This window comes from Cornus florida, unplaced genomic scaffold (assembly GCF_030987335.1).
Source record: "Cornus florida cultivar Cherokee Brave unplaced genomic scaffold, ASM3098733v1 CherokeeBrave_3.0.0_Hap2_Chr05, whole genome shotgun sequence".
Lineage (NCBI taxonomy): Eukaryota > Viridiplantae > Streptophyta > Magnoliopsida > Cornales > Cornaceae > Cornus > Cornus florida.
Window position 1 is genome coordinate 68847008 of NW_026775575.1, and position 72089 is coordinate 68919096.

General features: G+C 34.0%; 1 protein-coding gene and 1 pseudogene across 10 annotated transcripts; both read right to left on the reverse strand.

Moving 5' to 3' along the window:
• Positions 1-16642: 16642 nt before the first annotated feature.
• Positions 16643-16741, reverse strand: LOC132310746 (small nucleolar RNA R71; annotated as a pseudogene).
• Positions 16742-39542: 22801 nt separating this feature from the next.
• Positions 39543-52061, reverse strand: LOC132306738 (disease resistance protein RUN1-like). 10 transcript variants are annotated; one of them, XM_059804278.1, is made up of 10 exons: positions 51041-52061; positions 49468-50560; positions 49015-49281; positions 48709-48855; positions 43420-44433; positions 42777-43273; positions 41480-41511; positions 40617-40637; positions 40376-40547; positions 39543-39902 (listed from the first exon to the last, which is right to left on the reverse strand). In XM_059804278.1, the coding sequence occupies exons 1-6, from the start codon at positions 51532-51534 to the stop codon at positions 42800-42802; spliced, it is 3489 nt and encodes a 1162-aa protein (XP_059660261.1). In that variant the 5' UTR covers positions 51535-52061; the 3' UTR covers positions 39543-39902; positions 40376-40547; positions 40617-40637; positions 41480-41511; positions 42777-42799. The 10 variants fall into 10 exon arrangements, with proteins under 10 accessions (XP_059660261.1, XP_059660259.1, XP_059660258.1 ...); XM_059804276.1 differs by having other exon boundaries at positions 42757-43273; XM_059804275.1 differs by lacking the exon at positions 40617-40637.
• Between the last annotated feature and the right edge of the window lie 20028 nt (positions 52062-72089).

Genomic DNA, 72089 nt, shown 5'->3' on the forward strand with positions numbered 1-72089 from the left:
TTATCTTTAAACAATCAAATTACTATAATAAATTGAAGTGGTGTCTAATTAGGAAAATGATAATATGGTACTATAATTATAATAGAAAAATTATTTTTTACAACTAAGCAATAACTAATTATTTTAGAAAATGATAGTAAAACAATTTATTAGAACAACTCTAATCATTACAATATATATATATATATATATATATATATATATATATATATATATATATATATATATTTATAGTAGTGAGTTTATTGTTTTTTAAAAAATAGTTTGCAATAAATCATCCATCCAAATAAAAAGTTTGAGTGTGATAGTAATAATTACTTGAATAAGTTAAATGATTGTTGCCAAATAAATATGTAGAATCTTATTAATTGGGCAGTGACTGACCACTTATGTTTTGTTACTAGTTCTCGTATTCTTGAGAATAATCCTTTTTTTTTTTTTTTTTTTAATTTAATGAAATACAATCCGCTGAAATGACAAAAGTGGATGCTAATGAATAAACACCATTAGATGGACGTATTAGATATATGGTACGACAGTTAATCTAATCACTCACGTGTTTTTAATTTCCTCCTATAACTCATTCAGTCTAATCATAAATTAGATAATAAATTAAGAAAACACATCTTAATATCTAAATAATTCTAATCATAAATTAGATAATAAATTAAGAAAACACATCGTAATATCTAAATAATTTAAAATAAAAAATTAATCAGTTACCCCATTTATTCATAAGCAAAGCTATTGGGGCTTTTATGATAATAAGTGACTAATGTTTATTCAAATGAAATTTTATACACAGAGGTAAAAAAAAGTTGTGACCACCAATATCATGCAAAAAAAATATTTATTTTGAACACAATTAATAATACTTCAATTTTATTAATAATTATCAATAAATCGAAATGATTTGATTGTGTGAGCAGTAATGGTTTCCGCTTGGTTTCATTATAGGTGCTTAATTGGCGTGCACTGATCTTTGGTGTATGCACCCGGTGAGGTAATGAATGTTTGTTGTAAGTATACCAATGCTAGATCAAATTATCCATTTTGGCTTGCCACACAATTAATTTGGAATATTTCCTTTGGCCTGTTGCATTTAGTAGACATAGTTTACTTATACCACTTATATGGTGAGTATATAGCCCTACTTCTAGGTTATGGAAGAGTTGTTTGTTAATGTGGTACTCCCTAAGAATCATTATAAAAAAAATTTCACCGTCCCATTTTTGTTTTTTTTCTCTCTTTTTCTCATTGTGATGATGAAGGTATGACTTCTTAGATCACTCCACGATCCACCACTAGACTACATGCGGAACACTTGAACAGTTGGTTGGGCAACTTCTAATTCTTTCTTGGGAAGTTATTAGATATTCTTGGGCATTCGAAAATGCGTAGTTTTTTACTCACGTGTCCAATGGTGATCGGTAAAACAATCCAAAAATTTATCTCTTTTAAAGGAAAAATCACTTATTAAAGTTCAACCCATGCCTTTGTGTTTGTGATATGAGGTTTGAGAGGAACAATAAACCGTTACAAATGATTATATGAATGTCTACTCATTAATTTCCAAATTTTCTACTCACGGTATGTAGAGCTTAATGTTCATCAGGGCTTCTTGCTCCTTTCTTTGTAAGGTCCTCTGTCAATAGGGGCGGAGCTAGGAATTTGGTTCAGGGGGGCATATTAACACTGACAAAATATTTTTTTTCCAAACAGACCAAAAATATGATAGTATAACAACAGTGCATTAGAATAAGTAAATAAAAAATGAATAAGATTGAAGAGAGAAAAAAAAAAGATGTTATTGCACATAAATTATGCATGAGTGCAAAAAAAAGAAATATTTAAGAAGAAAATGAAATAAAAATATATATATGTGAGAGAATTTTGAAGGAAAAAATAGGTTTTAATTGTAGAAAAAGAATGTAAAAGTTTTTGAAGATGACAAAAAGAAATTTGAAGAATAAGAAGGAAAAATGAATAAATAATTAAAAATGTTTTTAGAAATAGATAATTTTATGGAGGATAATTTATAAATTTTATGGGGGTATTTTATAAATATTTACAAATTATACGCATAAAATAAAATAAAATTTAGTGGATTCAGGGGCAGAAGGGTCATTTTATTAATTTTAGGGGGGTATTTTATCAATTTTTACAAAATTATGTATAGAAAAAAAAAATCTAGTGGGCCAGCATGGGGCAAGGGCAACTGCCCTCTGTGCACATGCTGGTTCCGCCCCTGTCTGTCAATCAGTGTCTTGGAGTACTTCTCCATGGTGCTGTGTTCTTCGTGTTCTGTGATGACTCTCATCTCTCCTCTCCGGTCCGAAGACCCTGTGGGTTGTCTCCCGGAGAGGCACTTGTGGATTGAATTTCAATTTGGGGTTTTTGAGAATTGGAAAGTTTGCTAATCAATTCCTATCGTTTTTTTTTCCTTTTGATCCGGGTATTACTACGTTGTCCTTGTTTTCTTTGCTAGTGCTAACCTTATTTCTGTACTTGTTTGCTTTTTAGTTTTCTTGGTTTGCCTTTCTCTTTATCCATGGTTCATCCATGAATTTCCATGGAGGGTCAAACGATTGGTAGTGATGTGCTGATCCTAGTTGCAATATCACTGAATTAAAGATAACAAGATTTTGGTGTTTGGATATGTTGGTCATCACTCTACTGGGCGATGTTTTTCTTAAAGTTGATCTCTTTGCTGAACCTCTTGAACAAGTTTCAAGGAATTAAAATTAGGCCTTAATCTGTCTAAAGTTAATTATCATCACCATGATTCTTGTCTTTATTTGAAACGGATAAGTTCATGAATTTTGCTTCTTCATTCTACTAAGAGCATCTCCAATGGCCTCTCAAATGGACTCTCAAACTCAAAATATAGCAGGTGAATGAAAATAAGGCATTCCAATGAACTCTCAAAAGACCTCTTATATTTTGAGATTCTCAAATATAGCAGCTATCAAATAGCCCCTCAAACTCAAAATATAGCAAATGGATGAAAATAGGCATGCCAATGGGCTCTCTCTCAAAAGACCTCTCATATTTTGATATTATCAAAAGTTGTTAAAATAAAAATAAGACACTCCAATGGGCTCTCAAAATATGGAATGGTTGTTGTGTCAAAAAATAACATTTTGGATGAAATACACCATTGGAGCAGAATTACAAAAATATAGCATTTTGACACTGTATCTCCTCTCAAAATATAGATTTGAACTGAAACTATAGCGTTTTGCATTGGAGATGCTCTAAATACTAAGTCAATTCTTATATGGAGTATTTAATTTTGAAAAGTTATTTATAATTAATTCATCTTAAGTTTTGGTATGCCTTGTTGTAACGACCCACTCTACCACATGGTATGATATTGTCCGCTTTAGGCCTGAACCCGCACTGTTTTGCTCTTGGACTTTACCCCAAAATGCCTCATACCAATTGGAGTGACACACCTACATATAAGCACTTCACCTTTCCCTTACCCAGACGATGTGGAATTGTGCACCCGTAACTTGCTAGTGTGGTAGCTTGCCAGTGTCTCGCACTTGCCCACAGGGTTATCAATAATCACCCCTTTTAGAGGCCCGACGTCCCCGTCGGCACACTTCCTGCTGAGTTAGGCTCTAATACCATTTGTAACAACCCACTCCACTACATGGTATAATATTGTCTGCTTTAGACCTGAGCCCGCATAGTTTTGCTCTTAGGCTTTACCCCAAAAGTCTTTATACCAATTGGAGTGACACACCTACATAAAAGCACTTCACATTTCCCTTACCCAAGCGATGTAAAATTATGCACCTGTAGCTCACCCAGGCGATGTGAGATTGTGCACCTATAGCTCGCCAATGTGGTAGCCTGCTAGTGTCTCACACCCGCCCACAGGGTCATCATAATTTTTGTAATGACCCACTCTACCACATGGTATGATATTGTCTACTTTGAGCCTGAACCCGAACGGTTTTACTCTTGGGCTTTACTCCAAAAGGCCTCATACCAATTGGAGTGACATATCTACATATAAGCACTTCACCTTTCACTTACTCAAGCCTACCAATGTTTCGCACACGCCCATAAGGTCATTTGTAACGACCCATTTCCCGCTTCACCACATGGTATAATATCATTCGCTTTGAGCCTGAACCTGCACGGTTTTACTCTTGGACTTTACCCCAAAAAACCTCATACCAATTGGAGTGACACACCTACATATAAACACTTCACTTTTTCCTTACTTAGGTGATGTGGGATTATACACTCGTAACTTGTCAGTGTGATAACCGGCCAGTGTCTCGCACCCGCCCACATGATCATCACACTTGTTGTCTCTTATATATATATATATATATATATATATATATATATATATATATTGATCATTTTTTTTTTTTTTTTAATTATGGGTGCATCTTTTGGTATTCATTGTTGTTTTTATCCAAAACACCTAAATCTATTTTCTCTTATTTTTCACTAATATGTGGTCCCTCACTTTAGTTTATAAAGTTCTCTCCACCAGTCACTCAAAGTTGATATTTTGAGGGTTGATAATATATACCTTCAACTAAATGGCTATCTTTTTAAGTTTTTATCCTCACAATAGAATTAAATCAAAACATAGTGAAATTTTTTTGTTTTTACAAATGGCCAAGAGCTAATTAATCAAGAAAATGATATTAAGGTGCTACAATTATAATGGTAAAATTCTATTTTTTTCAACCACAGAAGAAAAAAATTTATAAAAAAGATAACAATAAAAAAATTCATTTAAGTAAATCATTACAAAACATTATCATTTTTTGCAAATAAGTTTAAAAAATTTGTTAGTAACATAGACAAGGTGATTCCCAGTTTTATTCCAAAGCTTAAATCATTATCCAATCAATTTTTTTATTTAGAACCCATTGTAACTAAGATGACGAGTACTAATTATTCTGTTTATTATTATATAATATTGAGTTAAAAACTGAAAATAAAAGTTGATTTGTCTTCCCAACCTAGAGAATTTTTCATCGACTATATTAGTATAATAATTGTTGATAATGTCTCTTCCAACATATAGAAGGTAACATCCACCACAACATTATTGTAATAGTGGGTGGTATGGTGTTTAGTTTCCTCCCATACTCTATTATATTTAATAATAATTTATTTGATAAATTAAGGGTATATGCCTAAATTATTTAAAATAAAATCTTAAGAAATTTTAGTTCCACCTTCATTCTATGATAATAAGTTGATAGTATTCATTCAAGTATAATGTTATGGGCATTGTCACAAAAATTGTGACTACTAATGTCATGCAAAAAAAAAACTCATTTAAACACATTTGTTATGGAGGTAATATTTTAACTTCACTTTTCTTGACTTACACTCCACTTCTTCAAAAAAATACTCATCCAAACACATTTGTTATGGAGGTAATATTTTAACTTTACTTTTCTACACTTACACTCCACTTCTTCTTTTAAATAAAATGACAAGAATAATAGATTGAAGGTGTATCAATACGAATTGAAAATTTCTTTAATAATAGGCAAGAATTAATTAATTGGGAAAATAATAATATCGTGCTATAATTATATGGCCGACGCTGGGAAGATAAACGAAGACTTCAAAAATGCTCATTTGAACACAATTGATAATTGTCAATAAATCCAACTTATTTTGTTATTAAAAAAAAATAAAAATCTGAATCGCAAATGATATAATCAGTCTTCAATTGAATTTAACTTTTAAATTTTTTAGTTTTTTTTTAAACGTAATAATGTTAGGAATTAGTGGGCTAGAAGGTTAAGAATTAGTGGTTCAGGAGGGTGGCTCGAACACAACTCCCAAAAACTAGGGAACAATCCTACCATTTGGATAAGACCGCAATTGTCAAATTTCAAGTCCAAACACCATAATTAGGTTGAATTTGTATCTGCTTTGTAGGTTGGGCTTAAAAGCTAGCTTTTGTTTTGGGCTTTTAATTTGCAGTTTTGGTTCCCTCTGTTTTGGGCTCTACTGGGGTGCACTGTTCTACCAAGAGAAAGGGAGAAAAAATAAAAAATAAAAATTGCACTCCTCCTACAAAGATCCTTAGTTCTAAATTCAAATTAGGCATTAATATGTCTAAAATTATCATCATCACGATTCTTGTGTTTATTCGGATGAGCTCATGAATTTATTTATTTATTTATTGTTTTATTTTACAATACACTTTGTCAACTCTTATATTTAATTTTGAAAAGTCATTTATAATTAATTCATGGTATGACTTGTTGTCTCTTATCTTCTATGTAAATAGGCATTTCTTAATATTCATTGCTTTTGACAATGGAGGAGTGGCTGTGGGGGGGGATGGTGATGCTTGGACTTGAAACATGAAAGTTTTTTTTGAAAACTTGACTTTTTAAAAAAGTTACTTTTGCAAACAAGCATGAGTTTATTGTTTCAAAAAAATTATTCCTAATATCTCACTACTAATTTCAAATAGAAAATTAAGTGTGACAATAAAACTGGAGCGAGTTAATTGCGTGTTAAGTTTAGACTCTTTCAACGAAAACAAATTATCAAATAAATAAATAAAGCGACATGTAACGACCCTTCGTTGTTTAACTGACTGAAAAATAAAAATAAAGAACAACCCAATTAATCTTGTGGCTATCTATGTTTAGTTTGAAGTCCTGGTTTATCTTCCCAGCATCCGGCATATGACAACGATCATAGCAGTATTGTATCTGTCAGTAATGTGTTGTCACGAAAGTCATGCAATTTTTTATTTTTATTTTTCAGTAAAAATGTTCATTTGAATACAGTTGATAATACTTTAATTTTATTAATAATTGTAAATAAAGATAACTTATTGGCTCTATATATAATTGAATTTGATTCGCAAATGATAGTGCTAGCAATAAATTGTTTCTGCTCGGTGTCATTATCAATGTTTAATATTTAGCTAGGCACAGGCGTTTGGTATATGCGGAATGTACTTGGATCCCCTACGAGGATTAAGTTTGTCCCCCGTGATGTGGATCTTTTATTGTAGAGTTAACAAAAGCCTATGATTTATTAGAAGCAAAAGCGTTGTCTTGAATGTTAATTACAAAACTATACAGGTTATATGGTGATTGTATGGTCCTATTTATAGGATAGAGTGTCCATGAGTTGTTTGAGAATGTTGGTGTTAGGTGTTTTAAAAACATTCCAAAATCCACCACGCAATTTTTAAAATTCAGTTTACTCATATATTGATTTAATGGCAATGTATTATTTAAAAAAAAGTTGGTCCACTAACTAATAAAATTACTAATAACAAGATAATATGCTTTATTTATAATGACATGACCATTAAACCATTTAATGGCATGTCTCGTCTAGGGGGTGATAATTTAAGTCCAAACTCACTAAATCATTTAAGTCCACCTACTAAAACTAAATCATTTGGATATCCAAATTTTAAGTAAGTGGGCCAGTAGTGGGGTGATAAAAAAGTTATTGGCCCACTGTTAACTCATCCATTCATGATCTATTCAAAACCCGTCCAAACCCACCCGATTACCATTCCTAGTCTTACCTAATATCTACTCTTGGTTGGGGCTTCTTCTAATTCGTTCGAGGGAATATCACTCAATTTTTCTACTCCTAACAATTTTGGATCTGCTACACTAAGGGCCAGTTCGACCCTTAGGCGACTTAAGCAGTTGCCTAAGGCCCCAACTAATAAGAAGGCCCCTAAAAGTATTCTTTCCTTTTTGTATTTGACTTCTTAAAATTTTTATTTCCTTTATCTGTTAGGCCCTAAAATTATTATTTCAACTTCTAAACATTTTATTTCCTTTCATTATTAGATAACTGAGCCAATAAGAAGGCCCCTAAAATTATTATTTTTTTGCTTTATTAGACTTTTTAAAATTTTTATTTCCTTATATTATTAAGTCCCTAAAATTATTATTTTATCTTTCTAAGTTCCTAACATATTTATTTTCTTATATTATTAATTCCAACTAATTGTAACTATTTTCATACTATAAGACCCTAAAATTATTACTTCCTAACTGTATATTATTATTGTTATTATTATTACTACTATGATTTACAATATATATATATATATATATATATATATATATATATATATATATTGCCGGGTTAACAATATATTATAGATTTTTTATTTTATTATATTATTATACTCCTACCTAAAAAATTTGATTAATTCTAAAATTTTCATTTCACTTTCTATCAAAATTCACATATCTATCCTTTATCTAATTTTTTTTTCCTCCTCCCCTTCTTCCACGTTTCTATTGAATATATATTTAACTAATAGTTAAAGCTAAAAAAAAATTAACTAATAATTGTCGAAACTAATTTTTAAATAATTTAAAAATAATACAATAGTGAAAAAAAAAATATTATTCACTTAGATTTGTGTTGCCTTCCTCTCAAACAGTTTCATTTAAATAATATTATTAATATATTAAGAGGTCACTTTTATAATTTTTGCCTAAGGCCTCAAGTTATATTGAGCTACCCCTGGCTACACTGCATCTTAATTAGGTTGAGTTGTCCTCTTCTTTGTTGGTTGGGATATTTTAGTTTTGTACTTTTAGTTTGCAGTTTTTGTGGCTATTTCGGCCTCCTTTGGTTTAAGCTCTAAATTCTGTTTGGTTTTTCTCAATATTAGGCCTGTATATATGCGGCTGCTTTTGGTCTTACCCTATTTCCATCTATCTATCTTTTCTTTCTTTTTTTCTTTTCTTTCTTTTTTTCTTTTTTTTTCTTTTTTTTTTTTTATCTTAAAGTTATTTTTTAAATACTACAAATTTTAAAAGTAAAACTGTTAATTAGTAGAATAACTATCCAAGATTTCAAGATGTTTAACTCTCAAATAAGTTTGAATGTAATATTCTTTGAATCAATTTAACAATTCAATTGATAAAATAATTTAAATGAAAAAAGATATAGGATGAAAAAACAAAAATTGTCCACGTGTCCATGAATGAAAAACCAAGAAATATCACACAAATAAGAAATATTTCTGTTTTTTTAGTTTCCTCCAATAATTTAACAAAATAAATCGTATTTATAATAACTTTTATCTCTCATAAATTCATAAGCAAAACTATTGAGTCTTTCGTGATAATAAATTGCTAATGTCCATTCAAATGGAATGCACATGGGTAAAAAAGTTGTGACCACCAATGCCATATAAAACATGTTCATTTAAATGGAATGTGCATATGTAAAAAAGTTATGACCACTAATGTCATACAAAAAATGTTTATTTGAACACAATTGATAATACTTTAATTTTATTGATATTTGTCAATAAATTCAACTTATTCACTGCATTTTTTTTTTCAAATTTTATTTGCAAATAATTGTGACTAGTAAATAGTTTCTGTTTGACTTCAATAATGGTCAATTTAATCTATGACATTGTCTTGTTAATGTCGGATAATATGCATCGATCGTGTATCCACCCAGTGAGGCAGGGAATGTTTGTTGTTTCGCATTGATTATAACTAAGCTAGATTAACTTCTTGGTTTTGGCTTGTCACACCCAATTAATTTGGAAAATTTCCCTGGCCTCTTGCATTAAGTAGACATATTTTACATACATGTTTGCATGCCAGCCTAAGCACTAAGCAGGGATTAATATTGGTGTAAAGGACTACTGAATTAGAGATACCACTTTTGAATTATTCTTTTTAATCTTTATACGATTAGATTATTAATTCATAACTGAAAAGAATGGAAGATTTATAGTTAATTTGTTATTACACATGATGCGTTTTAGTTTTCGCTTGATTATTAATTTGTGCTATTCTTACATTAAATTCGTATCTGTTTATAAATTAAAATTATAATTAATTAATTAAAAATTCTTTAAAGTTTGGCTTAATCTTTTTTGTGTTTGTTAGGGAAGTTTGATAAATATATAAAATAAAATAAAAACCAGAACTTCTTTAAATAACTAATTGTTAGACTAATTTTCATGTTAATTGATTACTCTGGAAGCGTAGGCCTGGGTATACTATTATACTATGGTCAAAAGATGATGCACTTTCTGCGTCTAATCTTGATGCTTTGGTTATTGAGAACCAACATCCTCCAAAATCTCCGAGAGTCAAACATACAGAGGTTGATTCATACAGAGGTTGATTCTACTATGTTTGAACATGATTCAGGATTACGTAATCAAATATGGGAATATCATATTAACCAACAAGATGAAATTCGTTGAGCTTATATCATTGCGGGTCCATACCAATTTTTTCTTCCAAAGTATCTACGTTCTAGATCGGAAAAGCATCTCCGGCGATTTCAATCATCTTGGTTCAAATTATTTCAAATTTGGTTAAAGTATTCTCCTACAAAGAATGTTGCATTTTGCTTACCTTGCTTTCTTTTTGGAAAGAAACCAATGGGCATCCCAGAACCAATGCATTCACTTTTGAAGGATTTTGAAATTAGGAAAAAGTTAATGATGGAAAGAACTATTCTTTCTTAAATCATATTGGAGAAGCTCGTTGTTCACCTCACAATATTGCCGAGAGGCCGTGTAAGGATTTAATGAATCAACCTTGTCATATTGATAAAGTGATGAATAGACAAACTTCAGAACAAATTTCAAATAACCGATTGAGATTAAAGACTTCAGTTGATGCGGGTCGGAGGCTTACATTTCAAGCTTGTGTTTTTAGGGGGCATGACAATGCCCAAAATCAAGAAATATAGGCAATTTCACTGAAATGGTAAAGATTTTGGTAACATATAATGATGATGTTGCTAAACTTGTTAGAAAATGCTCAAAAAAATGCCAAGTATACCTCACCACAAATTCAAAAGGAGATTTTGCATATTATTTCTTGAAAAGTGAGAAGTAAGATTCGTAAAGATATTAAAGATTCCAATTCGTGAAGATATTAGAGATACCAAATTTTATATTCTTGTTGATGAAACTTGATGAGCGCTGAAAAGTGTGTATTTAAACCCCTTAAGCTTAGGCATTCTAGTACCTTTATCTATCTTACTTTACCGTTTTAGATTGATTTCGTATTATTTCCATTTTCAGGTACTTATCCCGAAAATAAGCTAACTCAGTCAAATAAGAGCAGAAATGAAACAATTCTGGGATAAATCGAAGAAAGGAGCCAAGTGGAAGCAAAAGGAAGAAAAAGGTGGAAATCAACATCTTCGATCGATCTCAGATTAAAGTTCGATCAATCCAACATGATCGATCTCAGCACTTCAAGATGGATCAGAGCCATGATGACATTTTCGAGAACTCAAAAGTTCGATCGATCCAACATCATTCTTTAATCGATCGAACTGCTTTGTCCTTATCCAAATGATTGATCTTATCTAGTTGTACCACCCTACCAACCACTTTTGTCTTTTTCCCAAAAATATCTTCAAAATATCTCAAATTTGTCTTTATCCAAAAAGCGCCACCAATGAAGATTGATCCAGCCTAAGTTTGATAGATCTCAGGCATGTTCGATCGATCCAAGTCCAAGGTTCGATCGATCGAACTTCCTCTAGTGCAAAAAAGGTAAATCTCCAGCTCACCAAAAGTTGTCCTTTATCCAATCATTGGGGAATATTTTGTGCACGACCCCAGCTCATTTTGTGTGTCATTTTGACCTACCTATATAAGGATAAAGATTACTTTTTACACCATATCACCTAACAATATATCATATCATCTCTTGGAGAGCAAGCTTAGAGGAGAAGGAATCTAGAGACACCATTGGAGACTTTTCATCAACCAAGGAGCAAATCTCTACCATGGAGTTAGCCCTTGAGAGTTGGAGAAGCACTACAACGAGTGGCTAGACATCCTCTTGGGGTTAGAGTTAGCCCCAAGCATACTTTCTACATCTTGATTTTGTGTATTATTGAGGGATTAGTGTTATAATACATGTTTTGGCACTTTTATATATATAGATCTTGTTTATTCAATGATTTATGTGGTTTAATACTTCCAATTGATCATTTCATTCTATCTATATATCTATATATGCTAGAATAGATGTTCATGTGTTTGTCTCTATTTCTTGTGTTATTGATGCATGTCTGTGTGTATTAATGCTATAGATCTAGAGATTGTCAAAACATAGTGCTTAAAGGAATGCTCTTGTAATTTTCTAGATGGTCCATGCTCATTTCTTGATGGATTGTGCCTCTCCCTTAGCTTAATTAGTTTAATTTCATGTCATTAACTTAATTGTAGTGTAGTGGTAGCATAATTATTAGATGGGAGGACAATCTATGCTTGTTGTTTGATGTTCCATACTGTGATACCCCCGGATTTTCGAATGCGGGTTGGCCAGGCCCACGCCCGAATACCCGAAGATATCAAAAACAAATCGGTAATAAACGAACACAGAGTGCAAAAGAATAAAGAAGAATAAATAAAATGCTGACAAGAAACTAAAATGATAATCTAATAATAAACCTCAGAATATATTTCTATTAATTAATAAACTCTTCTGATACAACTGATCCTCCAAAATACAACTCGGGAATCCATACTGTGTGGACCCCTAGAAAATCCAAACTCAAATGACAGCAATAACTGTCTAAATCAGGAAACTGAATCATAAAGGAACTCCTATGTAGCATCGGAAGAATGAAATAGACTGATCCCCGCTCAGCACGAACAACCTCTACTTCTGACAAACACTTGAAAAATAATGGTGGGTCAGGCTCACAAATAAGTTCTACTCTACTACAGTCCAAGCAGAGATCTGATACACGTATACATCCTAGTCAATCCAACAGTAACTAATAGTCCGTATATATATATATACACACTAAATGAACCTCACTAGACTATAGGGTTGTCTCAACCTGAATAGTAGGCAACATGCAAAACGCACATATAGTGGGCATGAGTACCTACACCTACCAGGGTACACAACTACACTATATCTAGCTACACATCCTTGGCGATATATGCGTCCTAACCACTGATCTTGAGACTAAAGCTCATATCATGGCACCATACTTATATATATATATAATTTAGTAGCCATTCTATCCAGTATAAATTAATTCTCCATAAGTCATTCAACTTATTCAGCTGACCTGACTTGAATATAAGTAGGACTTAACATTTTAGTTAATCCATTCCCTTATATAATAAATTAATCCTCCATAAGTCATTCAACTTGTTCAGCTGACCTGACTTGAATATAAGTAGGAGTTAACATTTTAGTTAATCCATTCCCTTATATAAAATAGGTAGGACTTAACTGATAAGTTAATCCGTCTCTAGAATGCCACCGTCCCATACCGGTGCATTAAACCACATAATCCAACAATTGATGTAATGATTAAGGAAATACATCAAACAATCCATAAATAACTATGATAATATGATATGAAGTTATCATAAAATAGGAATGACTTATTATTTATTTAAGCTTTCTATATCATATGTCCTACACAAACTAAATCTTATACATGATGATATTTTATTATATCGTCAAATAAGCATTCTCCGTATCCAATTCATCCTACACATTTAATCTCAATTGCTAAAACATTTTAAAAGATTAAATCCATTCGTTTGTTTAAAACATTCAAATAGCAAACATCATTATGATGGGGTCTATTTAAATTTATTTAAACCCAAATCTAGTTCCTATTTAATGTTCAGGAATCCTAGGCATGTTTCTACGTTCCATCATTCCACAGATATGAAAAATATATAATTTAAACATATAAAAATTCATACCGGAAATCAAATCAAAATCATGCATTTATCAATTCATAACACAAGAACAGATATGAACCAATTTCATAAAACCTATGTTCTAAGCCAATTAAACATGCATAATTATTTAATTTTATGTGTTTAATAAATCCTGAAATTTCTTAGGCATGTACAGAAACACGAATCAAAGAGAAAGAGATAGAAGAAGAACTTACCTTAAACTTTCGGATCGAAAGTTAAACTTCTTCTTCCTTGATCTTCTCTCTACAGGGTTTTTCTCCTCTTTCCTTCATTTTCCTCCTTCCCTTTCTAATTCTCCTCTCTCTAGAATATATCACGTGAATATTTCTAACCTCCTTTTACAACCTACAGTTATAAATTTATAGGTTAAATAAAATAACCCTAACACTTTTCCCAATCCAAGTCAACTTAAAAAAAAAATATATTAAAATATTAAAAAGGTAAGTAAAATATGTTACGTATATAATTTATGTATATCTTTATTAAATAAATAAATTATACACATTCCATTATTTATTAATGGATTATCTAATAATACTTAAGTTACCATAATATTATAAAGTAACTTAAAATATAACATGTATCAAATCTATATATATTTTTATTATTTAAATATAAAACATATACATCAGATTAAATATTATTACCCAAGTTACCATAAAAGTAATTAATAAATTATTTTCCCTTTTATATATCTATATAATATATATCTATATATATATACATGCACAACTATCCATGGGTAATAATCCATACACATCCAACCTCTTATCCAAGTAATCCATGAGACCCAATTGGTTGGCCCATGATTACTAACCATAATCATAAAAGAAAAATAAAATAAAATAATAAAAGAAAAGAAAATATTTAATTTACAATTAATCAAAACACCATTTAAGCACATAATCTAATTAAATAATTAACACATAGACAAATACAAATAATACATAGACACATAATCAAATAATCAAATAATACCTAATTCAATTAAACACATAAGCAATTAGTCAAATAATCAATTAAATAATTAAAAATACAATTAAAATTAAATAATTAAAAATACAATTAAAATAAATAAATAAATACCGAGACTATCCTTTTAAAATTAGGGGTATTACACATACTTTTGAATGCAAGTAACGTATGTCTCTAACCTTGTGGTGTATTTGGCTTGTGAGCTTAATGAAAGGATTAATAATTTACTAGATATGTTGTGCATTTCACATGCTATTTAGACAATATATACTTAATTGCTAGATATATTGTGATTTTCACATGTTGATTAGATAATGTATGCTTAATTGATCACCCTTACTAATTGAATCAACCAAACACACACACACATCAATGTTGCAACACACATTTCCCTCATTAATCACTAGTTAAGGGTGTACAAAAGTATTGCTCGGTGGTGACCTCTAAACCCTCTCTCTTACTTATTCTTTGTTGCATTCAATTATTTAGTTTAATTTGTTCTCTAGTTTAATCAACCAACCAACCATTTGTTTGATCACTCGACCTACTAACCCTAATTGTGATTCCACAAACTAGTACGACTCTAATCCCTTGGGATGATCCCTACTCGCCCTTGCTACGTTAGTAGTAGTGGTGGTAGTGGTTTCATAAATTTAAATTGACCTAAAAGGCTTTTCTTGAACCGCACATTCATTACATTATTTTGGCATATATCAAGCAGCCTCGTCAAATTCTGGCACGGTTGCCGGGGATTAGGCAACGTCGTATTTATGGAATCAATTAGGAATTAGTACTCTTTTGATCGTGTCTTTACTTTATTTTTTATTTTTCTTTTAATTACTTATTGTGTTTGTTCATCTTTGACAATGAGCATTAAGCTAAGATTCAAGCAAAGGAGCATCCAAGCAAAGAAAAATGCTAAAAATTTTTAAAAAATTGCTAAGCTAGGCTATAAATTTGGAGTTGAACCTCAATTCCTTAGTTAAATCGTCGACCCGCATGGAGGCTTGTTTTTAATTTCTTAGATAAATCGTGAGCCCACGTGGAGGCATTATTTTTAATTGTTCTTTGCATCATTGTTGTTAAAGCATAGAAGTATGGGTTAAGTGTTTGTGGAGGAAGTTTCATTGAAATTGTTGTGAAATTAAAGTGTTTGTTCATTCATTGTGTTTATGTGTTTTTACATTGTGCATGCATGGTCGTAGATCACTAAGACCAACTCTTGTCCCTCTTGATTTGCATCTTGAATCCATAGTTAGAAATCCTAGGGGAAGAGGAAGTTCTAGTTCTACCCGATTCAATACATCAATGGAATGCCATAATGAAAAGAATGTAGAGGACCTTGGTCACATAGACTAACAAGGTATCCTTCATCCAAATGTGCATCATGAGAACATGCAAGCACCATTAGGCATACCTAGGCCATTCATTCACCAACCACAACAACAATAAGGCCAAGTTCCATTTGGAATGCCAAGGCCAATGTATGCTCCACAACCTCCCATCATTCAAGGAAATCAAAATCAAGGTGCCCACGTTGCACCTCAAATTGCTAATCCTCCACTTGCTTTTAAGAGATCACTAGGTGCCTAATGAATATAATGCACCCACATGCATTCAATTGCCACCATTTAGAGCACATCACTATGAAATTAAGCCACAAACCATTCAAATGCTTCCTAACTATCATGGACTTCTAAGTGAAGAACCTTACAAGCATTTGGATGAGTTTCTTGAAGTATGTTCCACCGTAAAATATACGGACATGCCGGAAGAGGTTTTAAAACTCAAACTTTTTCCATTTACCTTAAAAGACAAGGCAAAGTATTGGTTTAACAATCTTAGGCCTTTTTCAATCAATTCTTGGGCAGAAATGCAACAAGAGTTCTTGAAGAAGTACTATCCGGTTTCTAAGACCAATGCCATGAGAACCTCAATTCGAGAATTTTCACGTGGGGATGGAGAAACATTTCATGAGGCATGGGAACGTTTTAATGAATTGCTTAGGAAGTGTCCACATCATGACATGCCCAAATGGCAATTAGTTCAATATATCTTTGAGAGCTTATCGGACAATTACAAAGGCATGGTTGATGCTTCCATGGGTGGCTCATACATTGATAGGCATGAGGATGGACGTGTGGCGTCTTTATGAGATCATGAGTGAAAATTCTTTGCATAGAACATTATCATCCAAGAATGGTAGAAATTCACAAGGTAGGAAGAGTGTTGGCTTACATCAAGTCGACCACTCAAATGAAATAGCCACCGACATGAAGTCCTTATCTCAAAGGTTTGATCAATTCTTGAGTAACCAAAACTCGGCGAACCAAGTATCTTCCTTCCCTAACCATTCTCATCATGCATCAAATGAAACATGTATGACTTGTTCTAGTGTTCTTCATTCTACTTCTCATTGTCCTTATGGACAAGTGCAAAATGAACCTAATGAACAAGCCAATGCAGCTTTTGTGAACCAAGGGAACAATCCTTATAGTACTCACTATAATCCAAGTTGGAGAAATCATCCGAACTTCTCTTGGAAAAATCAAGGAGAGGGCTCAAATACTTCCCAAGGCGGTTTTTAAGGGAAGTACATTCCACCTCCACTTCAAAACCAAGGATCTCAAGGTTATAGACCTTATTAATCACAAGGGAATCAATTTGCTAATTCTCATTTTCCCAACCAATCTTATTCCCAAGGAAATGCTAGAAGTCCTGCCTTTGAAGAAAAAGTTTTGAATACTTTAGGCACTTTAGAGGCTAACACTTAATAGTTACATTCTCACTCTTAATCTATTGCGAAGCTAGAAACCCAAGTAGGGCAAATAGCAAGCACTCTTAATGCAAGAGAAAAGGGAAAGATGCCTATTAATGCCCCATCTAAGCAACAATGTGTTGTGGAAACCCATTCCTCTTCGGAAGGCCACACCATTGAACATGTTAATGCGATGACTACCTTGCGAAGTGGTAGGATTGTGGACAATCAAGTTGAAATGTCTAATGAAGAGAGTAAACCGGTGCAACCTCAAGTTGTCACCCGTCCCGTTTCACATCCCATTCCTCCTTCATTGCATATACATGATCTTGTGAATGAGAAAACTTCAAAATGTGATTTAAAAAATGATTTTGAAAATGATTTGAAGAAAGATTTGCAAAAAAATGAATTTGAAAAGGTTTAGTTGAAAAATGATTTGAAACAAAGTGATTTAAAAATTTCTTGTGTTGAAGAAACTTCAAAGAAAAATTCCGAAAAAGTATTTGAACCAAAAGTTCCATTTCCAGATGCCTTAAAATGATCCATTTTAAAAGACAAGCAAAAGGCAAAACCAATGAAATCATGGAAATGTTTAGGCAAGTAAAAGTCAATCTTCCACTTCTGGATGCAATCAAGCAAATTCCTGCTTATGCCAAATTCTTGACAGACTTGTGCACCCAAAAGCGAAAGAACAAGAGCCAAGTACCAAAAAAAGTGGTTTTGACCGAGCAAGTAAGCTCAATTTTGCAACATAACACTTTGCCAAAATTTAAGGACCCCGATTCATCTACTACTTCATGCATTATTGGTGATCATATCATTAATCAGGCGCTTCTTGACTTAGGAGCAAGTGTTAACCTTCTTCTATACTCGGTTTATATCAAATTGGGCCTAAGTGAATTGAAACCGACGTCAGTAGTTTTACAACTTGCCGACCAATCCATTAAGAAGCCTAGGGGTATAATTGAGGATGTATTGATTAAGATTGACAAATTCTTCTTCCCCGTTGATTTCGTTGTCATTGACACAGAACCGGTCCCCAATCCTAAGAGCCAAATTCCCATTATCCTTGGCCGTCCTTTCTTGGCAACCGCTAATGCCAACATCAATTGAAGGACGGGGATAATGAAGATCTCATTTGGCCACATGAAGGTGAAGTTGAATATCTTTAATCCCACGCCCAATTCATTTGACAAATATGAAGGAGAGGTTAATGTTGTAGACAAATGTCATGATCTTCAATGTCAAGGAAATGAGCTTTTGTGTAAAACCAAAACTTCAAAAGGATCATCTTTAACCTTGCATTCTCAAGGTGTTGTTTCAAATTCTTGCTTTGAAAGGGCATGGAAGCCCAAAGGTTGTGATTGCATTAACAAGGGATCAAAAGTTTCTTTTGAGCTTAATCCAACAAATTCTTCAAATAACCATTTGTTGGGTGGAGTTCAAAGTATCTATCACCCCAACAAGGAGGGGATGCATTACAAGATCTTTGATCTTGGCTAAAAGAGCCCAATGTCTTACTAGAGACGTTAAAAACTAGTACGATATTTCGTAGGGTGTCAAAACCCTATTCCTCCCTCATTTCTATCTTAAATTTCATTTCTTGCGAAGTTTAAATACTTGTTTTTGGTTCATGTGCATTGCTAGGAACTGTTATTAGGATTGCATGAAATTTTGTGTTGTGATTGAGCATTTTGCATAAGTTTGATCGATCTCAAATGAGAGTTCGATCGATCGAACTTCCACCTGCATCCAACACTTAGAAAATTTTTTCACCTGCATCCAAATCACCTCTCTGTCCCATCGTTCGAACTAATTCTCAGATCGATCAGGAGACCTTCGATCGATCCAACTTCAAAGTTCGATCGATCTCGTGATCCAACACTTAGAAAAATTTTGAGCCTGCATCAACCTGCATATTTCAGCTTTCTATCTCATCGATCGAAAACATTTCAAGATCGATCTGAAGTTCTTCGATCAATCCAACTTCAAAGTTCGATCGATCCTCAAGTTCTAAAACTTAGCCAAATTTTTAAACCAAAAACCTGCATATTTTTTCTTTCTGTCTGATCGATCGAACATTTTGTTCAGATCGATCTCAGGTTTTCACTTCTCTATTTTGACCCTTGTTTGACTTTATTTGACTTTTTAATTTTCAAAAATCCAAAAATATTTTTATTTTATTTTATTTTTCAAAAATCCAAAAATATTTTCTATTTTTCAATTTTAGTTTTTAATTTTTCAAAAATTTCAAAAATCCCAAAAATACTTTGAAGAAAGATTATCAAAGTTCGATCGATATGACATCTCAGTTCGATCGATCGAACTAATCGGGAAATGTTTTTAAAAATAGACCTGGAGTGTCTCAAGATCGATTCATTCGATCGATCCAACCCTCCAAACCCTTGTCCCTCATCCTTCCCGTTGCCATCGCACTCATCCATCTTCATCATCTTCTCCGGTGACTCTCCGGCGAGATCCACACTTTGATTTTCTCTCTCTCCTCTCGGATTTGCATCACCATCTTCCTCTCATCTTCTCTCGCGACTAGGGGTAAGATCCGAGCCACACCTTGTCATTTCAAGCCTCCACTTGTTCAATACATGTTTTAAATGTTGAATCCATGTTGTATTGATGATGAAATCCACTATTAATGAGCTTGAAGCATGTTTGTATATATGTGTATATATATGTGTATATATGTTTATATATTTCGAGTTTTGAATTGATTATGGGAGTATGGGCCATGCTAAGTGAGTAAGATTGATTGGATTTGTTGTGTTGATGGGCCCACGACCTTGTTCGTGTGGCCCCCGTGCTTCCAAAGTCAGAGATCTGTGACCTTTGAGTTTTCACCTTCGCACAGTTCGATCGATCAAACTTCTATCTCAGATCGATCTTGAGAGATCGATCGAACTCATTTCTCAGATCGATTGAAGTTTTGAGATCGATCTCAAACCTTTTTATGATCGATCGAACTTCACAGATCTCATACACACACTTCATTCATCATGCATTATGTTCATGCTATCTCATATATGCCCAATGCCTGTGATCTTCCAATGATCTTCCACATTGGATGCATTTCATACTTACACTGTTTAGCATGTTTCATATCCTGTCACTTGCATAGATTTATGTCATCTATATATTTTGTCTATTTTATTTGACATGCATGTTTCTATTTTGTGCTTTCAATTCTTAATTCTGGCACTAACTCCCCTTGCAAGTTTTTTAATTATTTTTCAGGCTATGACTAAGCGCAAGACTGTTGCCAAGAGGCAACACGGGCCTCAGAGACATATCCGACCGAGGATAAAGGAGCCAGCAGAGCCCTTTCATGCACAGGAGGAGCCCTTACAGCCTACTCCACCTCAGTCACCTGCTCGTGAGGCTGATGATGATCATATTCCATCCACATCTGCAGCTCAGCCTGCGTTTACACCATCACCATCTCCATCATATGCTGGAGCTGAGCATTCACTAGTACCATCTCCACCACACCAGCCAGCTCCACCAGCTCGAGAGTGTGATAGGCCCGCGCCTAGATATGTTCATATGGCAGTGGACCATGAGTCGGTGTTCGACACAGATTTTTTCTCTAGATCGGTGCTGACCCGATCAGCTTACCATGACACTATCCAGAGGGGCCTTACAGCTATTCTTGCCCCAGTTACATAGCCAGTCTACCCGCGGCTGGTACGGATGTTCTTCCAGAACCTCCGACCGTCCCCGCGTACCACAGCAGAGCTGGTCACTACTATAGATGGCCATCAGATCACGATTACTGTGGACTCACTAGCCCGCTCATGCCTCCACAGTCGTGAGTAGGGTTCTAAAAACCCTTGGTAGAACCTTATACGTATATTTATAGGCCAAACTAATCCTAGGTTCAATTAAACCCTAAATTGACTTACTCAACCCATAGACCAACCCATGTTAGATATACGTCGGCTACATACGTAAATTCTAAAAATACAAAAAAACCTAATTTAATAAATAACACCTTTAACCATTAAAATAAAATAAAATCTAATTTAATAAACAACTAAAATAAATAAAATCCAATTAAATAAACATGAGATTCAAATAATTAATCAAATAACATAAAAACAAAACCATTTAATTAAATACACAATTAAATAAAATAATTAAATAAACAACCACATAACACAAGTAATTTAAATAATGCACAATTAATAAATTAAAATGCAATTCAACAATTAAATAAATTCCAAAACTATCCTTTTAAAATTAGGGGTATTACAGTAGCAGCGAGCGAGATCTAGTTAATATTTGCATACAAGGCATGAGCAAAACCTACAGGGTACACTTGGTCAATTTGGGACTCAACAGCTTCAGCGACCTCACCATAGTTGTACGAAATATTTGCAAGGATCTTGCACCTCCCAAAGTAGAGGTCGCTAGACAGGCCACTCGCAAAGACACCAGTTACTTCTTGTAATGACAGAGCCAATAAAAGCCGTGAAACAGATACCAAAGCTAATGGACCTCGCACTGAGTGAGCCAATGATCCTCCCCCATTCCCAGTACGTATAGAGGAAGTCGCTAGCACCCTTGAGCAGTGGGTCAAGCATGGTATGGTCGCACTACCTGTTCCTCACAAGGAGCCAACCGGGCAAGATCGTGCCAGTCCCAATTTCTGCATCTTCCATCAAGCCACCACACATCCGACAAGCACCTGGAGAACCCTGAGGCAAATCTTTCAATAATGACTCAAGGGTGGTGATCTCAAGTTGACCGTGCCAAAGGATGTGCGGTGCAATCCCTATCCTCGCCACCACGGTATGGCCATGGTCACTTATTATGATGAGATTGAAGAAACCAACCCCCCGCATTTAAAGACTCAGATGCAACAACATGAGGAAGAGTGTTGCGTAGTAGCTTCGTCGAGTCAGCACACTTCCCAGCAAGCCCCTTTGACTATTTCCTTCTCTGAATCTGATAAAAGAGTGTTTACTCCTCATAATCATCCTCTCTATGTCACCGCACAAGTCAATAGTAGGGAGTTCCGACGTGTTTTTCTAGACAATGGATCCTCCATTAATATCATACGGTGGATAACTTTCTACAAAGCTGGTCTGCCCCAGGATCGCCTTATCAAGGAGGCCATCGAAGTATACGGTTTTGACAATGAGTCCCACCAAACTCTCGGTTATGTGAATGTTGATCTAGTAGTCGGCAAGTTTCGCGCTCCCACTAAGTTCTATGTCATTAAGGTCGACACCTCCTACCACGTGTTCTTTGGGCGGGCATGGATGCACCGTTTTGGTATAGTGGCTTCAACCTATCATCAATATTTTAAGGGCATATTGGGCAACAAGGTCATCACTATCTCATGCTCCGATAAACCCTTTGCTAAGCATGAGGCCTACTTCGCCGAGGCACTATTCTTTAATGAATTGGAAGATGAGGATGAAGAAGGCGAGACGAATATCATTCCCACCCCACTGCCCAAGTGGGAAGAAGTACAGTAAGGAATCTTTTACCTTCCACAACTGTACGTACCTCACCGCAGTACAGAATCCGCTTCCCCTCGAGAATGCAAATGAGTCCGGTTGCCGGATGGGTGATACGTCTACCGTTTATGACGGTGTGCAGGCTTAGCTTTGGCCAACCCAGTTGCTTAGCCCACACTTACTGAAGTGGAGCGACTACAGCTTCCAAATCTCGAGGAAGTCAATCTCACTCCCGTTGGACAATAACCGCGGACCACATTCATCTCCTTGCAACTAGACTCGTCATTGCGAGAAAGCCTCATCTGCCTTTTGAAAGAGTTTTCGGACATTTTCGCTTGGACCTATAACGAGATGCCTAGATTAGACCCCCAGCTCGTGACATATCATCTCAGCACCATACCAGGCTCACGCCCTGTCAAACAAGAACCTCAGTCTATCGCCCAGAGCTCGAGTTTCAAATTAAAACAGAGGTTGAGAACTTGCTTCTCGCAGGTTTCATTAGACTAATCCTGTACCCTACTTGGCTGGCAAATATTGTTCCTGTAAAGAAGAAGAATGGGCAAATCTGTATCTGTATTGATTTTCGTGATTTTAACAAGGCATGCCTGTAATACCCCTAAATTTAAAAGGATGGTCCTGGTATTTTACTAAATTATTTACGTGTATTTTTTTAAAATTGTTTAATTGTTTATATGTGTTTAGTTGGCTAATTGCTTGGTGGTTTTAATTGTTGTTAATTAATTAAGTTAATTGCAGTAATTGTTTTATTTAATTATTTGATTTAATTATTTTCTTTAATAGAATTTATTTCAATTAATTGTGTATTTGATTCAATTATTTTTTTTAGTAAAATTTATTGTTTTCCTTTAATTGGATTAATTGTAATATGTGTTAGTTAAAGTATTAATTGGTTTATTATAATTGTTAAATTGTGAAATACGTTAATGGGATTAATTTAGGGTTTCCCGTATTAATTTAGCCGACTTAGTTCTCTGTATTATATTGCACTTAGGTTTAGGTTTGAGGGTGGCTTATAAATACATCATTAGGGGTCTGCCTAGGGTTTTAGAACCCTATTCACGGCGTAGTGAAGGCAGAAAGACATTTAGAGAAGTCTGGGAGAAAACAGAAAGGGAAAACAGAATGTTCGCCGGAGAATTTAGGAAGACGACGGCGTAAAGTTTCGGATTGAGACCTAAAGGGAAGTTCTAATCCTAACTCTTTCCCTTTTACTCGTGTTCTTTACATGCCTAAAGCAGTTCCAGGGATCATTAAACGTAAGAATTAATTGGTTATGCATGTTAAATCTTATTAAAGCAGTAGTTGAAACGAATTGTAAATTGTTAGCTTTTGTGTTCGACTATGTATCTGCTTGTTTAATTGCTGTTAATTAATGCATAAAGGAGTTGGATAAGTCCTTTCTGGTTAAGTCTGAACCTAATAAAAACCATTTGAGACTATAACAGAGAGGGACGGAATCAATGGAATTCACCGGAGACGAAACAGGTGGGAGCCAGCTCTCAGTTGAAGAAAGCAGGCTCTCCTTCACAAAGAGGCGGCTCCATGGAAGCATGGAGCCGACTCTAAAGGCCTTAGAGGCTGCTCTAACTTGTTTGGAGCTGGCTCCATCTTGTTTGGAGGCGGCTCCCTCTTTGAGGGAGCCGGCTCCTTCGTAGTTTTTCAGTTTTTTTTTTTGTTCTTTGCGAGACCTGGGCTATTGGGGTTGGATTCCTAAAGTTCCAGGTTGAAATAGGAGTTGTTCTGGGGGTGTTCAGTAATGTCTAAACCTTTATTAAAGTTTCAGGAGGCGTCGTAATACATAATATACCATAGGAAACTAATGTAGGAAACAGTAGGAAACTTTTCAGGAGGTTGCGTGTTGGATTGGATACGAATGATTGAAGTTGCTCATTTTTAAATTAGCAATTGACTTAGGGATTTTATGATTTAAATCATGTCGCAATGGTATAAAAATAAGCATGCCAATTATTATAATCTCTGTTATGCTTAATGGGAACTTAGTTGATAACTATAAATTCTTGTGTCTTATCAACTTACTGGATATTGTGGAATGGTTTTGAGTGAGCATGTTAATTCTGATATTATTATTATTATGCTTATAGTGGATTAAAGGATGGATTACACCTATTCTCTGTATTTTTAAACTTATTGGAGAATCATGTATCGGTTGTACAGAACAAGCATGTTATATACATATTCTTGTTACACTTGTGATGGACTCATGGAATAATTGATGCTTTTACTTAGTATTTCTGTTATCAATTTTGGAATTTATGCATTAGTTGATAGTTACATTTATTATTTATGCTATCAACTGCTGGACGGATTGGATTGTATGCACCAGTATGGGACGGTGGCATACTAGGGATGGTTTAGCTCAAATTGCTAAGTCCTACCTATGTCGGAATAAGGGAACAGATTATTAACATAAAATCCTACTTATATGTAGTCTGTGCGGCTGAATAAGCTGAACGACTAACTGGATTTCTTATGGATGGATAAGATCAAATTTTAAATATATTTTTATGGTACCGCGATATGAGCTTGAGTCTAAGAGTCGTCGGTTTGGGAGCGTATATGCAGTAGGATGCATAGCTGGCTATGTTAGTTGAGGTATACCCTGTTAGGTCTAGGTACTCATGCCCACCTTTGGGTGCGTTTTCGCATGTTGCCTTCTATTCAGGTTGAGACCCTCTTCATAGTCCAGTGAGAGTCCTGTAATGTGGATATTCTTATGTACAGATTATTAGCTATTGTTGAATTGCTTAGGATGTATATGTGTATCAAGTCTTTGTTTAGATTGTAGTAGGATAGAACTTATTCTTGGGCCTGACCCACTTCTATTTTTCAGGTATTCATCAGTTCCAGACTTAGACCTAATCGTGCTGAGCAGAGACTATTACTCACTCTTACGACGACGTAGGACTTCTCTCCATGGTTTCATTTCGGATGTTCTTTTAATTATTTTTACTTCAGTTTGGATTTTTGTATTAAGGGTCCAATGGATGGATTCCCGAGTTGTTTAAATATTGGAGGTTTTGGATTTTAAGTTTTAATTTTAAAGGATTTTATTTTTAGAATTCATTCAGCTTTTATTTATTTCTTATTTCATTTTGTAATCTGTGTTCGTTTTAAATAATTAATTGTTTGATATTTTCCTCGGGTTCGGGCTTGGGCCTGATCAACCCGTGTCTCGGATCCGAGGGGTATCACAATGCTCAAAAGATGATTTCCCTCTCCCAATCAATGATACGTTAGTTGACGCAACGGTCGGGCATTCACTCTTTTCCTTTATGGATGGTTACAGTGGCTACAATCAGATATGGATGGCTGAAGAGGATGCTCACAAAACTGCATTTCAAATGCCACTTAGCAATTTCCATTACACTGTCATGCCCTTCAGGTTGAAGAATGCAGGTGCCACATATCAGAGAGTTATGACTGCCATTTTCCATGATATGCTACATCACACGGTGGAAAACCTCATTACTGTTGATATCATTGTTGCATACTTATTTATTGTTTGATAAAAAAGAACCCCTACTAAACCTTTGGTATTCTCTCTTCATCTAGTCTTAGTCACCAACGTTAAAGCCTCGGTTAGAGATATAAAAGAGTAGAGAAGAGACCTAGTTGAAGAAAAAAAGAGGGGCCAAAGTTAGCAATCAACAGGCTACTGACACGTGGGCGAAACGAAACTTCATTTTGTGTCATTTTTTCATTTTACAAAATGATGTATTTTAAAATAATTTGTAAAATGTCTTTGGGAGGGCTATTTAGGCAACTCTTACTTAAATGTTTCAGATAGGACTTATTTGCACAAATTGATACTTTAAAGGTGTTTCTAATAAGTGGAGGATATGATTCGCACGGTAACCATGCTATATGGTTGTTTTCTGCACCACTTTTTACCTATTACATGGGAGTATATCACAATCTCAGTTCACTTTCTCTGCTGTTTCTCCCTTATCTAAAAGAAGCCACGCCTAGGAATCCTTGTAAGGTACAGAGTAATAAGTTTGGCATTTTTTAATGTTTCAAATTCTGCACCGGACGCTACTTGGGGTCCTACTCAATAAGGATAAAGTTTGTCCTCCTAGGAGTCATGGATCAAAGAAATAATGATAAAGCTCTTTTATTGAAGATTTAACAAAAGCCTATGATATATTTATTGGAAGCCTAAACATTGTCTTGAATGTTAATTACAAGAACTATAAAGGTTATATGGTGACTGTTTAGCCCTACGTTTAGGCCCCCACCCAACAACAATGATGATGTTGGGCCTCTTAAAAGCATTCCATAATCGATCACTAACATATAAAATTCAGGTTGCTCAATGCAACTGGATGGATATGTGCACTACTAATATCATTGATTGGGCTGCTTTTAATTCTTTCGAGCGAAAATTACTCAAATTTTCTAGTCCAACAATTTTGGAATCTAGTGGATTCCATCATAATGGGCTGCTCTCCTCTTTGTAGGTTCGGCTTAAAAGCTGGTTTTACTTTTGGGCTTTTAATTTGCGGTTTTGGTAGGCTCTGTTTTGGGCTCTACTCGGGTCCACTGTTCTGCTATCTTAATGATGTATTTTTAAATAATTAGTTCTGCTCTTGGTTTAATTTACAATTTTTTTAATCTTGAAAAGCCGTTCATGTTTTGTCAGCTTCCTTTGATTACCAATGAATCTGTTGGTATATAATGTTCATGTCCAAACCACTTAATTCTTCCTTCTTTTTTTGTTTTTTCATAAACTTGTCTGCTAGTCACTCCCCTCAAAGTCGATATCTTTGCTATAAATCTCCTACAATCCAGGGTTCATAATAGTTGGATTTTATTTTATCTTGACAACCATGAAATTAGTATAAATAAATTAAAGACGTGTCAGAAAATATTGAAATCTTTTTGTTTTTGTTTTTCTTTTTTCAAATGGCAAGAGCTAATAAAATCATTATTTTGTCTAATTATCTGATGAAATAAATCATGATAGTATGGTTAATTAGCTTAAATGATAATATGGTGCTATGATAGACTTCACGGATTGTTTTTCATGATTTCATTACTAATGATACGTGACATAATTAGCTTTTTTTTTTGGAAACCGGAGAGAGAAACTTTCCTTTTCTTTGATCTATCTTAGATTTTTGCGGTTATATATAATGAAGCTATATATAATTAATCATGGAGAGAATCAAAAGATATGTAAAAAAATATTGTGGGTTGGTTTGAAACTATAACTCTAAAATTTAGAATTATGTTTGTATCGCTGCATAATTAGTGTTTATAATTATAGATGATTACTCAAAAAATTTAAGGCACCTATAAACGAAATTAGTCATGGATAATTATTTATTTGCACATTTAGAGGAGGACTGTTTTGATGGTTTCAATGTTCACGTTTGTGATGACATCGTATTTACCATTTGTGATACAATTATGAATATTTTTTCGTAATTTTACACTGCTAATTCATTTTTATAAATAAGCATGCGTTTATTGTTTCATACGAATTACTCGTAATATCTCCAAACTCTTATAATAGGCCATTAAGTGTAACATTTAAATTAAGAACTAAACCACATATAACTACATAATCAATCTTTCTAAAATTGTCGTATTCTTTATGGGTAATTTTGTGGGTGGTTCTCCAATCTCAATTGACATTTGAGTATTCTATATTTTTTCGGTGGTGTTGCTTTAACATTCTTCAAAACAAAAATAGAAATATCAGAAAGAATAAACTTAAAAGGGAAGAAATTTAATGATTTGTGACTGTGTAATTATTTTTAGTAAATCGTTGTGCTTTATTTTCCTAATAAACTTAGCATATGAGATAATTAGTGTAACATTATTGTAATTAGTTTCCTCAAATACTTCATAAATTATCTAATAAATTAAAAAAACACATCGCATACACAAGATTTTACGCTGTTGAGATTTGATGTTCATAAGTTGCTAATCATTCAAATAGAATGCTATATGCATAAAGTAAAAAAAGGTGTGACAAGTTATATCATGCAAAAACTCTCATTTGAACCCAGTTAATAATACTTCAATTTTATTGTTAATTGTAAATAAATCTGACTCACTGTCCTATTTTTTAAAATCTGATTCACAAATGATTATGCGACAAACTAAATAATTTTTGTGTGGTTTCATTATTGGTGTTCAATTTAATCCATAATATTGCAATGCTAATGTCAGACAATAGGGTGATTTACTACCCGATAAGAGGTAGCGAATGTTTGTTGTTTCCTCTCTTTATTCGATTTTCTGCATTGTATTTATACCTATGCAAGATAAAATATATTAATCATTTTTGGCTTGTCATACTCAATTAATTTGAAAATTTTACTTGGCCTCCTGCATTAAATATAGTTTTTGCTTCAGTCTATGACAAGAAGATGAAATAATTAAAAATAAAATAAAAAATTCAGAATCCCATTTCACTTTCTTTCTCATCTAAAGGAAATCACGATTGGGGATCTTATAAGACAGTGAATTTGGTTTTTTTTCCATGTCTCAAATTTTGCACGGGAGAATACATGGTGCTGCCCTTTGAGGAAGTAAATAAAATGCCCAGTATATCGTGTACCAAGTTAATTTGAGTCGTATATGCACAATAGATGCCGAGCATGTATATCATGAAAAAATAATAATAATAAATAAATAAATATTAGAAACGTACAAATATAATTTAATTTTTTTTTTTTTTTTTTTAAAATAAGTTTTAAAAATTTGGCTGAAAAAACCGAAAACATAAAAATTCAAATACGGATACATACGTATATAATACATTGTATGTATTAATAATTTAGGACCAAAAATTCAACTATATATACACAGTATTTATTTATTTTATGCATAATATCCTTGTAGAGACATTAAAAGAAAATGTAGCAAACAATAAATGTTAGAAATAAAGAAATAAATTTTTATTTTATGCAAAATGGCACCATCACTATAAGCATGGAAGAAATAAACTAATTAAATATAATTAATCAATAACTATGACATCATAATTTCATCACAAATTAATAAAAAAATTCTAATTAAAATAATCAACTATGTTTATCTTGAAAATAAATATTTGCTCTCTATTTCCCACCTTCTCTAGATAACCTATATATATATATATAGTAAATGCACAAGTATAATTAAAATTAAAATTTCAAATTAAATTATATTATAATATCACATAATGCATTTATGCACATACTTAAATCCTAAAAGTGTTCTTGACTCATTTTATCACTGTAAGGTTTATAAACTTTTAAAAACAAAATAAAATAAAACAAATATCTATAAATATTTATCATTAGAAACAACAACGATCTATGAGAATCTATGTCATTTTTCAAAGTTTGACAAAGTGTGTGTATATATAAGGGTGATGTATACGTATCAAAATGTTTAAAATCATTTTATTTAAGTTAGAAATAAAAATTGCGTATTTTATCGTATCTTTGAAAGCTGAATGACAAACGAAAGTATTTCTCCTAAAAAAATCGTGCGTAAACCATATAATTCGTGTATCATTTGATAATTTACTAAATACGTTTATTTGATAGATTTATTTATGTTTCATTTAAATTATTAAGCATTTGGCAAAGTCACCATCACTTAAAATTTGTTACCATTTTAAGTAACTCTCATTTTTTTTTAAGTGATATTCAAATTACCGTACTTAATTAGATTATCACTTAACTATTCAGAAGTGTTGAAAATGATTATCAAATAGCAGCAAAGAGTACTCTTCAAGATAATTTGGTAGTTTGGTTGTTTTTTAAAGACATTTTTTCATCTTCATTTTCTAAATAAAGCAACTAGAGTGTAAAGCTACATTTGGTAAGCAAAAATGAAATAAAGTGGAAATGAAATGCAATTGAGAATGGAATAAGAATGATGCACGCACGAATGTAATGGTCATTCTTATTTCATCGTTTAGTTACAATCACCGAATGAGATATTTATTTATATTTTTGTGTTTGGTTGGAGTACTAGTTTAAAAGTTAGAATGGAATTAATGAGTTTAATATAATTATTTTTTGAAATTAAACTTTTCAATAAAAAAATTAATAGAGTAATATATATGTCTTATATATTTTTAAAATAATAGTATGTATCATAATATTATAAGTTACATAGAATATTATATATGCTATGTCTTATTTTTCTGTATATTAGTAACATATTTAATGTAATGTGTTTATTACATAAATTGTATGAGATATTATATAGACTATATTATATATCTATCATAATATATATATGTTATATATATAACAAATAATTAAGTATAAAATTTATATTAAATATACACATTATACATTGTATTAGTGTCTAAAATATCATGTACTATTAGTAATATGTATATAATAATTGTGAATACATAATATTATATAATATTAGCTAAATTATATCGATATCATATAATATATTATGTATATTATTAATAATATTTAAAATCTATACATATTATGAATTATGTAATTAATATATTAACTACATAAATTTATAGGACATTTATAAAATTTAATATATGAGTTTGTCGGGTTTTAACAATTTATTATATAATACTATAAGTATCTATTATATAATAATTTATTAGTATAATATAAAAGAATCAAAATTAATAAAAATGTCTTACAAATAGTAAATTATATTTAATATTGTATATTAGTAGAATACCCAAAAATATTTATTGGTACATTTTTTTTTATTATAGTTAAAAATTATATAAATGAGCAAGAATTAATTATCCCCGTTCAAGATTGACCTAACATGCATTTAAAATTAGAGCTAGACCACACTGCCACTCTGTTGAGGAGACATAGCAATTTGACCAGGATTTACAAAAATGTTAAAATAACCTTCAATTAGATCTATATACCAGCATTGTGTGGCATTGTGTGCTAAAAAAAATTGGGTAGAATAACCCAATTTAATAAATATATAAATAGAAATAATGTACTCAAATGAGTTTGTGTCACACACAAGACTATTGTAGGACCCACAAAGAGTTAAGCCCACACCACAGTTCATATATAAATTAAGTTTGTCAAATTTAGATGTGACACAGACAAGCTTCAAGTAACAGAGAACACACAATTGCCCCAAGCAATCTTTCTCCTAGGATCCGACTCTTTGTGGCAATCTTATATACCTTTTTCCTTTTGAGTTCAGGTAAACTATTATATATATAATTGCCCCAAGCAATCTTTCTCCTAGCATCCGATTCTTTGTGGCAATCTTATATACCTTTATCCTTTTGAGTTCAGGTAAACTATATATATATATATAGGGTAAAGTACACTTACACCCCCTCAGATTTGTCAAAAGGACAGCCATATAAAACTTACATGTTTTTTGGACAAAGACACCCCTAATACGAAACTCCAACACAACAAAGCCTTAAATCCCCTAAAAAGATGAAATTACCCTTAATATTAAATTCAGATTTATTGTAAAATATTAAACATATTTAAAGGACACAATTACCCCCAGAAAAAACCCAAATTCCCTCACAAGTCTCATCTCTCTGACACCTCTCTCTCTCTCTCCCTCCTACGCCGCCTCTATGTGTAAAGTCCTTTTTCATTATATATAGGGTAAAGTGCATTAAACCCCCCTGAACTATTGGTCATTTGCAAGAAACCCTTCTGAACTACAAAAAAACCCCCTGAACTATGATTTTGTTGCAATTTACCCCCTTGAACTATTGGTTATTTGCAAGAAACCCCCCTGAATTACAAAAAAACCCCCATGAACTATGATTTTATTGCGATTTACCCCCCTGAACTATGATTTTGTTGCAATTTACCCCTTTGAACTATGATTTTGTTGCAATTTATCCTCGTGACATCAGCTTCCGGTACCGAAAATTTTGAAAGACCAGTTTACCCTTATAACACGTACACTGCGTCGTTTTAACTTATACACTTCTTACTTTTTTTTTTCTGCCAAAAGATGTCTTTCACCCAACACAACCCAAAACTGAGAGCTAGAGAGAGAGAGAAGAGACCAAAGAAATTCGAGGTCGGCGGGATAGCTCGGTCTCGGATGATGGCGTCTTGTGCGCGGAGAACTCGGCTGTGATGAGAGCTTGGTTGACTCGGCCGTCAACTATAGAGGCGGCGGCGAGCTCAAGGGGGCTCGGTGGTGAACTATGGACGGTTGTGTGCTCGAAACACAGACGGCGATGTGCTCGGCTATGGAGATGGCGGAATGGGCCGGCGAGATTGGAATGGACGGTGGAATGGACTGGCGAGCAAGGTGAGCTGAACAGTGGGCAAGGCGGTGACGGCGATGGGCTGACGCAATGGTGCAGAGAAGTGCGATATATATGGCCGACGGATCTGACTAGTGGTGCAACGGTTATGATGGAGTTATGACAGGAGACCCACCGATCCCAGCAACAAATTCCTCGGCTTCATCGTCCCTTTCAGTCAATCAATTCACTTGGATAGGGTAAACTGCAAAAAAATATATAGTTTAGGGGGTTTTTTTGCACATACCCTGATAGTTCAGGGGTTTTTTTGCAACTTTTATAGTTCAGGGAGATTTCTTGCACATACCCCAATAGTTCAGGGGTTTTTTTGCAATTTTTATAGTTTAGGGAGGTTTCTTACACATACCCCAATAGTTCAGGGGGGTTTAATGCACTTTACCTTTATATATATATATATGTATCAAAGTGTTTGATAATTATCATCAAGAACATAACAAAAAAGACTGTAATTTCGTGAAGAAAATGAAGTCGAGAATTGGCAATCTGAAAAAGCCAAAGTAACCGATCTCGCCGGGCGGGATTGTGAGTTTCCTCAACTCTCTCTTTACCGCCGGAAACTCAAAAAAGGCAAAGATCTCATCCTTCGCCGGAGATTACTATGCGAAACAATTAGACAGTGGATTTTGCGGCGGATCGAAGATAAGCAGATCGGCGACGGATCAAAGATGCCGTCAATGAAGAAGACAAGCAAATCGACGGTGAAGTGTTGTAAAGTCCTCCCGGTCCAGGGGCAGGCGCCGGAGTTAGAGATCGTCCGGGAGCCATCGCGTCTAATATAGGCAGAACCAGAGCTGAGCCAGAGCTATGCCATCATGTCTACTATCTGAACAGCGGCAATGCCGCTCCGGCGGGAAAAACAAATTCGGAATTTGGGGGTGAGTATGGCCGGAGGCCGGAACCGGAGGGACCAGGATATTGCTCTTAGCATGCCCGAAGGCCTGAGTTTGAGCAACCTAGTTCGAAGTATGGATCTGAGTATGGTCTAGCACTGTCTGGTCCGCTGTATGTCCATTGAGAGAGGAGACTGTCGATATTTTTAATTTTTTTTTTTTTTACTTTTTTTTTTATGCATAAATTCATGAAGGTAAATTGGTTCAATTTTTTAAATTGCAAAGTTAAACAGGTTCCTAAACGGTTAAAGGATAATTTGGTCAATTTCTCATATAAGGAGGTGTCTTTGTTCACTTTTGAACTTCCAATGGGTGTCTTTGTCTAAAAAAATAGATAAATTTCATCTATATGTCTTTTTGGCAAGCCTCAAAGGCGTTAGTGTACTTTATCCATATATATATATATATATATATATATATATATATTAAGTAATACTATGTTTTGATTGAAAGATGATTTTGACTTGCTACATCACTTTCAGTAATGAAATAAATTTTTGGTTTACAGACTCTGTTTGGTTAACCAAATGAATGTTAAAATCCTACAATAATTTATAAAGCAATGAATTGACAAAAATCTAAGGAGATATTTACTTCTTAAGTACGAACCATCTAAAAAGATCTAAATGGACTCATCATACATTTTAGTAGAGGTCACAAGTACTTGGTTCACTTTTTCGCCCTCTTGTTTCAGTTTTCTCCTAATAATGGAAGCTGAAAATCATTATAATAATATATGTTTGATTGACAACGTCTTAAAATTATTTTATGAAAATTCAGATAAATGTTTTATTGATCTTTGAAAAAATATATATCTTTTTTCAGTTATGATTGAGAACTGTTTTTTAAAAACTGAATAGAATACTCTTCCTCTTAGGTAACATTTAGGACAAATTGAAATGTTTCTTGCACTCATGATTGAAACTAAAATCTACATGAATCTGCCAATTAATCACTTTCTTTTCACAATAACTAGTCGACTTACATTATCATTATTTTTTGGATAGCATTAAAGAGAGGAATTGTAAGAGATTTTATTGTAGAGTGTAAAGAGAGGAATTGTAAGAGAAATATAACATCGCTTTCCTTTTCTTCGTTCATTCGAAAGCCTATGAGTTGTAACCCTTTTTATTTGAAATAAAAATATTGAACTTCTTATTTCTTATATGAATAAAATGGTGTTGATAGGATGTATGTAGTTTATTATTTTATTTTATTTTTATTTTGTTTCATTTAAGATATTATTTATTTATTTATTATTATTCGAGGAAGAGACTCGAATACGGGCATACTTGCTCGAAAAATTGGGCAATTCTACTAACTAGGTGTAACAAGGGTCATTTGTCCCACATCGGAATCGGATGGGAAAGTGATTTGGTATAAATGGGTGAGTATGCAGTATTACCCAATAGTTTGAGTTTTTGGGTAAATGGACAAGCGCCCACAACCCAGTCCTTAATCCGGTGTCACGCCAAGCGCTCGGCCCGGAAGGCATTCGGGCTAGCATCCCGGATAGGCAGGGTGGCCCGAACCGCGACGAGGGCGTTGCAAGTTTGGGTGGGGGAGAATGTAACAAGGGTCATTTGTCCCACATCGAAATCGGATGAGAAAGTGATCGGGTATAAATGGGTGGGTATGCAACATTACCCAATAGTTCGAGCTTTTGGATAAATGGGCAAGCGCCTACCCGTTACACTAGGCCACTCTTTGTAAAAAAGAAAAAAAGAAGACTTAAGTACTGATGTTTTAACAGTGACACTTAAAATAACTTAAATTTACATATCATGATCCCAAAAAAAAAAAAAAAAAAAATTGCATTTACAAATAAGCACGAGGTAATTATTTCAAAAAGAAAAATGTTGGGGAGTTCGAATTTGAACTCTCCAAAGCCCAAACACTTGCACAGATTCTGCGTGGCTCACCAATATCACTACTCTTACAAATAATGATCGTTAATTTATTTTGAGTACAATATACTGTAATCATAGTGAGAACTGATCGAGAGCATCCTCCTTCCCACAAATTTACAAGAGCTTATGATTTAAAAAATGTAAATCAGCATTTGGTATTGTTGTAATTACAACAAGAAAATCCTCCTTTTCATAAACAAGTAAGAGCTAAAAATGATGAAAATCGGTTTGTAAAAAAATAAGAAAGAATAAAGGGGAAAATTATTATTATTTTCTTCTTCTCAAAAGTGTAGTTTGAGGTGCTTAAAAAATAATAATAGAATCACTGAAATTACAACTGATAATTATGAATTTGATAATTTTATTTATTTATAATTTAAAGTATTCAAAATTTAGTTACAGGTGAAATCACTTACACTTAAGACTTTTATACCATTTTAAGTGGTTCTTATTTTTAAATGATAGAATATTTAACTTAAAGAATTCAAGTCCATTGAAATTATGTTATCAAGTGTACTTGACTAAATAAATACTTCAAAATCAAATGTTGAAAATGATTATCAAATCACATTTAAGAATACTCTTCAAGATAACTTTGGAGTTTGGATAATTTTGAAAGACAATTGTGTTTTTCTATTTTTTTTCTAAAGAAAGCAACTGTAAGGTATCAAATTTGAAGTTTGAATTTGGAATAAATGTAATTATATCATTTAAACAAATAGTAATAAATGTTTTGTTGTGGACTGTAAGTGATCCTTAAGAATAACTATATCATTATACTTTTGAATACAAAGAGGTGCAAGCTAAGTTAAATACATTTTAACTTGGCTAATTATCACACAATCCAAGTAAAGTTGGTTAAACAAATATTGTATATCTTTATTCGAGGTCTTGACCTCTACCTATAAGGAATTTACAGGTAATTGAGTCTTTTTTGGGCTTGCCTTATTTTTACGTTAAGATTCTCAATTACAATATATGATCCTTATTATAACCATATATATATGATTTTGTTTCTTTAGATTATAATTCTTCTTCTAATAAAATTATTATAAAAAAATGAGTTTAGTAGTAATTTGGGCTTGGGATTCCATTATTTCTGGCCTCCTTAATAAATCCAGCCCACTATGTTCGGTCATGCTGGCCCAAACTTCTTGTTAAGACCCAACTTGAAAGTTGAGTAGTCTTTGTATTTACCGTAGTCCTCATGTGATGATGTGTCGTCTTTTTATTGGTGGGAAAATATTTTTTCACGGAACTATCATTTCCTTTTAATAATGGCAATAAACTAATCATAAACAAGAATCTTACCTTTTTTAGAAATAAACAAGAGCTAATAAATTGATATTGGTAGGTAGCAAAGAGATTTATTGATGGTTCATTACTAACAGATTTTCATAAACAAGAATCTTATGGTCCGTGGAAATATCATTTCCTTTTAATAATGACAATATACTAATCATAAACAAGAATCTTATCTTTTTTAGAAATAAATTACAGCTAATAAATTGAGATTGGTAGGTAGCAAAGAGATTTATTGATGGTTCATTACTAAAAGATTTTCGGCTTTACTCAAAAAAAAATAATAAAAAAAAATTTAAAAAAAAAAAGTATGAAAATAATTGTATTTTTTTGATACATCTGTAAATTGTAATCACTTAAACATAGATGATTATTATTCTTTTTTTTAAAAAGGCCTAGAATGAGACATTTTGGAACAATGTTCAAGCTTTGAGTTTGAAACGCCAATTGCTTCAAAAAATAAAAAAAATAAAGTGGAATATGAACATAAAAAACGAGTAGGAAACTGTATTTTTTGTTGTTTTCTCTATTTTACATATAATTATTTGTAAAAGTTTTAATGAGTTTATAGGCACATGTAATCAATAATGATAAACTTCTCTTCTTTTCTTTTCTTTTTTAACAAATAAGAGCTAATTATTTCAAGAGAAATGAAAATGACAATTAATTGACCGATTGGCCTATTTAAATTGGGAATAAAGCGAATAAATTCTACCCCATTGTGGGGGTGTAAATGAGATCCCTCTCATCAAACGATGAAAAAAAAAGGATTTGTTTCTTATTATTGCAAAATTAAAGGATTCTGCCTTTTATAGAAACTAGCAACAACGTGTAATGTAGTAAATGAATTTGAATGAGCATATTTAATTATAGTAATATATATATATATATATATATATATATATATATAAATAAGCAAGAATTAATTTTTTCAATTGAACTTATCCAAATTGATTTAATATACATTTAAAATGCTATATAGGGTCAATACAATATATATTTATATATATATATATAGCTAGCGGGATTCAGCAAACAAAGTTTCAAGTAAAGGAGCAAACATAATGGCCAAAAGCAATTCTTCTCCGAGCATCCAATTCTTTCTGGCAATCTCGTTAGCCATTTTACTTCTGAGTTCAGGTAAACTCTTTATCTTAATTATTTTTTTAATTTTTAATTTTTAATTTTTATTTTGAAAGGTTCTTGGTTCTTAATTTGTGTAAGAGACATTAGTGTATATAGATATTTGATATACAAGTATATATAGCATAATATTATTTATTAAATTTTTAAAAGAGGAAATTTTTGCACTAGAAAAAGTCTCATGCACTCCACCATTCCTTTTTATGATTTAAAAACTAAGTCGAATTGAACTTATTTAGTAGGGACTCTCAATTGTAGGAAATTTTATTGTAGATGGGAAATATAGTATCCCTTTTTGAAAATTTATAATCTTTTATTAAAAAATTCAAACTTGTGACTTGAGAGAGGATATAACCTAAGTCATACGGGGCAGGAATAGGAGTAAATGCGAGAACGGGAGTGCAAATTAGACTGGAACTGTCATATGACGTCTTTACGTATTTATCATTGTACTTGTTTATTCTTTTGTAATAATGTTGGGTTATTTAGTAGGAGTGAAAAGAGTTGAAGGAGATGCAGGCAAAGTGTGCATAGGAGATTGTGAAAACTTTTCGGACTGCGACCAGATTTGCAAGGCGACCGCGTCCGGCAAGCTATTTTATAAGGGAGAATGCGACCTTGTTGGAGGCAAACTTCCTCCTAAATGCTGCTGTTTCAGGATTTGATTTGATAGGATTGGAGGTGCCTTCATTTCCCGCCCTTTTCTTCATCATCCACTCAAAAGGTTATCTGTGGCAACACTTTCCCTGAAATAAAAGTGTATTCAACTTCTTAATGAATAGAATGGTGGTTGATCTAACGCGCTATTCCCAACTTCTTATGAATAAAATGGTGGTTGATGCATACGCACTTCACTTTTTTATATTCTCATTTCCTTTCAATTTTTAACGTATGCAGTCCCAAGCTTGCCACCAAACAAAATATTAATTCCAATTACAACACAAATGGTTTGAACAAACCATTTAACAATTAGGCTCCATACTTTTTTTTTTTTTGTAACTTACCTATCAATTTTTAGCACATTATTTTACAACCAATGAGAAAATAACCAAATGAACTCAACCTTAACATTGACTTAGACCTTTGCCCCAATGACAAAATAACCCAATGAACTCAACCTTAACATTGACTTAAACTTTTGCCTTAAACTTTTGCCAAACACTAAAAAATAAGCCTGAGAAATCCAAAAGAAATTGCTATATTCTCGATTCAAAGGAGAGAAGTCTGGATATAATGCTACATTCTCGATTCAAAACCACAAAGTCCCATTCATTCAAGGAAAAAAAAAAAAAAAAAAAAAAGGTCAATGCAATTTCATTCTCCTATAATCCAAGCTTGCCACCAAACAAATCATCCACTGCCATTAATAAATTCTTCAGCTCCCATATCTTTTATACCTATATAAAAAAGATAGAATTAACAAAAACTCAAGTAGAACAAACAACTAAATAATTCAGCATATGAAAAAAGGTCATGCCATTTCATACGAACCAAGATACATATCATGTATAGACCACTGGCTAGAAGCATCATATAAAATTGTATTTTGCTGCTTGAACTTGTCAAACACTCTCTCAACTTTGTGATATTATAATTGGTTTTCACTCAGGTGGATTGTTGTAAAGTAGGGGACTAAAGATAATAAAAAAAATTTGAAGATGAACACAATAATTCTTATGATAAAGATATGTTCTACATATTAAAAAATAGACCAAAAAATGATGATGTTCTCATGAACACAATAATTCTTATGATAAAGAAATGTTATATATATTAAAAAATAGACCAAAAAATGATGATGTTCTCATATATCAAATCAAGTTTTTTAGGAGATAAAAATTAAAAAGCACCAATAAATAGAGTTTCTGACCTCAATGAGATCCTTCTTCTTTTTCGTATTCTCTTCACTGATTTTTTATCTATATTTGTTCAAAAAAATGAGAAATCGGACCCCCTCTCAAGTCTCAGCAATTTCCTTGTTAGACCCCCGAACAGGCGAAACCCTATGAGGGAAAATACCACCGCGTGCTGAGAGAAAGTGGCTGAAGAGCAGTAAAAATTGATTACATATCACATATGGATTGGGCTGATAGAAAGAGGAAGAGTAGTACCATGAATTGGGCTGAATTGTGCTGATAGAAAGAGAAAGAGAGGAAGAGTAGTACCATGAATTGGGCTGAATTGTGCTGATAGAAAGAGAAAGAGCAGTAACCAGTGGATTGAAAGAGAAAGAGAAAGAGTAGTACTAAAAATTGATTACATACGGACTAAACTGATAAGAATAGTAGTACTAGTCTTTTTTAAAAATATTGGACCCAGGTTAGCCCATTAAAAGCTCCGCCCATGTTCTCACTTGATCTTCACTGTTTCTTAGGATCAGCAGTTGTGGGTCATATTTCAAGACAGCAATTCCATGCAACCAAATATAGCATTAAAATATTGTAAATTCAACCAAACATATCATTAATATATTGTAATTTTAACTGATATTGCTGATTGTTTCGGTGATGCACCATGAAGTTGATCCATTAAATCGATAACATATCATGGAAGTGAAACCACCAGATTTCAGATGAATAATTTAAACATGTAGAAAAACTCAAGTAGCATAAAATTGATACTTAGAAGCACAAAAAAGTTCACATCTCCAATTGTACCTGTTGCCATAAACACACATGTAACCATGTTTTAGGGGACTACTGCAAGTGTTCTCTTTTCTTCCTATTGATGATTGCTAGTAGTATTATATTAAAGAAAAACCAGTATAGATAAAAGTAAAGGGAATAAAACATGGACAAGTAAAATAAAATTAACAGCAACTGTTCATGTTTTAACAAAGTAAAATACTACAAAACATGGACAAGTAAAATACCACAAAACATGGAGAAGCAAAATGCAACTGATTAGCAACAAAATACGTCTATTTTATATAATATGGAAAAGCAAAATACAATTAACAAAGTGTGTGTTTTACCTTCAATAGTAGCAGCAGCAAAATCATTTTCACTGAAAAGAAAATAAAAGGAATATAAATAGAAAGTTAATAAAGAGAATATAAATGGTACGTGCTACTCCTATAATAATGCATATCAGCAGATAATATTCTAAGGAATATCAACAGAAAGTTCCTTGAATGCTCACAGCAAACCATTAAAAGGAACCTATAATAACATGCTCAGAAGATCTACCACAAAAATAATTAAAAATCATTTCAGTGCCCATCGGCAGCCAAAAAAGGTCAGAACTACAAACAAAACATGAAAATACACTGAAATGTGGTGAAAATAATGTTATATATAATATATAGCTACTCAGATCTAACATTTCCCGATCATGGGTATGAAGAAAGACTACTTAGGTCACATTGTGTTGCAGAAGAGTGAAATAACCCAAATTTTAAAAGGTAAATAAGAATTGGTTGAGGGGTATTTTCGTAAAATATAATATGGTTAGAAGTAAATTGAAAATATAATAAGTTAGTAACCAAGCAAGAGAAAATACAACTAGTATTTAAGTTGAGAGCAATTGTAAATTGTAATTAGGGCTTCATAATATTCTCTACAACGAATAAGAGGCTAGATGAAGAGGAAGAGAAGAATTGAAGAGAGGCAAAAAAAAAAAAATTTCAGACTAGGGCAAGATAAGAGAGGCAATTAACCTAACAAATAAACAGTCATTTGGAGAATTCAAGTGGCATTCTAATTTCTCAACAATGATCACTATATTTTGGCATTATTTAGGATTTAAATCAACATGCACAGTGAACATGTGAGCACAAATTAATTTGTGTGTCTAATCGTGTCGATTCGTTTACGACCCAAGCCCAATTATCCCAAACTCAAAATGACTAACAAACTAATTATATAACTGTTATAACAGTAACATTATAATATAATCGTTTATATTGACAGAGACTGATATAACTGGTATCTATTAGATTGCTTTTACAATTGGTGACAGAGGAATAGATTTTGTCTTGCATGGTGGTCGAGAACATTTTTTTGAATTAAAAATTAAGGAATCAGACCAAATAGACCAAATAGAATTATTAGCTTGGAATAGATAATCATGGACTTTTGAAATATTTAGTTAAGAAATGAAGTTTTATAAAATTAGTGAATAGGGGACAGATACTTTTAGATTCTCAAATGAGAAAAGTCGTAATGGCCTTATAGAAATCTAAGAATTCGGGATTGGATACTTGTGAAGCAAATTGAGCAGTATTTAATTTTTCATTTATTTTTTTCTTACCTGACCACTGCTACTTATACCTTTTTGCATGAGAGACAGAGGATCATGCATCTTCATCTATGTATGTGTGCTCGTCCATTACTAGATGAATACCCCATTTTTTCGCCTTGAATCTAATAGCGACAGGTTGAACAATTGAAACCTCAATGTTACCATCAGAATTGCATATCCCTTTTTTAATGCCTGCATGTGAATCATGCAGGTTAGTCAACATGATGTGATCTGACCGGATTCTGCCCATCGCTGGAAATGGAAATTCGATGGGGTTTTCAATGAAATTGAGATTAAATCCAACATATGCAGCAAATTTTGTCTCCACGTCATCATCATCGTCTTCATTGTCAGATGGTTCATGATCGAATCCGATGACAGCGCAAACAACAATTCCTTTGAGGTTATTGCAAGAATTTGGATCCACCCTAAAACACACTGAATAGTCCTCATCACTCTCACATATATGGCTGAACCAATTTGGAATCTCACTTCCTGGGAGAACGATAAATGTTTCACCAATTTCCTGTTCCATATATAAAAAACATAACAATGATTTACTTGTCAGAAAGAGGATATAAAGGGAATATACAGATAGCGGTAAATTCTGAGTGTACAGAGGAGAGAGAGAGAGGGAGAGGGATTTGCATACATGCACACACATATGCATACCTGAAGTACACTTTCTGAATATATATTTAGCTTCTTGTTCTCATGATTCCCAAACAATTTGTGGCTGTCTGTGAAAATGAATTCTCGATAATCTCTACGGCCCCCTTCACTTTTTGGAACGGAATACCATTCTAATGATACACAACGTTCTGCATTGACCTCACGTATAGATGACGGAAGTGATTCCAATGTTTGGAGGCTTAAGCAATCATCCAAATCAAGGGATTCAAGTTGTGTGAGTTGAGCGAAACTTGCTGGTAAGCTAGCAAAGTTGTTGCTGCTTAGATCTAAACGTTGCAACGAGTGAGGAAGATTGAGAATGGATTCTTCATCTAAACCGCAGTCAAACCAAAGTAAGTGTTTAAGATTCGTCAACTGCACAATGGATGGTGGCAACTCTTTGATACCAGTACGTCCCAATTTCAGAAATTCTAAACTCTTCATTTCACCAATATTGCTAGGCAAGCTTCCAACCATTTTGCAGTCCCCCAGATCTAAATTCTCAAGGCTTTTGAGATGTTCAATCGATGGAGGTAAATCTTTTATGCCACTTCCTTCCAAGCTTAGCAACCGTAAATTCTTCATTACGCCAATATTGATCGGCAATCTTTCAATCGTTTTACAATTCGTCAGAAAAATATCCTTAAGCCCTTTGAGATGTTCAACTACTGATGGAGGTAATTCTTTTATTGCAGTTCCTATTAATTGAAGCTGCGTTAAACATTCCATCTCTCCTTGGATCTCTGGAAACGTCTCAAGTTTGTAGCAGCTATGGAGACAAAGCAAGTTAAGAGATTTCACATTCATTCTTGTTGCAAGACTCTTCAGATTTTCACAATGATAAAAATCCAAGCTAACAAGCCTCTCGTGAAATTCAATAGACGGATGAACCTCAACCAGACTTTTACAATAATGAAGTTTCAATTTCTCCAGACATGGCAACAGCGACAAATTAGGGGTTCTCTTTAAATTTTCACAGTAACTGAGATCAATGAGTTTTAACTTATCCATGACCTGCTAAAACAAACAAATAAATAATGAAAGGAATCAGCTTCAATTAACTCAAAATAATTATTCAACAAGGGAAAATGTATGTAAAGTAAGAGTCTTACTATTAACTCCTAATCTCATTAGAAATGAGAGTAAAAAAACACAGAAGAGGGCTAGATAATTCCCGTTCCTTTTTCTTTCTTTTTTTCATTTTGTCCTTTTCCTTTTCTATCCCTCACAATCCACAAACAAAGCATAGACTTGAAGAGAAATTAACTGAAACTATACATTAAAAAAGATCAATGCCATTTGTTCAATCAGTTATTTCAATTTGCATTCACTCAGAGGTTCCACCAATTCAGGTTGGTCAACAGATTTCACTTCTGTGCCTATTTATATTTTACCCCAAACATGAGTTATCAGCAAGTAATTAGGGATATACAGTTCGGTTTAAAAGATAAATAAATTATATAAAATAAATAATAAAAACTGATCTTAAAGTGAACCAACTAATGGAACCACCTAAACTAAAACCAATCCGAATCGTACAAGAACTTTTTGGATTGGTCAGTTTTACGTATTGACCTCACCTAAAAATATAATCCAAAAAGAATTATGCTAACATAAATCAAGCCTTATATAAAAATAATACCTATGATATAGATAAAAATATTCTCTATTGTAATGGATCTTTCTTTTTCATTTTTTCTCACCCTTCTTCCTTCTCCCTTTTTCTACCACCAAACTGAGCATAGAATTTTCAACCAATGGTGTATTTTGGAAAACCATGAACCCCCAACCCATATACCCCTCCTCTCAGCCCTCCTCTGACCCTTCCTCATCCACCTTGACCTATGTCCCCACCCACTTAATGACCAGCAAGGAAGTGGATAAAAAGAACAAGAAGTCTCTCTAGCTGTCCATCACAACATAGATCACTTTGAATGCTCTTTCGAGAGAACTCGTGACCATAAAGGAAGTAGTGGAAATACTGCAAAGAGACAACATATTCCTCAACAAACGACTTGAGAAACTGCAACAATCCATGGACCACGGTAATGAACTCAGAAAGGCTACTGCTCAACCAGAGGAAGCTAATGGCCTGGAAGAGGATGAAGATTTATGTTCCATCCATCTCCGTTGTGAGGCACATCCTTGCAGTCCCTAAAGATAAAGACAAAGATTGGCGGCACACATCTATTTTTCAAATGCTAGTTCAACTCGAAAGCTTATTATTGATGGGGGCAGTTGAATGAATGTTGTGTCTGCAGCCACGGTTGGGGGCCTCGAGCTTTCAATCCAACCACATCCACAACCCTTTAAAGTGGCTTGGATAGATGGTACTTCATATCGGGTATTGGAGACTCATAGTAAAAACTGTTGGGAGAGTGTGTTCCAACTGATTGTTAAGTGGGATATCTTACATGGAATGTTCAAAATTGTAAAGAAGAAGCCTATTCGAAGGTTAGGGAGAAGTAATTTTGAGAGATACATGGCAAGAAGCTTTTGGGGGCTCAGATGAAGATATCCTCAGCACTATGCTGTATATAATGAACTGAAGGCTGTTGGAGTAGAATTTCCACCACGAGAGGAAAACTTTGTCTTCTTATTTATTCCACCACAAACCTAGCCAGTGGTTCACAATGCTTCATCATTCGAGGAAGATTCACAATGCTCAGGGACTAGCAGTATGTGTTAATGGAAATGGTTGGTGCCTTGGATGCTCAGAATCATGAGGGTGTAAAGCAAGAGGTGATTGTTGGCCTCCTTGATCAGTGTCATCTTACCAAAACCGTGCTGCGATAATTGTAAACAATACTGCAGATGAGGAGCTTCTATGCAAGGGATTGGCATTGAATGATAACTTGCAGCATGTTCTTTGCCGACACAATGAAATTGAAAAAAGAGACCCTAGTGTGGAAGTTGGAATGATAGAGACTTCAATTGCACCTCTTGTGAATGTGAATCACGAGGATGGTGAGTCAGAAGATGATTTTGTTCTTGGGTCACCTAGAACTAGTCGAGGACATGGTGCTATATTCATTGTTGTGCATCGTTTTAAAAAAATGGAGCATTTCCTCCCTGGTTCTACGGCTTTTGATGTTGTCCACATTGCCGAAACTTCTTTTTTTCAAGAAGTTGCCCAACTTTGTCTCTGATGGAGACGTGAAGTTTATGAGTTATCTTTGGTGCAAATTATGGAAGTTGCTGAATACAAGGCTGAAATTTTCTTGGTCTTTCCACCCACAAACTGATGGCCAAAACGCCTTGGGTGACTTGCTTCGATGTCTTGTTGATGATCCATTTCTTGATGCTCCTATTACTCGCCTTCCACCAGCCCCACGTTTAAAGGAGGAAATAGAATATATTATTCATCACCAACTTGTTTCAACAAGAGGAGGTGGTTATTAAAAGTTCCTTGATAAATGGATTACCAATAGTGAGTTCCAACACCCAACACGTAGCTCCTTATCTTTATGAGCAATTTCATTCCTTTAACTCGTCGGAGTTGAGTTTTTCCAAGTCGGGAAGGGTTGATGGAGATCAATGGCAACAATCTTTAAATGTGTATAAAAAGCGTGAAAAGAAGGATTCTAAGACTCAAGCCTTAATTTGGCATAAGTTAGATGATGTGGGTCCACTAGTCTTGAATAATTGGGTGTTGTGGTCAAGTTGCATCATTTATGAGTTTGGTGGGCATTATGGTGTAGTTATTATGGTGGTTTTTATTTGCTTTTATGTTCTTAGGTCGGGAGTTAAAAGAATTGAAAGAGTTTTGAGATTTTTATTTGCTTTTATGTTATTGAGTCATAGGTTAAGAACTGGAAGAGTAGTAAATCTTATTGATTACCTCAATTATAAGGTAAGATCAAAAGTTATAAGTTAAGCTCCATGTAATTCCAAGTAGCATGAGCAGAATCCTATAAAGGAATGAAGTGTAAACTTGGCTCATCAGTGAATGAATGAACAAATAACTATTCAGGGAAAAAAAAAAGAAAAAAAAGAATGAACAAATAACTGTCTATGAAATTTCTTTGTGAGGATTCACAAAATATGAGGGTGTGTGATGTCTAGACCTATTGATGTGATTTCAATAGGCTGCTCTTATTCTATTTCTTTTCTCCTTGATTATTTGACATCTTTGCTATCACACCTCAAAGTTCATCCTTGATTGTTTGAATTTTCAGCTGTTAAATTGTATTAAGTTTTAGTTAATTAAGGCTTCTCTTAAAATCCTACATCTTATAGTTCCTCGTTCAAGTGTCAAGGCAAAATACCAGTCCATGGCAATCACTACAGCTGAACTCACTTGAGTTGCTTATATTCTTCGAGAAATTGGACTCTTTTCTGACAGCAATAATGCATTTTACATGACAGTAAATCTGGTATTCTCGGATATGTACAATCACTTGCAAATCACACATATCATTTAAACCAATGTGTTTTTCCGCCCTGTGAGAGTTGACTCAGGATGTCCGAGTTTACGGCTCACCTCTTGAGACCCCCTAACCACTGGACCACCCATGTGGGTTAAAGCATACCATTATTCTTTGCAGAGAATATCTCTTAATTTAGGAATAGGTTCCTTAATTTATGGGCTAGGATTGTATTCCTTAATTAATTTATGGGCCTATGACTGTATTGAGATTGTGGCTTTAATTACTCAAACCCTATATAACAAATACAGGTCCGTAAAGGCCAACCAAATTTCTGAATCTATCACACCATTTTAATTAAATAATTATCTTTTTTTATTTTTTATTCCAAAAGATGGTAAAATTTTTAAAAAGTTAACTGTGATGAACCTTTTTTTTAACTGTGATGAACCTAAAGCTGCGTTGGGCATTCTTCCAAATATGCCCATTAATCTGGAGGTTCTTGACAACTTTTTCATGGTGACCTTGGTGAGACTCGAGAGTGCTTCAGCATGTTACCGAGTTGTTGAAAAATGAAAATGCCGTAACAAATTTTTTTCCTTTGACTCAGAGTTTGCTACTATGTGATAGACATAAATATAATCAAATCTTAACTACCCATAAATCCTCCTTTTCCTCGGTTGAGTTCTAATCATCATCGAAGATGAAGGGACACAAGGTTGGAACCACGGGCCTACTGACATGGGAACTCGGACAAATTAGATGTTTCTCAAAATGTTAGTAATTTATATAATATATGAAATCATTGGCTTTTAAATAAACCAGATGTTTTTGGAACAAAACTTATGATATAAATTATCTTCAATTAACTTAACAAAATAATTCGCCAAGGGAAGCATGTTGCACTTAATAATAACATTACCTTCATATTGTCAAATTCAACCTCAAGCAGACTTTCACAACCTATAAGATATAATTCCTCCAGAATTGGGAACTCTGAAAAATTAAGATTCTTTTCCGGCAGATTTTTGCAGTAACTGAGATCAAGGACTTTTAACATCTTTAGAAACTGATAAAAAAATAAAAATAAAAATAAAAAAAATAAAAATAAAAACAAACAAAATAAAATAAGTTAGCTTCAATTGACTGGAGATTTTTTTTTTTTCCCCCCAAAGACTTGGAGAAAATTATTTACAGAAAGGAAAATAGTGTGTAATAATAATCTTACTTTTGTGGTCATTCGAATTTCTTTTATCAGGCTATTACGTAAATGGAGTCGAACAAGTTTTTTTGGATGAAAATTGTTTGGCAAATATTCTTCGGGATAGCCATTCCAATCAAGATATCTTAACTCATTTGAAAGATATGTAAGGCATCCATGAAGTTGCACGCCATTGATTTCGAGTATTCTTAACTTCCTCATCTTTGTGAAGGCATCTGTGCTTACATCCAACCCTTCATTAGTAAGCATAATGGCTTCAATATTTTCTGTCACCTGTTAATCAATAACATGGAGCAAGGATACAATAATATGGAGTAAGTGTATCCTGATAATATAAAAACCTAATTAAAATTATACTACTTCAAAGTAACTTAAATGTACAAGGTCTACAATGCTGTAAACTTAATTTTTTTGCACAACTTGCACTAGGAAAGAAACTAATATGTGTTTAACGCATACCGTGTTTTCAGTGACTTCATCGATGTCTTCGTAAGACCATAGCCTACTGCGCTTTCCAGGATCTTCAGATTCTTGACGAACAATTTCTCGACCCATTTCTTGTATCAAATCATGCATCCAGAGCGTGTTATATTCTGAAATAGTGATGAGGGACCTTTCAGTAAGAACGTTTATTCCAATGACTGGGTGAAATCCACAACTCTCAAAAATATCCATAGCAAATTTTGCATCATATCCTTTGAAGAAACATGCAATATCGAGGAATATAGCCTTCTCCTTCTTATCAAGGCCATCGTAACTTATCCTGAGAACATCTTGAATTTCTTCGGGAGGGTTGCTCTTTAATTTATCCAATTCACTTACCCACTCTGAAATGCTTCTTTCACATAAAAAAGATCCCAAAACGCGAAGAGCTAACGGAAGACCTTTGGAATAATCTTTTACACGGTGTGAGAGTTCACGGAACTCTTCTACAGGATTGTTCCGCTTGAATGCATGCCAACTAAAAAGTTCAAGTGCTTCTTTGTCATCTAATAGCTCAGCATGGTATGTTTTAACATTGTACTTCATTAACAACCTTTCATCCCTAGTAGTTATGATAATCCTACTTCCCGAACCAAAGAAATCATGTCCTATTCCAGCCAGTCCCATTAATTGCTTCTCCTTATCTACATCATCAAGAACTATAAGAACCTTTTGGTGCTGAAGTCGAAGCTTTATCTCATTGATTCCCCTGTCAGAGTTCGATATCTTTAAATAATTATCCATTAGCGTCTCTCTGAGAAGTTTTTGTTGTAGTTTTGCTAGACCATCTTGCTTTGTTGACTCTTCCCTCACATTTTCAAGAAAACAACTTCTTTCAAATTCATTTGATATTTGGTTGAAAACCGCTTTGACAACGGTTGTCTTACCTACTCCTCCAGTTCCACAAATACCAACAAAGAGTTTATCCTTTGGCCTATCATTTAGCAACATGATTACTTTCTTTGCTCGAGAATCAATACCCACTTCATACTCAGCAACTTTGAATGGTATAGGCTGCAATTTTCTTGAAATTGCTTGAACTATTTTTTGGATGAACTTTTCCTCATAACTATCAAATATAAAGCACATTAAAATCTAAATCTAGTGAGGGCAAAAAACAAAGAGTGAAATAATTTAAAGGCTAAAATAAGTATTTATTCATTATAACTTGCATATAGGCAAAAAATATATGCTTCTAACAACCGATTTTCTAGAAATAGAATGATAGTTGAATAAGCTGAAATCCATTTGGTGCTTATAAATATAAATATGAGTGATTCAACATTTTAGTAACACATACGCCATGATACCCTTTCTACAGATTTTTTTTTCTCCAGCCCTTTCTACAGAATTATACTTGCCTACTTAAATTTGAAGTTTGCTACTATCTAATGGTAGTCGAATTAAGATAGGAGGGTGTATAATTGTACTGCATTAGGATGTTAAAGTTGTTGCTCTTGACCACAAACAATAAAATAGAATCATATAATATACATTGAACTAAGCCAGTACTAGTAGTAACTGATAGAAGCAGAACATATGTGCATACCCATTTGCTGCATCTTCTAAATCGAACCCGCTTAGATTTGCAGCTTCCTTCAAAGCAGCCCTCCATCTCTGCACCTTTCCCATCTCCTCCTTATGATATTCTTCGTGCTCTCGAAATGCTTCCTCGTAACTCCTCTTCTGTTTCCGAACTTCGGATGCTTTGACATCATAGAAGATGGGCAAAACTATTTGTCCCTTGGTCCTCCTGCACTCAAGGATCTCCACCAATTCATCCAAGCACCATGCCGAATTAGCATAGTTCTTGGAGAAAACGATCACAGCCACGCTGGATTCATTGATACTTTTCACGAGATCCAAAGAAATAGATTTTCCTTGCTCAAGCCTTTCGTCGTCTTTGAAGGTCCTGATTCCTCTCTGATTCAGAGCCGTGTATAGATGGCCCACAAAGGTCTTGCGAGTGTCTTCCCCTCTAAAACTCAAAAACACATCATATTCCCATCGGGGCAGTGATGAAGAAGAAGAAGAAGAAGCCATTGGAACTAGTGGTAGTGATATGGAGAGCAATAAGACACACACATGTATATATTATACAAACAAGCAGGATATGAAATAGATACCTTCTGCGTAGTTTCCAAGCAATTTCCTCCCCACTTTATAGTATGAGAACACAGATTAAGGAATTTGTTCTAACCTTCAAACTCAATATAATAAAATCTAGTGGTAGCTAGCTACTCGAATTCTAAAGATACGGTTGGGAGCACAGAATCATTGGTGCTTTGGATTTGGGATGGGAGGAAATTTAGTTCAAATTTTTAACTAAATTTCTTCCAATTTTAAATCTAAGCCACCGATTCCAAACATAGCAATAATGGAATCTGTGAGGGTTTAAAGTCACTTAAAAAAAAAAAAATAATAATAACAAAAGGTAAAAATTCTTATCAGATTCTTGTTGTTTGGCTGCTTTTTCCCACCATTTATGGCTTTTGTGTGGTCACATTGACCATATACAGAAGTTGGATGGCTTTATAGGAAAGGGAAAAGCAGGCCCTCGTGTTCACGCGGAAAATTCTAAAGATGGGGAGCCACCAAAGCAGTGAGAAACGTACATATCAATCCACATCCCAACCAACAAAACTTCAACTCGGGGTTTGGGAGCATCAAATCCGTGCTTTAGAATTGAAATTAAAGGAAATTCAGTTTAAAGTTTGAATAAAATTTCTTCCAATTTCAAATTTAAAGCATAAATTCGACAGTACCAAACACAAGTAATTGCCTTTTCAAAGTAAAAAGAAAACAATACCACCTCAACAAGGAATAGATTGCATGCCTTGTTGTAATGAAGCTCTAAAATTTTTGATACTTCGTTTCAGCAAGCATACCATGAGAGTCCTTACAAAGAAGTCCCTGTCCCTGGCCCTGCCCCATCCTCCATCTTTTGGGAAGCTCTATAGACTAAACTCCATCCCCACCCAACTTTATCCTCGATCTCATCTTCTTTTTCTTTTTTCAGAATTACAATAAAAAAAATAAAAATAATCTCCTTCTTTTTTTTTTTTTTTTTTTTTTTTTAGTTGGATAATTATTTTTTCAATTGTTATTTGATATTAAGATATTTTTTAATTGTTATCCGATAATACAGTCCATGTGCAAATAACTCCTCAAACTACAAAATACCACCATCCTAATAATTGGTGTATTTTATGGACAGAAGTGACATCTCCGGACGACTGCCCTCACCGGAAGTATTAAAAGCAGTTTTGCCTTTAACTAAAACCATATAGTTACATTCAGTGATTGTTAAGGTAAATTATACTTATCTTTCTTTTGGTTTGGACAAATTGTCCACCTTTAGAGTTTATTAGTCTGGCCTCCGTTAAGACTTTAAAAAGTAAATTTTACCTTTATATATAATATATTTTTATAATACAAAATATATTATAAAATCTGAAAAAATCTATTATTTTATCTCATCTCTCTTACTACTTTCTCTCTCCTTTTCACCACCATTACCATCCCCTAAAAAAAATCTTGTAAATAAAATAAAAAAATTTGAGTGTAAGAGCAATTTGATCATTCTATGAAATTTTTTTACAAGTTTTGATGGAGAGGGGAGGTTGTTAAGCATTTGCCCAAACCTCGACATCAAAACAATGAATCTTAAACGCTCCACTTGTGTGAAATTTGTTTAAATTTCAAGAAAAGTCGGTATAATTTATCATGATTATTATCCTGACATTCAAAAATAAAAAATAAAAAAATAGCTTACCAGCCATACCAATGACTAATTAAGGTTCCATCTCATTGATGACTAAATATATATATATATATATATATATATATATATATATATATATATATATTAAAAAATCTTCCTTATCAATGGCCATTCCAACATTCCGGCAAAAATCATACTTATTTTGAAGTTTCGTCCATGCATGTTATTATACTCTATATTTCATTCAATATGTAACTTCAAATTTTTTTATTTTTTTATTTTTTTTTTATTTTTTTTATTGAGCAGTGTATCAATCCTACAACACATGAAAATGCTGACTAACAAATAATTAAAACACGATATTAAATACTTATAACCATCAATGAAACAACACCACCGTTAATGCAAACACTTTAATAAAAAGGGAAAAACTCTCTTTTTATATTTTACAAAATATGAAAATATTTTAAAATAAAAAATAATAATAATAAAAGAAATACCTTGGAGTTTTATAATAAGTAGAGATATAGATTTAGAGAATTAAAAAAATTATAACATTTTATGTGACAAGTATTTATTTAGATGATGTTCTAATCGCATTGTCAAATGCATATAATTAAATAAGTACTTAACTTTTCATAATTGAGTGCTAAAATTATTATAAAACAACACCTAGGAGTACTTTCAGGACAGTTGTGGAGTTCTTAGAGTTTTTAAAGATTTTTTTTTTTGAAAGATTATTGTGTCACTTCATTTTATAAAGAAAAATTAGTTTATGAAATAATAGTGTGAATTATCATTTCTATTTCAAAAAATGGTAGTAAATGTTATGTTATGTTGTAAAGTGAGATTGTGTTTTTTAAGGATAATTATATCATATTTAATATATATAAACGAAAACGCAAGTGGAAATAATGGGCAGTTTTTTTTTTCTTTTGGTGGGGGGGGGGGGGTTGTTCGGGAGGGAAAAGGTTTATATAATAACCACTAATTACTTAACAGTCCGTTGTTCATCAGTATCATATCCATGTTTTTTAAATGGAGGTCTTGAGTTTGAGCATCAGCGGAAGGTGTATGTGAGTGAATTACTTTACCTTTCAAATAATAATAATAATAATAATTATTATGTAGAAAAAATTAAGGTTGGTTTTTATTATTTGATATGTAAAAACAAAAATATAAATAATTTTTATTTCTTGATGCATTTGTAATTATTTAATTTAATTAAATTAAATTAAAAAATAAACTTTTAAAATAGACCAATTTATTATTTAGGACTCCTAACTATCTATGTGTAATTTTTCCAATAACTAATGTATAATGTTTGGTAGATTATGCATTATATGAACTAACTCAAATTAAATAGTTTTAAAAAATCTATTAATTTACGCTCTTTCTATTAGTTTGTTATTAAACTCTAATAGAAAAATAGCATGTGAGCGCCATGTGTGAAATTAAACTCTCTATGGCCTCTTTGGCAAACTCACTTCGTGCTTTTGTTTTGATCCGAAACAAAAGCAACGTTTCTACTTTGGAGTGTATTTAATACTATTTTGAAACATATTTGGTAACATATATTTGTTGTAAGATTTTTTGAAGCAAAAACATGAAAATACGTTTGGCAAGTTTGAAAAATAAAATGGCTAAGTTCATTTTAGAGTTTACAATTTTTTTGTTATAGTGTGGACAAAAGGGGAAGCATTAGGTGTTTTCGATTTTGGGCACTTTTTCGAAAACGCTTCAATACTATTCAAATAGCAACAAACGTTGCCAAACATGCTTTATATTTTTATTTTACTTTTATTTTTCAAACGTTATCAAACATGCTTTATATTTTTACTTAACTATAGTACACTGTCGGGAGCAAAAAAGACTAGGTAGAACCGATTGCCAAACAAGCTCTGAATGATTGAAATCCTTTATAAATGACACAAATACTATTCACAACTTAACCCGGCCCGCACTCAAACTGGAGCTCAGTATATTTGGGACTAACGGTTTTCTTCTCTTTATTCTCAATCGAAAATCATAATCACTAGAGCAGGCCATGTAACTCAGGAGTGCCATCTTCTTCTTTTTTAAGACAATCAGCCTGAAGTAAGCCATACCCTAGGTATTTCGCAGCCCTAATCAAGTAAGCCATAGATATTATAATCCCTAAATTGCGAAAGCTCGATCCTCGATCATGGACGGAGCCAATTACGGCCCCCACGGGATGTGCTCCCGAAACTTTTTAAAAATTGCATTTTCGTATGTATAATTTTTAAAATTACCCCCTCGACTTTTAAAAAGACTCCCTCAAAATTTTAAAATTTGCATTTTTATATGTATAATTTTTAAAACTTTTAAAATTGTCCTCCTCAACTTTTAAAAAATTATATTTTTGTATGTTTAACTCTTTAAAATTTAAAATTGCCCTCTTCAAAAAATATTTGCATTGTGCCCCTGAACATAATTTCTGGTTCTGTCTTGTCCTTGTCCTTGATGATCAAACCCAATGAGTAGTACTGCTGAGTAACATCTTTGTCTAAAGCTTTGGTTTCTCTTTGAGAAAACGTCCCAGCCTTGATTGCTTTCTCTGTGAATAGCTCGAACACAACAGAGATTATTGGCTTTTGAGACAGAGGCAGAGAAAGGGAATTGAAGGGTTTACTATGTTTGACTGAAATACTAAAATAAGAAAAACAAAAAGAACAATGTGTGCACATGTAGATGAGCTTGTATGACTGTGTACAGAGAAGAAAGGAGAAAGTTTTGTTATGCATAATTTTGGGCTGGGAAGACTCAACAATATTACAATAGAAGACACGCAACTTAATATTCATTCATACGTGAGGGCAAGTTAAATCATTTTACAATATAACGACCAGCTTTGTAACGTAATTGGCTTAAACGATCAATTTTGTTAGTTCATGAGGTTATTTGTTAGTTTAAGGGGCTATAAATTTTATGATTTTACTCTTATCTTATCATGAGGTTATTTGTTAGTTTAAGAGTTATACGATGAATATGGATAGTATACGAGAATTTTATGGTTTTACTCTTTATCAAGAGGTTATTTATTAGTTTAAGGGGTTATAAGATGAATATGGATATAGTATGTGAGAATTTTATGATTTTACTCCTAACAAAAAATTTGAAGTGTTCCAATTTTTATTTTTTCGAGTTAAATTAAAATGTTCCACTGAGAAAGATAAGAGGCATTTTTTTTTTAAATGGCCTTTGTTTTTTACATGGGCCTTAGGCTAATGCCTCAATGGCCCAGTCACAAAGTTGTCCCTGAAAAGAACATGATGGTATCATTTTGATATTACAAAAGAGAATTATTGGTTTTTATATTGGATTACAAAAACTCGGTCATTTTCAGATTACAAATGGATTATATTAGGTTACAAAACCCGGGATGTGACATTTATTATTCGTTTTTACTGATAAGTAAGAACTAATTATGAAAGAATGGTCGTAAATGAGTTTGAAAAAATAAAAAAAACTTACTCTGAATATTTATAGTGAATTGTCTAACCCAATAACTTTTAATTAGCTATTTATACCAAATACAACTAAGTAGAGTCTATTTCCTTATTTGTTATATAATTAACCAATTAAAAAGAGTAGGTATAACAATTCACTGCAATTATTCGATGTAAAAATTATTTTTCTTGAAAAAATCCTCCTCTCTATAAAAAACAAAAATAAATTACTTTAATCAAACTTTGTCATATTTTTAGCTCATCTATATAAATGGGCAAGAATTAATTAGTTTATTAAATTTATAAAGAAAATTTATATATATAAATGAATTTGTGTCCACACTATCACAAGGCTTATGAGACCCACTAATTATTAACACAGGCCCAGTCAAATTAATATAGCTACCACAAGTTCATCTATAAATTGGGTTTGTCAAATTTAGTTGTCACACAAAAAACCAAAGTTTCAGGTAATAAGAGCGCACAGATGGCCACAAGCAATCCTTTTCCCAGCTTCCAACTCTTTATGGCATTCTTATTAACCCTTTTGCTCCTAAGTTCAGGTAGACTTCTTTCTTAATTCTCAATTTGTGTAAGAAACATTGATATATATATATATATATATATATATAAATTAAGAAACATTGGTTATAAGTACTAACAATGACGTATTCAGGTACAATTTTGAGAAAGGGTGGCCTTGAACACAATAAAATAAAAAAAATTTGAATACCAACTTTAACTTCAATTGATATTTGAATTAAAAATTGCCCATACTTTCATTTCAATTATTATTATTATTATTATTATTATTATTATTATTATTATTTTTATTTTTACGTAATTACTTCCATTTTGATTATTATTATTTTTTTTCGAATGATGGTTCATTGTGATTATTATCAAGCTAACATGTTAGAAATTTTTTAGATATAGTATATATAAATAAAGAAAAGTTTCGTGGGGCTGACCGTAATGTAAAGGGGATTTTACCAAATATTTAGCAAGGCATTATTACAATTTCATCAAAATTTTAGGTACACAATATAAATAAATTGACCATCCCATAGGTCCTTCTCCTAGAGCAATGGGAAGTGAAAGGATATATAGGCCCCATTTTTTTTTTTTTTTTTTTTTTTTTTTTAAGGATATAGAAGTTTAATATACAAGTATATGATATTAAATATTTATTAAATTTTGAAAGGAGGGGATTTTTACAGTCCACAAAGTGTCATACAATTCCCCATTCCTTTTTAAAATAATAATATTAATAACTAAATAAAAAAAGTACTTCAACTAACAAATGTCAAGAGAAAAATGAGAAATAGGATGAGATATTTCACATTAACCCAATAACATTAATCTTATATGAATATACTTGTATAGTGAAGACCGAATATAAGAATATTTCTTATAGAGTGCAAACACAATCCCTTTGAGAAAATACATGATCTTTCGCTAATAATCCACGACCTATGGACTTGAGTCGAGGACACAACATTTTTATTAACTTATATAGGGTATGTTGGAAACAATTTTCTGTTTTTAGAAAATTGAAAATAGAAAACTTAATACTGCTATCTCTTGAGTTGATTGGATTGGATGTGCCTTGGCTTAAAGTACAACTCCAGCCTAATTTCCCTTTTCTTCATCCATTCACAAGGTTTTGAGTTGTACCCCTTTTATCTGAAATAAAAATAATATGAATAAAGTGTAATACTTCGGTTTTATTTACAATTGGACCAAACCTCAAGGAAGATCATTGTAGTTTATCCTATTTATAATTAGAGTAAATTGTAAATTTTGAAAAATAAATACGTAGTATATTTTTCAATTTATAATGTGGATATTGTTATTATGTAATTTATATATATTTATTATAATCGTGTATATTCACAAATATTATTAGATTAAATATATTATATAACAATATTACAAATAAAAATATATTAATTTATTTTAAATTTATTTAAGGGATACTTTGGTCCACTATTGGATGGGTTTTATTTTTTTTTTTTTCACAACACTATAAGGTATTAGGGTCTTTCACTCTTAATTGATGGGCATTTTGGTCACTTTAAACAAATTTTATGAAAAAAAAAACTTTTTTGAGGGAAAGTCTTTGCAAAATCGGGCAAAACTCAAAAAACACACTGTACAAAAATACATGTCTCAAGTTTATTTGCAATGCAACCAAACATTAACGAAGGTCATTATAGTTTACCATATAATATAGTTATACAAAATTGGATAGTAAAAAAAAATTGGATAGTAAAAGACATTTTTCGAAAATAAAGCCACGATCATAATGAAAAGCTTCTCTATTTACGAATAAAAAGTTATGGGTTTGAGCCTCTGCAAAAGAATGGGTGTATGAGTATCAACTGAAAAAAAAAAAAAAATTAAAGAACAAGAATGATATTAAATGAGTTTTTAAGTACAATTGTAATTATGTGTGTGTGTGTGTATAATATTGGGACAAAAATTATTTAAAGAGAAATAAAGAGGATGTCCTAACTCCTGATAAGATTGGTCAATCTCAAGCGTGGATAAAATGGGTCCTACTGTGGATGCATATGTGCCTTACTCACCCAACAGTGAGATTAAGTTCCTATTACTTTATAAATTGACACTAAAAAGATTTGGTAGAACGTTACTTTTTTAAAGGGTTGTGAAATGTCTAAATTACCCCTTATTATTTAATTAATTTTTAATATAAAATATCATACCTACTAAATTACTTAAATGCCCATAACAAACCCCTTCCTCTTTCATCTTCTAACCCGTTCTCCCTGCAAATTCCTTTTTCTGATCTTTCATGCCCCGTCATAAAATTATTTTTTCAGGTGGGAGGCCTAACAAGCCGCTGAGGGCAAGGAGCATGTGGGGGTGCAGAAGGGTAGTACGATGAGGCGATCAGTGGTGGAGAGTGAGAATATGGACTACTGCGGCCTCCTCTAGAGGTGGTTGGTGGCGGTGATAAGGTTGACGAGCGCATATACCTTCTCCAACTTCTCAAAATTGTTGACTTTAAAGGACACCCAGCCGTGAATGGCTTCACCGGTCGCTAAGCAAAACGGGCAAACCGACCCAATCAACTCGCTCCCAGACTCACTCAATAAGCTCCCACCCAATCCAACTTGCTCCCAGACTCACTCAACTCGCTCCCACTCAATCCAACTTGCTCATTTTCTTCTCCAATTCTACCGCAACCCACCTGACTCTGAATCACTTTCCCGATCTTAAACCCCGAGAACAACCGTGAATGCCACCAAAAACTCGCCGCCTCCCCCGTCATCCGCAGCGGCAATGAGAACTTCCTCGACACAAGAGTTAGATGGCGATAGCGGCAGTGGGTGGAGAGGAGAAAGAGAGAGGAAGAAGAGAGAGGAGATAAATGGTGGAGGTGGCTGCGACGTTGGGTGGAGAAGAGAGAAAACAGAGAGAGGAAGAAGGGAGATGAGAGGGATAGTGGTTGTGGCTACGATGGTGGGTGCAGAGAAAGGGACGGCCATAGTTGTCTGTGATTTAGGTTTTTATTAAACTAAGACAATATGGGTCTTGTGGGTGTCCATGATCGGCGGGGAGAGAGAGCATGGAATAATTTGGTTTTTTTTTTTTTTTTTTTTAAGATCTATACATATGTGTGTGTGTGTGTGTGTATATATCTATATATATGCATAAATGATATTTTGGTTCATTAAAAAAAGTGAAGGTTAAAATGATAATTTTATAATTTAAATATTAAATCAATTAAAAAGTCAGAGGGTATTAAAGTCAATTTATATTGTGTCAGACCACTAAGGGGTGTTATTGTTAACTTTAGTAACCTGAAGGAGTGTCATTGTTTTAAAAGGGATTAAGTTTCATCTGACTGTTAATAGGACAAATTACAAGGGGTGTCACTGTAATTAACTCTATTATAAAGAGTAATAAGTGAATAAGAGTAAACTATCACTCATTTTAGGTGTTTATCACTATATATGTCACATGAATGGTAACATAAACAAATTAACATTGAGTAATGTTATTATCAAGTCTGAACTCTACTTCAAATTAGTATACTTAGACAAATAAAATAACTAAATAAATAAAATAGTACAAATTATATTATTACTTTGTCAATATTAAAGTAATTACATTGCAAAAAAATCAATTCAAATGAAATTACACGAGATGGTCAAAGTTAGAGTGTAATTTGGTCTCAAAAGAAAGAGTGTGTAAAACTTTGACTGATCTGTGTAATTAAGTGTAAATAAATTTTGGTACTAAATTTTTATTATATAATCTTTGTGCAATTCTCTTTTAAATGGTTAGAATCGAGCCCCAATATTTGTAAGAATTGATCATTTAACTAGTGGCATCTATATCATTTTTCTATGGGTGAATTATATTAAACCCTCCTTTTCTGTTTGTATTTTTCACCACCACACCCACCCCCCCCCCCCCCCCCCCCCCCCCCCCCCCCGCGCCCCGGCGTCTTTTTTTTTGCCCAAAAAACCCCCTCAACTATTCAAGGGGGGTGATTTAACTAACGATGAAAGAGAACTGAAATATAAATTGACTTAAATACTCATTAAAGTCTATTTGAAAATCTACTTTGCTTCTTATTTATTTATTTATTAAATAATCTAAACGACATCATTCACAGAAATTAACACTTTTATTGTTTTTTTTGTTTTAACATTTTACTCACATTAGTCACATGGAAGGAATATTTTATTTTTTTTATAGAAAAAAATGATATTGAAATATAAAAAATAAAAAAAGAAGAAGAAGAAGACGAAGAAAACATGTAGGCATAAATATTAATATAAAAAAGGAAAAAAAATTAGGCATTATTTCTCCTAGTGTCCCTTTAATAAATCTATATAAAATGAAAATCAATAAAAACCAAATAAATGAATGCACAATATAATTCTCAAATATATATATATATATAGCAAATAAATTTCAAGAAAAAACCTAAATTTATATTGGTCTGAAGACTAGATGGAAATGAAAATATAGTATAAATAATATTTAATGGTACATATTATATATACCATTATATTATGATACAAATTATATATAATATTATAATAATAGAAGAGTATATGTTGTTGCAATAGTGGAAGATATGCGACTAAGAGTGATAATAGAATAGATATATATGTGAGGGTAATATTAAAATAGGTACAAGGATATTTTTGTCTAAAAAATATATGAGAAACTAAATATTCAAGCAGCTCCCTTTCAGCTAACTTTCGTTAGTTAAATCACTCCCTTTGAATAATTGAGGGGGTTTATTGACAAAAAAATAGAAAAAGAGTGGTTTAGTGAAAAACACAGATAGAAAAAGGGGATTTAATATAGTTCACCCTTTTTCTATTACAAGAAGATTAGAGGATAATTAAGAATTGATTGAATGAGTTTCTCGTTGAATCTTTAATTATATATATATATATTAAAAATACTCCATTATGCAAATAAAGCGGACAATTATGTCATTTTCCAAGTATAAAGGTATTACAAGGGTCATTTATCCCACATCGGATCCGGATGTAAAAGTGATTGGGTATAAATGGATGGATATGTAGCACTACATAACAACTTGAATTTTTGAGTAAATGGGCAAGCGTTCACCTGTTACCGTTGGTATCAAAGCCAGACTATAAAATAAAAATAATAAAAACTGACTTTTTACTTAAAATAAGTAATTAAACATGTAAGCAAAAGATAAGGTGTTCCACATGAATTCCAATAGTTACATTATCCCACTCAAAAATGTCTTAAATAAAGGTGAGCTCACAGCTCAACAAGTAAACTCTAAAGACACAACCACCGCTGAAACCTTGGCCGGATCCACCGCTATTCCCCTTTCTGACACCACGTAACCTAGAAATTTCACCTCCCGCTGCCAAAATTCACATTTATCAAACTTGGCATACAACTGGTGCTCACGAAGCGTCTGTAAGACTATCCGAAGATGTCTAGCATGATTGTCCTCTGACCTCGAGTAAATCAAAATTTCATTTATGAAAATAATGACAAATTGATCCAAGTAAGCCCTGAAGACTCTGTTCATCAAATCCATGAAAACCGCAGGTGCATTAGTCAACTCGAACGACATCACCCAAAACTTATAAGATCTATATCTAGTGAGAAATGCTATCCTCGGAACATCCTGCTCCCGAACCCGAAGTTAATGATATTCAGACCGCAGATCAATCTTAGAGAAATAAGTAACTTCCTTCAACTGATCAAAAAAGTCATCAATCCTGGGCAAAGGATACTTGTTACGAATCGTAACCTTGCTCAACTCCCTGTAATCTATACACAGCAGAAGTGAACCGTCCTTCTTCTTTACAAACAAAACCGGTGCTCCCCAGGGTGAAGTACTCCTGCGGATAAAACCCTTGCTGAGTAGCTGTTGAACCTGATCCCTCAGCTCTCGCATCTCCACTGGTGCCATCCTAGACAATGCCCTAGCAATACGCGTAGTGCCTGGAGCTAAGTCAATCACAAAGTAGATTTCGCGACTAGGCGGCAACCCTAGAATCTCCTGAAATATATCCGAAAAGTCCTGTACAATTGGTGTACGATCCAATGATACAGTAACCTCCTCCTCTGTTTCCTCCTCCATATGGAACAAACACGTGCTACCACCCCCATTAAAACGTGGCATAGCTACAACATACATATCCTGACCAGGTATGGTGAATACAATAGACCTATCAAAACAATTAACTTGGGCATGGTAGTGAGATAACCAATCCATCCCAAGTATCACGTCATAAGTGTGCATGTCCAAGCCCATCACTCTCATGTAAAATGGTAGTATTGCCCAACGGTGTAGAAATACCCTGTGGTCTAGTGCAATCCCTCGTCCTCATCCCAGATAAAACAACAAAAGTCCTAGCTATAAATGAGTGTGTAGCACCCATATTAAATAAAACATGTCTATGCAAACCATGAATAGGAAACTTACCCTCAATAGCCTGAGGTGCCTGAACATCCTATGGCATGGGGTTGTACACCATGCCATAGTGCAACTGCTGTTGTGCCTGTCCTTGAGTCTGCGGCGATGCCGGTAAAGCCAGATGTGTCTGTCCCTGAATCCGTGGAACCTGTAGAGCTGGTAGAGGCACTGGCGCCCTTTGTCTCTGCTGCACATGTTGTCCCTGTCCTTGTCCCTGTCCTGTTTTAGGACACTGCCTAGTAGTATGACCATACTCTCCACAAGTGTAACAACTACCCTGGAAAGTACCAAATGGCATCCTCTGTCGGTTAGCCCGTGGCTGACCCTGTCCTGTCTGTGGTCCCCCATTCTGCTACATCTGAATAGGTGCCTCATTCCTGTGAGCATCTGAACCACCCTTGTGCTTCTTCCAAGGCTGTTGTCCCTGGAACTTGCCTTTGTCATTCTGTCGGTGACCATTGCCGTTCCCCTTTTCAGCTGACTGATTAACAGAGTCTTTATCACCCTGCTTCTCACCAAGAGCCTGTCTAAAGTCCATAATCAACTGATACTGTTGTAGAGCGGCGTCTACCACCTGAGCATATGTAGTATAAGCTGGACTACCTATAATAGTTCTCTTGATAGACCACATCAGTCCCTTAACGAAACTGTTGCGCTTCTTCTCCTCTATATCCACTTCTTCCGATGCAAAAAGAGACAAGCGCGTGAATTGCCACTCATACTCCGCCACTGTCATATTCCCCTGCTGCAGATTAAGAAACTTCGTCTTCATGGCTGCCCTGACTGCATAAGGGAAGTACTTCTCATCAAAGCGTGCATTGAACTGATCATAGGTTAATGACATCCTCTCCTTTGCAGTGATAACTGACTCCCACCACTGTAGTGCATCTCCAACTAGCTTGAAGGTAGCAATCATCTGCTTCTGAACCTCCATACACTGAACCAAACGAAGATGACACTCAATGTCTTATTTCCACTGATGAGCTACTCTCGTATTGGTGGAGCCTGAAAACACAGGTGGACTCCTCTTTGTGTAAGAGCTCCTAGCCTTTTCCCAAGAATCTGTCTGAACCACTGGTGCTGGAACAGGTGCCTGCTGAACCGGTGGTTGATTCCAAAGTGCAGCTGTTACCCCAGCTTCTATAGCCCGAGCAACGAGGTCATTGAGGTGAGGAGGAATCTCTGGATCTTTAACCTTGTCCAGAGTCTGCTGAACATTCTCCTGTTCCTCCTGAAACTGACCCATGTCATCCTGAAACCTAGGCATTTGCTGCTCTTCCTCCCTCTGCTGACGCCGTAGGAGATATTATTGCCTACGTGCCGCTCTCCTTTCCTTTCGAGTTCCTTGTATGTTCTATCCTCTTCTAGTGTTATCCATCTGTTAACACAGAAAGACAGACATCAGTACCATTTACTAGGACCGTACAGAATACAACGAATCCTAAACTTAAGCTCTATTCAAGAGATAAAGATATGCGGAAGTCTTCATACAAAACACACTAGAGACACTTGAACCTGGAGTGCTCTGATACCAACTGTGATACCCCTTAGATTCGAGACACTGGTTGATCAGGCCCAGGCCCAAACCCGAGGGAAATATAAAACAATTAATATTTTAAAACGAACACGGAATCCAAAGTGATTAAAAGAAATAATATAATGAGCTGAAAGAAATCTAAAATATAAAATCCTTTAGAAAATAAATTCTTAAAATCTCAAATAATAAAGATTTAATAATCTATCTCTAAAACCTCCAATGGTACAGCCGGGAATCCATCTAGTGGACCCCTAATAAATAAAAACAAACCGAAATAAATCTAGAAAGAATCCATAATTAAATTGTGGAGAGAGATCCTACGTCGTCGGAAGAATGAGTGACCGTCTCTACTCAGCACGAACAAACTCAAGACTGGAACTGACGTACACCTGAAAAATAGAAGTGGGTCAGGCCCATGAATAAGTTCTATCCTACTACAATCCAAGCAGAGACTCGATACACATGTACATAATAAATAGTTCAACAATAACTAATAATCCGTATATAAATATATCCACACTACTGGACTCTCACTAGACTATGAAGAGGGTCTCAACCTGAATAGAAGGCATCACTCAAAGCGCACCTGAGTGGCCATGAGTACCTAAGCCTAAACAGGGTATACCTCAACCCTCATAGCCAGCTACGCATCCTATTGCATATATGCACCCTAACCGTCGACGCTGAGACTCAAGATCACATCGTGGTATCATAAAAATATATCTAAACTCCATTCCTAACCATCCATAAGAAATCCAGTAAGTCGATCGGCGTATTCAACCGCACCGACTCATATATATAAGGAGGATTTTATTTAACAACCCGTACCCTTATTCAAAAATAGGTAGGACTTAGAAAATTGAGCTAATCCAAACCTAGTATGACACCATCCCATACCGGTGCATACAATCCCATCCATCCAACAGTTGATAGAGCATTGCCAGTACGAATATTAATATCAACAATTCCATACTAAACATATTAGAATATATTAATAAACATGCTTAAATAAAACCAACAGTTGATAAAGCATTGACGATATAAATATCAATATCAACAATTCCATACTAAGCATATTAGAGTATATTAACAAACATGCTTAAATAAAACCACTATACAAAAGCCATTACTTGAAATCACATCACAGAAGCCAATGCTAGATCACACAGGACTATGTCTGTAAATATAAGTCTATTCCAAGTATTCATAATTAACAGAGCCTAAATAAATATTAGGTTACTTAGTTCCTTAGCCTGTATAATAAATTTAGGCAATTTATCATACCTTTAATCTCCTGTCCAACAAATTGATGCATTAAATTTTACAATTTGACCATCAATTAATCCTTAGCAAATTATAGATTTCTAGCATGTATTTCCATTCCACGAATACGTAATTAGCAGTGGACAAGATCTCACAGAAATTTCTAATATAATTAAGAAATATAAATGTCCGAATACAAACAGGTCTGCGAAGCACATAAGAAATCCATACAGTTTTAACGATTAAAACTCGGTGTTTAAATCTGTATTATTCTATCCCTTGAGAATTTAATCCTACTCTGGACAACCTCTAAAACCTCCACTACAGTATTTATTCTCCTTAGAAAATTTAGAAATTCAATAACCAAAAAGCTTCCTTACTGAAAACTGAAGAACACATTAACAGAACAAGAAAAACTAAAAGAAGCAAAATGGAGCAGGCTCCAAAAAAACTTGGAACCGCCTCCAAGTGCCTTGGAGCCACCTCCAAAGGCCTTGGAGCCGCCTCCAATCCAAAAAGGAGCCGCCTCCAATCCAAAAGGAGCCGGCTCTCTCCCTCATCTTCTCCGTGTTTTATTTTTCCGGCGTCGTTTTCACCTCTGGTACTTCTCTACCAAGGTTCCTAGAAACTATAACTAAATCCCAGTAGGTTTCCACTCTTATTTAAGTCCTTATTACAATTACTAACAGGGATTTAAATGGAAAACAATGCAGGAAAGTTTCAAGTTTAAACAGTTTATTAAGTATAAAAGTTACGACTTAAACTTTAATCATGGAAACAGATAACATATATTTATTTTTTAAACATGTTATAAATAAACCTGGAACTAATCTAGTATGCAAAGAACATGAAGCCTAAGGGAGAGAGTTAAGACAGAACTTGCCTTTGAGACTTTTGTTCAAAATCTCTACGTCGTCTTCTAAGGTCTCCGGCGGTTCCTACTGCAAAATTCCTCCTATGTTCTCTTTCTACTTCCACAGACGTGAATAGGTTTGTTGTTTTTTCTAAAACCTAGGCAGAACTTAATACCTATATTTATAGGATTAAGGTTGCCCTAATCATAGTCCTAATACTATACAAGAAAACTAAGTCGGCTAAAGAAAAAAAATAATAATAAAACCAAAACCCTAAGTTCAATTAACATAGTACAGAACAACAAAATACAATTAAATAATTAATTCCACCAACCTAAATCCAATTAAATAACAATTAAAATAAAAACTAAAACTTAATTAAAAGTCAATACTAATTCACACAATTTAAGCAATAACAAGCAATTCAAAGAAAACAAGTAAATAATTTAAAATTCAATTTAAAACAAATCAAACAATTTACAATTAAATCAAAACAAATTCACCATTAAATAAATAAAATGCAACTTAAACAATTAAATAAATTCCAAGTCTATCCTTTTAAATTAGGGGTATTACACGCACACCTGCCCACAGGGCCACTAAACAAAGAAATCAAATAGAACAGGCCACCAAGCCCAAGAGGTCACTCCTCCTCCTGGCTCGACACAATCTGTGACCAACACTCTATGGTCACCAAACCGCATCACACTAAACTTTTGTCTTCCTCACTGGAAATCAAAACAAAAGGTGCAACCTACTCATCTCGTCGCCAACTCAAGGTCAACCCCAATTCATACTCTCAAAACGACAATCTAAGAGACAAACTATCAACCTTAAATATCAATGAACTTCTAAATAGAAATCCAAATACCAACCTTGCTCAACTCGTACAACACTAGAACCTCACGAGTCATACTCTACATACCACCTCACGCCATATGACATCCAATCAACTTTGCTTACATGAAAGGATCCCATGACTCATACACCATACCCTACTAATACATCATCCCAAGAGTCCACCTACTACACTGGAAAAACACCACACTAACTCTCGCCCATGCAAGAAAATGAGAACTTCCGTCCTGGAAAACACCTAACGTCAAATCCTTCCACTGTTACCAGTTTCAAGGAAAAGACTCCTAATGAAGCAACGCGTCCAGATTAAACCAGATTCAAAAGATCTTGTTATTCACATCACCCATGCTCACAACACTGATACCTTTCCCAGTTGTAGGTGACAACTCGCAAAGCTAATAGAACATAAAAACATGTCTGCTAAATAATTACATACTGAAAACATGACACCTACTCATGGATCATTTAAGTTAGTGCTACACACATATACCATATAAATGTGTGATCACATAAGCAAATTAACACGTAGGCAATTAAACATGTAAGCAAGTAAATAAATAGGCAAGCTGCTCAAACATTTAAACACTTTAACATGTAGCACATAATCATACAATTTAACTTCCCCATACAATCCCAAGTAGGCCTTTACCTGTCGTCCTAATGGTATTCGAACCATCGCTCTGATACCAATTTTGTAACGACCCGAACCCATGGATCCGTACCGTTACCCGGGTCCTTACCTTGACCCGAGGTCACCTAGGTCACACCGTCAATTTCTTAGGTCCTTAACCATCACACAAGGCAATCCAAGGTTCAAAAATGTCCTAAGTCCCAAGCTTACAAGGAGATCCAAACATACAGGTTAAAGAAAGGCTGTCAGCCGGCTGGAAACCCGAGGGTCGGTCGACCGAACCCCCATCGTCAGCCGACTGACAGTTGAAAACAGTGAAAGTCCCGAGAGCACATAATTCTCCTCACCGTTTCGGCCGACCGATCTTACCTTGTCGGTCGACCGGTCCTGCCTTATCAGCCGACCGACCAGGGGCTACCAGCCGGCTGACAGCCTTTCTTTAACCTGTCTATTTGGATCTCCTTGTAAGCTTGGGACTTAGGACATTTTTGAACCTTGGATTGCCTTGTGTGATGGTTAAGGACCCAAGAAATTGACGGTGTGACCTAGGTGACCTCGGGTCAAGGTCAGGACCCGAATAACGGTCCGGATCCATGGGTTCGGGTCGTTACACTTACGATGTGGTCTAATGGTGTTCCAGATGGTGTAAGAGTAAATGAGGCCTTTGATGAGAAGAGACTCCTGAGAGTTCAAACGCCTACCGAGATGGCCAGGGAGCACAAGAATTCTATAGTGAAGACCCCATTCACTGACGATGTATACCTTATTGATAGACCTAAGAAATTCACTATGCCTTCCTTTATCCAGTTTGATGGTACGGAAGATCCTTCTCGGCACCTAGATCACTACGCACAAAAGATGGCTTTGAACGATCATAATAATCCATAGATGTGCAAAGTTTTCCCTACTAGTCTAACAGGAGCTGCGCTGGAGTGGTTCAGGAACAGGACACATAAATCTATTCCAAACTATGAAACTCTGTGCACTATGTTCCTCGCGCAGTATTGCAGAAATAAGAAGTAAAAGAAGAGTATTGCTAGCCTCTTCACTATAGGGCAAAAGAAAGGCGAAACATTACAGGATTTCTTATCCAGGTTTAACATGGAGGCTTTGAAAATAGCAGATTACCATCCTGCTACCGCAATAGGAATGTTCAAACTTACAATGATTCAGGGAACCAAGTTCCATACATCCCTAGTTAAATATTCCCCTCCGGATATACAGACTCTCAGTGCTAGGGCACAGATCTACATCCGGCTTGAGTAGAATGTAGCCCACTGAGCGCAACATGCCACCCTCGTCACAATGGAGAACAAGCCTCAGGAAAGGGTTTCAAATTTAAAAAGCCGAAAAAGCCAGCACGCTACAACACCAATCATTCAGGTACCCAAGAAAAGGCAAAGGACAGAGGAAAGATTCACACCTCTTTGCACAACCTTGGCTTGGCTATTCTAAGAGAATAAGATGAAGTTTGCAGCCCCTCAGCCAATAAAGTAACCTTTGGAGCAAAGAGACAAGAACAAGCACTGCGCCTACCATAGAGATTACGAGCATACAACTAATGATTGCAGATCCCTTAGGCGGCAGGTGTAAAACATGATAATGAGAGGTGAATTGGCAGACTACCTCATAACAAAGGAGTACGTGAAGCCCCGGAGGTCAATCCTCAGAAAGTCTGATAAGCGCCGAATATTGCATATTCAAGTGCCCTTATTTGCATTAGTTAAGTCCATTAGTTGATTTTTTTTGTATATATTAGCCTTAATTGCATTCTTTTATCTATTTTCAAGTTGGTTCCCATAAGAGAGGTAAAAGTGACACGTTGATAAGTTTTTGAAGATCAAAACACGCCGTTGCTGGGGACCATCATTTTAGCCAAGTTAAGCAATCCACGGAACTCATGACGCTCGATGCACAAAGTCCAAGGAAAAAATATAGTGTCAGTAATCAGTGTAGAAGGAGGTTCAAGATATATATATTCAGAACAAAAGCCAAGAAGGCGCGGGCGCCCGCCAAAGACCCCAGTGGCATCTTGCCAGCGCAGGGCCCCGCCGTGTCTCACGGGTCCCCGCCATCAAGCACCGTGGGATCCCGCCAGGCCTTCGCGGGCGGCCGCCAAACATGCCAATGCGCTCATCAAGGCTCGAGCGCCCGCCAATTTGTAGACAGCTCTGCATTGTTTGGTTCAAGGCTGTCCCCTTGACCTATTTGTGTGGTCCTGATTAATCCTAGGGTTATGTAGCCACGAAAATGGGGGGAAAATGAGATTATTTTGGCTAGATAAGGGCTTGAATGCTATATTATATGGATCTCACATTTTTTGCTAAGTTTAAAGAGAGAAATATTGGGTTCAAATGGGTTTGTGTGCTAAGGATCCCCTAAGTGCGAAAATGGAAGGTGAGGCCTCTTATTCTCCTTTATTCCTTGCATCTATGGGTAACTAACTCTTTATCTAGGGAGGTGATGAAGCCCTCCCTTGTAAGCATGCTTTAGTTAATTTAATTTGGGAAATTATTCATGTATATGGTAGTTCCATGATTTAGAGCACCTTATATTTGTAATGGATCTTTATTTATATAAATGATTATGTTGAATCTACCATCTTGTCTTAGATTATATTCTCACATGATTGTATGGCTTACATTTTCATAGTGAGAATGGAAATGAGATTGTGGAATGGGTTTTTTTGGCATGTTATATGAGAAGCTTGTTAGTCCATTGCTCAGGCTTTCTTTTGATGGATTTTATCTTGATTCTTAACTCCATGCTATCACCATAGTGATTGAGGGGTTTAATAGTCCCTAGCTTAGTGCGCATGCCATGGCTACACTCTAATTTAGGTAGTTCTAGTATGTAGTACTTTGAGGGATTATACTTAAGTCTTGATCTAATGAATTTCTTGAGGATAATGTAGCAATCTAGTATTGTTACATATCATTGCCATGTAGTGAAATTATTTCCCAAGTTAATAGCAATTTAGCATGTTTATAGGGTTGGTAGTGGATTCACTTCCCTAGTCCTCTCTACCTAGATTTCTTTCCTCTAAATTTCTTGCAAATTGTTATTTTTATGCAATTTTAATTCCTAATTCTAGTGACAAACCAAACCAAAACTCTATACCCCTTTCATCAAACTAAAAGTGAATTTAAAGACCTTGGTTGCCATAAACTAGTAGTCCCAGTGGGTCGACTTACCCGTCTAATAGCCCTATTTTACAATGATTTGTGCTATTGCAAACGGTTGATTTATTATAGATTGAATCCCAAACCGATCAACTTTTGGCGTCGTTGCCGGGGATTG

Coding starts and splice junctions, on each gene's coding strand:
- LOC132306738 (XM_059804279.1), bottom strand. CDS start 51,534: ATGGCTTCTTCTTCTTCTTCTTCATCACTGCCCCGATGGGAATATGAT. Junction 48,856..49,014: donor AAATTCGAATGACCACAAAA/GTAAGATTATTA, acceptor TTTTTTTATCAG/TTTCTAAAGATGTTAAAAGT. Junction 43,274..43,419: donor ATTCAGAAAGTGTACTTCAG/GTATGCATATGT, acceptor TATATGGAACAG/GAAATTGGTGAAACATTTAT.